The sequence below is a fragment of the Pristis pectinata genome, chromosome 23 (genome assembly GCF_009764475.1).
Source record: "Pristis pectinata isolate sPriPec2 chromosome 23, sPriPec2.1.pri, whole genome shotgun sequence".
NCBI classification, from domain to species: Eukaryota; Metazoa; Chordata; class Chondrichthyes; order Rhinopristiformes; family Pristidae; genus Pristis; species Pristis pectinata.
Window position 1 is genome coordinate 30,688,141 of NC_067427.1, and position 70,289 is coordinate 30,758,429.

Sequence of the window (70,289 nt, forward strand, 5' to 3'; positions counted from 1 at the left end):
CAAAATGTCCCCTTCACTGAATCGGCTGAGTCAGCCCACGATTGGGCCGATGAAGCCGAAACCCAGCAAACCACCCTAGCCTGTAAACTGATTAAAGCGCGCCAGGAAGACTGGGCAAAGCTGATGGTTCAGGATCCAGATCCTGTCAGAGTAAAGGCACTAATGGCCAAGGGTTTGGACCCCGACAGCTGGGATGGCAATATATGGTGTGACCCCGACACTCGACACGGTGAGGGTCCTGACGATCTCCCACTGAGGTATGAGCAGGGCTCTACACAAGAGACCCTGATAGTACAGACACGTCCAGTAATGGTCCATAGTCACAAGACTACAACAACCCCGGGAGGCGGGTGGGCGACACTAGAGGAGAGAGTGACCAGGGCATGGAAGGCTGAGAAAAAGGGGGCCACGCGGGATAAATATGCTCAAAAGCCTGGGGAATGCCTCGCCTCAAGGTTAACTCGGTTGTGGGATACAGGTGCTGGCACGGTGCCTCTGTCCGTGGAGGAGACTAATGACTTACTCCCTCTTTCTGTACAAAGTAGTATTAATAGCCAGATGCTGAATGAGAATGATGAGCCTGCAGACTTGTTTGCCCGAGTCTGACATGCAGTATTGAGGGTTTATCCCTCTGCAGTGGACTGGGGGGGCAACAGGGAGCACCTTGGCACACCATAGACTAGGGAATCATGACACTCTGATCTGTAGTCATGCATATAGGGACCTTCCCTTAGGCTGGATCGTGACCGGTGCTGAGACATAGACAGAGGCTGGGTGAAAGGCTGTCGGACACCTGAGGTTCCCTCGGCATTATACAGATCAGTTCATTGATTGTTGGTAAGTATTATTTTGCTTCCTTCTGTATTTTAAGTATTCTTTCTTTCTGCATTTTATTCTTCATATAACTCTAATAGTAGTTTCTATAACCTTTAACGTGTACAGTGTTCGTGAATACCTCTTGCTGCTGAATCAGGAAAGAACAAGGAACAAATTTTAAAATACTTTAATTACAGATTGGAGGACTTTGGTCATGGGGAGAGATTGGATAGGCTGGGCTTGTTTTCTCTGAAGCGGAGGCGGTTGGGAGCGACCTAACAGAAGGATAAAATTATGAGCGGCATAGGTAGGGTTGATGGTTGATGGTCAGAATCTTTTCCCTGTGGTGGGGGTATCAAAAACAAGAGAGCATACGTTTAAGGTGAGAGGAAGGAGTTTTAAAGGGCTTCTGAAGGGTAAGTTTTTTTTACGGAGTTGTTGATATCTTGAATGTGCTGCCATAGGTGGTGGAATCAGATACAATTAATGTGTTTGTGGGGCATTTAGACAGACACTAAATAGGCAAGGTCCCAGTGTGGGCAAATGGAATTCGAGTAGATGGGCAGACGGGTCGGCATGGATGTAGTGGGCTGAAGGGCCTGCTTCTAAGCTGTATGATTCAGACTCTATAACCCAGATCCCTGTGTGCAGCTGTGTTCTGTAGTCTCCTTCCATTTAAGCTATATTGTCATTTTCAAAGTGGATTTTGGCATGTTATATGCCATCTGCCAAATTTTTGCCCACTCAGTCTCTGTCCTCCACCAAACTTAACTTTCTCACTGATCACTGTATCATCAGTAAATGTGTTTACAGTATACTCAGTTCTTTTATCTGACCAATTAATGTAGATTGTGAATGGTTGAGGCCCCAGCACTGACGCCCACTGATTGCCAATCCGACGATGACCTATTTCTCCTGATTTGTTTTTTGTCAGTTGGCCAATCCTCCATCGATGGGCAAGAGAAAAACAAAGAGAAGGTATAGGGCTCAGAGGAGACCGAAAAAAAATACTAACATGTTAATGCATTACCCCCAACGCCTTGCACCTTGTGCACAACCTTTTGTGTGATACCTTATTGGAAACATTTCTCGGAGAGAGGAGAGGATTCGCCAATGTGATTGGGAGTTGGTGTAAAACATTAGCAAATTATCTAGACATAAAGAAAAAAAATCTCTGCTGGAGTCATTGTCCTGTATCCATCTCCTGAGTTTGTTATCGATGTCATATTTTGTCTGTGTAGGGCCTAATGATTCTTCCCTTCCTAAACCTCACCCCCTCCATTTCCTCCTTTAAGGTTCTCCTGAGATCTCCCTATGTTTGAGCGAGTTTCTAGACATTGGTCCTGCTACCTCCCTCGAGGCTTGGTGTTTGATGGCAGAGCTGTGGTGTAAAGTACATTGTTGTCATGTGCCAGTGCTTCTCCTTCCCCACAGGCACAGGCAAAGGAGGATCCAGCATCTGGGGCAGGAAGTTTGAAGATGAGTTCAGTGAACATCTCAAGGTGAGTAGACACTTGAAGCTCATCAGAGTATCCCTCCCATTGACTGATGCTGATTTGAGACTCAATTCATCCACCCATTCATGGTCTGTTGCAGCACAATGTCCGAGGAGTAGTTTCCATGGCAAACAATGGCCCCAACACCAATGCCTCCCAGTTTTTCTTCACGTATGGGAAACAGCCTCATCTGGACATGAAGTACACAGTGTTTGGAAAGTAGGTTTGTTGATTCATGTCCGCCCCCACTATTGGTGCTTACACAAGACTGCCGTTGACGTGGGCGTCCTTGTCTGTAAGTACACAAAAGGAAAGAGAAGAACAAAGAAAGAGTGGGGCCCAAAGGAGACCAAAAATCATCTCAGTGTAGAATCAGCAGCTACATCTGTCAGAAGAAGAGTGGCCTTACAGACTTTGTGGTTAAGGGGGAGGTTCAGGAGGATGATAAAGGTAGAAGGAGTGATGCCATGAGGAGAGGCTGACTAGGCTAGGGTGTCTCTTTTGGAATAGAAGAGGCTGAAAGGAGATTAAATTGAAATGGATAAGTGGGTGAGAAGCTCATTAACCAGGGGACGTTGATTTTGGTTGGCGGGTAGAAGGTTTGGAGAGGGTTTGAGGAAAGTTTTATCGTGGTTTTGCGCTCTGGGATTAACTGCCTGAAAGGTGGCTGGAAACAGGAAGTATCCTAATGATCGTTTGAAGTACCATAACATATAGAGCAGTGGGAGTGGGATTTACACAAAAAGGTCTTTGTTTTGGCACCTGCTTTGATTAATTTCTGCTCATAATGTAAGTTTTGGGGTCCAGGTATTGATTTGAACTGACTTGTTCCCTTCTCACCCAGGGTGATCGATGGGCTGGAAACACTCGATGAGCTGGAGAAGCTTCCTGTGAATGAGAAGACATTTCGTCCTTTGACTGACGTACACATCAAAGACATTGTTATTCATGCCAACCCTCTGGCATTCTGACCTTGAGCTGGGCCAACAGGCTGGAGCTGAGCAGGACAGTGGGGCTACACCCAGGGAGAGTGAAGCTGGGGTCAGAGATACTGGTGCCATCAATGATTCGCCATCAGACCTCCACTCTCGAATGGATCTGCATGGACCAGGGGCTAATGGGGGTGCTGGGCAGTGGTCTCAACCCTCTACCCTCACCACCACCTCTTTACCCGTCTTCTTGATCTCCCTCTTACCTTCCTCTTTCTTTCTGCTGTCTCTCTTTTTGGTACAGTTATCTTCTCCCTGTCTTGTAGCCTCTCCCTCTTGATATACCCGGGGCTCTGTGGATTTGCCCAGGTTCTGGGAAGCTGGTGGTGATGCCCTGGTCAAGCTGAAAGCAAAATTCCATCAATAGCAAGAAGTGAGTACGGAGGTGTTCTGTGCCAGCTGCATTAGACGCCAGCTGACTGACCACAAGGGCAGTTAGTTGGTCCTCCCTTCAGTTGGCTTTCAGTTTCAGCATCAAGCGTTGGACACGTGTGTGGAGTTCTGTGGGGTTCAGGTGAAAACATGCTAACATGAAACACGAGTCCTCCTCACAGATATTGACTGAGTTTTAATACGGCCTTGCGTTTCCCTGGAGTCTGAGACCGTGGCCTGAAGATTCTGGGCGTGCCCCTGTCTCCCCCTACATTCCTGCGCCATCCTCGCCCCCTCCCCCCCCACCTTGCCATTGTACAGATGATGCAGCGCGAGGTTTGAAATGCCTCAGTGGAACACAAGCAGTTTGATGACTCTTGCGTAAAATTATTCAGCATTTGCTTAAAGTGCTTTTAGTTTTAAACACAGCAGGTGGTCTAAAGTAGTCATTGGTTAGACTGATTTTTTTTAATATGTAAATTGAAATAAATCTTGTTCCTGAGCAGCTTGTTTTAAGGTTGACTTATTCTGGCTTACAAAAGTCTTCAGGTGCTGACCTTGGTGTGGTGCTGGGTGCGGTGATTGTTGCTGGGCTAGAGATTGCCAGCAATATCAGCTGAACTACAGCTCGTGCTATGGACTTACACAGTATAACCTGACAGATCAGAAGTAGTGTGAGAGATGGGCAGTGGGCCAATCCCTACTGCTATAGGGACAAATAGGTTAACACTCTGGGCTATGGCAAGGTCGGGCAGTGTGAGCTGCCCCCTGTTAATGCACCCCCCCCTGCATCCAGGGGGTAGAATCTACAGGCATGATGGAAGGCAGGGATGTAAAAGAGTAGGTGGCATTGCAAAATTAATCAAGAACTCCATTAATGCAGTAAGGTGGGAGGGTATCCTAGAAGGTTCAAATGAGGCTGTATAGGTGGAGCTTAAAAACAAAAAGAGGACAATTGCTGCTATGGGTGCACTACAGGCTTTGAAACATAGCAGGAAATAGAGGAGCAGGTATGTTGGCAGATCACAGAAGTATAGAAATAATAGTGTAACAGTAGGAGGAGACTTCAACTCCAATGTTAACTGGGATCACCTCGGTGTGAAAGGCAGCAAGGGGGCAGAATTTTCAAAGTGGGTCTAGGAGAATTTTTGGAGCCAGTACATAGATGGTCTCATGAGAGAAGGGGCAGTACTGGACCTAATCTTAGGGAACAGAACCGGTTAAATGGAGGGAGTATCCGTGAGAGAGCACGTCAGAGATAAAACCCAAAATGGTAGTGTTGCTATGGAGAAGGATAAAGATGTGCCAGTGATTTAAGGTCCTGAATTGTGGAATTTCACTATTATAAGGCAGGAACTCCAAAAGTAGACTGGGGCCACACACAAAAAGTGCTGGAGGAACTCAGCAGGTCAGGCAGCATCTACGGAGGGAAATAAACAGTCGACGTTTCGGGTTGAGACCCTTCATCAGGACTGGAAGAGGGCAGAAGCCAGAATAAGAAGGTCGGGGAAGGAGCACGTGCAGGCAGGTGATAGGTGAGTTCAGGTGACAGGAGCAGGTACTCATAGGTAAGTCTACTTGCAACCAGTGGGAGTCATTCAAAAATGAAATAGTAAGATTTCAGGGTCAATGTGTTCCCATAGTAGAAGGCAAGGCCAACAAGTCCAAGAACCCTGGATATCAAGGGCTGGATGAAGAAAAGATAACTTATGGCAGGTTTAGAGAACTAAAACAGGAGGGCCCTACAGGAATATAGAAAGTTGGGGGCAGGGGATTCGTAAAGTAATTAGGACAGTGAAGAGCGATACAAAATATCACTGGCAGCAAGGATAAAGAAAATTCCAAAGCTTTTTATGTGTATTAAGGACAAGGGGATAACCAGAGCAAGAGGAGGGCTCACTGGCGACCAAAGGGCAGAGGTGAGCAGTTAAATGAATACTTGTCTGTATTCATTAAGAAAAAGGACATTGTAGTTGCAGAAGTTGAGGAGGGGATGGTGGAATTCTAGAACGTATTTAAAAGAGAGGTATTAGGTGTCTTGGTGGGTTGAAAGCTGGGTATAACCTTAGGACCTGGAAAGATGTGTCCCAGGATACTAAAGGAGGCATGGGGTAGCCAGAGCTGGGGCTCTGATGAATATTCCCATCTCTGGCCATAGGTAAGTAGCAAATGACTGGAGTGTGGTACCTGTATTCAAGAGGGGTAGCAGGGATAGGTCAGGTAATCACAAGTCTGTCAGTAGTAGGGAAATTACTGGAAAAAGAAATTGAGGGAGAGAATTAATCTGCACTTGGAGAAGCAGGGATTGATCAAGGAAAGCTTTAAGGGAAAGTCATATGTGACTAACTTGACTTTTTTTAAGCAGGTGACTAAATGTATTAATGGGGGTAATGTAGTTAATGTAATCTACATGGACTTCAGTAAAGCTTTGTCAAGGTCTCACGTGGGAGACTTATTCAAAAGGTTAGAGCCCATGAGATCCAAGACAAGTTGGCAAATTGGATCCAAAATTGGCTTGGTAACAGAAGACAGAGAGGGTTGCTGTTGTGATTAGAAGCCCATGATGGGTGTGCAGTGCATGGATAGGTGCTCAGTCCCTTACTGTTTGTTGTATACCTTAAAGAACTGGATATGAATGAATATTGTATGATTAGTAAATTTGCAGATGACATGGAAACTGGAGGTGGTGTGGATAGTGAGGAGGCTAGTATTAGGCTACAGAATAATATTGATGAGTTGGTAAGAACAATGATTGATGGAATTTAATCCTGAAAAATGGGAGGACTAATACGGTCAGGATGTACATAATGCATGGCAGGAACCTAGGACGTACTGAGCTGAGGCAAAGAATATAAGAACAGGGAGGTTGTGATACATGAAACTCAAAAGAAAATGCAGATGCTGAAAATCTGGAAAAAATTACGTTGCTGGAAACACTCAGCCGGTGAAGCAGTGTCTGTGGAAAGAGGAAGAGTCAACGGTTCAATTCCAGGACCCTCATCAGTCAGTGGAGCCGCTGGTTCACAGTGCCAGAGACCTGGGTTCAACGCTGTCTCTGTGGAATTTGCATGTCCTCTGGGAGCTACAGTCTTCTCCCATCAACCAAAGACATGAGAGTTGGTGGGTTAATTGGCCACTGTAAATTGCCCCTAGTGTGTAGGTGGCTGGAGGGAGTTGATGGGAATGTGGGGAGAATTTGAAAAATGGGATTAGGATTAGTTTGTGAGTGGTTGATGTTCAGTATGGATTCAATGGGCCGAAAGGCCTGTTTCCCGGCTGATTCCCTCTGTGTCGCCTTCTACATTTACCGGTTCCAGTTTCCGAATTCCCTTTAACCTCACCGGAACATTTATAAAAGGTGAATTAATTTCCAGGAGTGCGGATGGTGCCGGATTATCAGGCTGGGAATGGGGATCAGTACAGATGGGGACGGTGGTCGGCATGGACGCGGCGGGCCGAAGGGCCGGTCTCTGTGCTCACCGGACCCGGAACAGTCCGGCGAGGGGCGGACGCCGCCCGGCGCCTTTAAACCAGCGGCAGCGCCTTTAATTAACGTGGCGGCGGGCGAGGGAGAAGTAACGAAGGTGACGGAGGGAGAGACCGACCGGCCCTTCTCCTCCTACCCCATACCCTTCCCCTAACTTCCCTTCCCAGCCCTCCCCATCACTCCCCTTCCCTTCCCCTCTCACCCCTTCCCCTCCCTCCCCTTCCCCTCTCTCCCCTTCCCCTCTCTCCCCTTCCCCTCTCTCCCCTTCCCCTCTCTCCCTTCCCCTCTCTCCCCTTCCCCCTCCCTTCCCTTCCCCTCTCTCCCCTTCCCTTCCCTTCCCCTCTCTCCCCTTCCCCCTCCTCCTTCTTCCCTCCCTCCTCCCCCTCCCCTTCTTCCTTCCCTCCCCTCCCTCCCCCCCTACTTGCTCTCCCCTTCCCCCTCTCTCCCTCCTCCCCTCTCTCCCTCCTCCTTCACCCTCCTACCACCCACCCTCCCCCCTCTCCCCCCACACCCTCCCCCCCTCTCCCCCCACACCCTCCCCCCCTCTCCCCCCACACCCTCCCCCCCCTCTCCCCCCACACCCTCCCCCCCTCTCCCCCCACACCCTCCCCCCCTCTCCCCCCACACCCTCCCCCCCCCTCTCCCCCCACACCCTCCCCCCCCCTCTCCCCCACACCCTCCCCCCCCCTCTCCCCCACACCCTCCCCCCCCCTCTCCCCCACACCCTCCCCCCCCTCTCCCCCACACCCTCCCCCCCCCTCTCCCCCCACACCCTCCCCCTCTCCCGGCACATCCTCCCTTCCCCCCCCTCTGTGGAAGGGAGAGGGAGAGACAGACCAACCCCTCCTGCCTCCCCTTCTCCTCACCCCCCCCCCCCCCCGTGTCCCTTCTCTGCCCACTGTTGCCCCTGGCTTTCCTGTTCCCCCTCTCTCCAACACCCCATGGGTGGGCAGTGTGTCCTCTGGCGCTCCGCTGTTGCCCTGCCCCTGCCCCTGCCCTGGAGCGCTGTGTTCCCCATGGCCCCTGTGGTGTGGTGAGGGTCTCGACCTTCCCTGTGCCACTGATCTCTGCCTGACCCATAAATCAGGAGTTGACCCCATTCCCTGAAGTAATATTTTTATTTACAGTATTCATGGTGTTTTTAAATTAAAATGTGATCCTTGCTCTCGAGGATGCCTCTTGGCCTCTGTGGTGTCTGCCTGTCCAGTATCTCAGGCACTGACCCTGTGCTGGTGTGGACACCAGACACAGATGTATCAGGGTCATAGGTACAGCAGGGAAACAGGCCCTTCAGCCCACTGATTCTGTGCTGGCCATCAACCATCCACTCACAGTAATCCCATGCTAATCCCATTTGTTATTCTCTCCTCCCCTTCCCCTCAACTCCTCCCAGATTCTACCACTTACCTACATACCAGGGACAATTTATAGTGGACCTACCAACATATACGTCCTTGAGGAAACTGGAGCACCTGGACAAAACCCACATGATCGCAGGGAGAGTGTGCAACTCCACACAGATAGCACCTTGGTCTCTGGCACTGTGAGGCAGCAGCCCTGCTCGCTGCTCCACTGTATCCTTGGCAGAAGGGAGACAGGAGGCTCGACCTGTGAATGGTCACCCCGGCTGGACCCAGGAGCAGACAGAGGAAAAGGCCCTCTGACTGACTTGCCTCCCACTTCTCCATGGTGTCCCAAAGATTGCATGCTGTGTGATGTCTGCCTGCCCTATACCTCAGGCACTGACTCTGTGCGGTCTGACTGGTGTCTGCCTGTCCAGTATCTCAGGCACTGACCCTGTGCTGTCTGACTGTCTGGTGTCTGCCTGTCCTGTATCTCGGGCACTGACCCTGTGCTGTCTGGTGTCTGCCTGTCCAGTATCTCGGGCACTGACCCTGTGCTGTCTGGTGTCTGCCTGTCCAGTATCTCGGGCACTGACCCTGTGCTGTCTGGTGTCTGCCTGTCCTGTATCTCGGGCACTGACCCTGTGCTGTCTGGTGTCTGCCTGTCCTGTATCTCGGGCACTGACCCTGTGCTGTCTGGTGTCTGCCTGTCCAGTATCTCAGGCACTGACCCTGTGCTGTCTGGTGTCTGCCTGTCCAGTATCTCGGGCACTGACCCTGTGCTGTCTGGTGTCTGCCTGTCCAGTATCTCGGGCACTGACCCTGTGCTGTCTGGTGTCTGCCTGTCCAGTATCTCGGGCACTGACCCTGTGCTGTCTGGTGTCTGCCTGTCCTGTATCTCGGGCACTGACCCTGTGCTGTCTGGTGTCTGCCTGTCCTGTATCTCGGGCACTGACCCTGTGCTGTCTGGTGTCTGCCTGTCCAGTATCTCGGGCACTGACCCTGTGCTGTCTGGTGTCTGCCTGTCCAGTATCTCGGGCACTGACCCTGTGCTGTCTGGTGTCTGCCTGTCCAGTATCTCGGGCACTGACCCTGTGCTGTCTGGTGTCTGCCTGTCCAGTATCTCGGGCACTGACCCTGTGCTGTCTGGTGTCTGCCTGTCCTGTATCTCGGGCACTGACCCTGTGCTGTCTGGTGTCTGCCTGTCCAGTATCTCGGGCACTGACCCTGTGCTGTCTGGTGTCTGCCTGTCCAGTATCTCGGGCACTGACCCTGTGCTGTCTGGTGTCTGCCTGTCCAGTATCTCGGGCACTGACCCTGTGCTGTCTGGTGTCTGCCTGTCCAGTATCTCGGGCACTGACCCTGTGCTGTCTGGTGTCTGCCTGTCCAGTATCTCAGGGCACTGACCCTGTGCTGTCTGGTGTCTGCCTGTCCTGTATCTCGGGCACTGACCCTGTGCTGTCTGGTGTCTGCCTGTCCTGTATCTCGGGCACTGACCCTGTGCTGTCTGGTGTCTGCCTGTCCAGTATCTCGGGCACTGACCCTGTGCTGTCTGGTGTCTGCCTGTCAAGTATCTCGGGCACTGACCCTGTGCTGTCTGGTGTCTGCCTGTCCAGTATCTCGGGCACTGACCCTGTGCTGTCTGGTGTCTGCCTGTCCAGTATCTCGGGCACTGACCCTGTGCTGTCTGGTGTCTGCCTGTCCAGTATCTCGGGCACTGACCCTGTGCTGTCTGGTGTCTGCCTGTCCATGTATCTCGGGCACTGACCCTGTGCTGTCTGGTGTCTGCCTGTCCTGTATCTCGGGCACTGACCCTGTGCTGTCTGGTGTCTGCCTGTCCTGTATCTCGGGCACTGACCCTGTGCTGTCTGGTGTCTGCCTGTCCTGTATCTCGGGCACTGACCCTGTGCTGTCTGGTGTCTGCCTGTCCTGTATCTCGGGCACTGACCCTGTGCTGTCTGGTGTCTGCCTGTCCTGTATCTCGGGCACTGACCCTGTGCTGTCTGGTGTCTGCCTGTCCAGTATCTCGGGCACTGACCCTGTGCTGTCTGGTGTCTGCCTGTCCTGTATCTCGGGCACTGACCCTGTGCTGTCTGGTGTCTGCCTGTCCAGTATCTCAGGCACTGACCCTGTGCTGTCTGACTGTCTGGTGTCTGCCTGTCCTGTATCTCGGGCACTGACCCTGTGCTGTCTGGTGTCTGCCTGTCCAGTATCTCGGGCACTGACCCTGTGCTGTCTGGTGTCTGCCTGTCCAGTATCTCGGGCACTGACCTTGTGTTTTCTGACTGTCTGATGCAGCGGTTGTCACTCAGTGGGAAGGTTGCCCTGATCACTGGTGCGAGTTCAGGGATCGGAGCCGGTACAGCCGTCCTGTTCGCCAAGCTGGGAGTCAAACTGGCACTGAATGGACGGAACATGAAAAACCTTAGGAAAGTGGGCAAAGAATGTGAGGAGGCTGGGTCGTACGTGGTGAGTGAGGGCTGGAACTGGAGGCAGGGAGGAGTGGTGGAGGGAGAAACATTGGCTGGCAATATAGCGTGAACATTTTTAGCCATTGATCGTCATAGAGAGATACACCACAGGAACAGGTCCTTCAGCCCATCAAGGCAATGCTGACCATCGAGCACCCATTTACACTAACCCCATATTAATCTTCCCCACATTCCCATTAACTGCCCCCCGGTTCTACCACTCACCTACACACTAGGGGCAATTTACAGCAGTCAATTAACCTGCCAACCCTCACACCTTTGGCATGTGGGAGAACCCAGGGGAAACCCATGCTGTCACAGGGCGAGCGTGCAAACTCCACGCGGACAGCACCGGAGGTCAGGACTGTGGGACAGTGACTCTTCTAGCTGCACCACAATGCTGCCCATTTTTGTGCAACTTTTCTCAGCTCCTGTTCAGTACCTGAACCAGACAAAAAGGGAAGTGCGTTGATAAAGCACCTCCCACTGCATTGTCGTTACTGCTGGAGTTCTGTGCTGGACTCTGGAGCTGCCAATGGGCAAAACAAGATCCACAAACCGCAACCAGTTAATTTGGCCAGGACACCAGGGAAAACTCTTCCTTCAACACAGTGGAATCTTTTCCTCTGCCTCCGACAGCCCACGGGACCTTGGTACACGACCCAACTGGGGCTAGGGCAGCAACCCCCTGCAGCAATGTCTGGGGTGCCAGCTGGGAGTTGAAGTCACTCTGAGCTGAGAGTTCTGCGGACTGGGCGATGGCGGTGACACGTGCGCCTGAGGTGAATTGTGTTTTAACCGTTGGATTTGGTCCTAGTCCATAGTAGCATTAAGCAGCACGACACAACAATTGGTGGTGGTGTGGATAGTGATGGAAGTTGTCTAAGGCTACAACAGGATGTAAATCAGATGGAAAGTTGGGTGAAGCATTGGCAGATGGAATTTAATTCTGACAAGTGCAATGTGATGCATTTTGAGAAGTCAAATAGGGGTAGGACACGTAAATAGTGGGGCATTGAGGAGTGTTGATGAACAGACAGACCTAGGGGTCCAAGTCCATACTTTCCTGAAAGCGGTAACACAGATGGTCATACAGCATACAGCACGTTTGCCTTCATAGGTTGGGGCATAGAATATAAGAGTTGGGAGATTATGTTGCCGTTGTACACTTTGGAAAAAGAAATAAATGGGCAGATTATTATTTAGAAGGGGAGAAAATTCAAAGTACAGAAGTACAAAAGGGACTTGGGGGTCCTCGTGCAGGATACCCTAAGGGTTAACCACCAGGTCGGATCGGTGGTAAAGAAAGTGAATGCTATGTTGGTATTCATTTGGCGAGGTATAGTGTATAAAAATAGGGAAGTGTTGATGAGGCTCTGTGGAGCACTGGTGAGGCCTCATTTGGAATACTGTGTCCAGTTTTGGGCCCCATATCTTAGGAAGGATGTGCTGATGTTGGAGAGGGTTCAGAGGAGATTTACGAGGATGATTCCCAGAATGAAAGGGCTTACAATATGATCAGCGTTTGTCGGCTCTTGGACTGTATTCTCTGGAGTACAGAAGAATGAGAGGGGACCTCATAGAAACATTTAGAATGTTGAAAGGACTGGACAGAGTAGATGTGGTTAAGCTGTTTCCCTTGGTGGGTGAGTCCAGGACTAGAGGGCACAATCTTAGAATTAGAGGGTACCGGTTTAAAACAGAAATGAGGAGAAATTTCTTTAGCCAGAGGGTAGTGAATTTATGGAATTCTTTGCCATGTACAGCTGTGGAGGCCCAATCATTGGGGGCGTTTAAGGAGGAGATAGATAGGTATCTAATTAGTCAAGGTATCAAGGGATATGGGGATAAGGCTGGAATTTGGGGCTAGATAGGAATAGTTTTAGTGTAGCTCATGGAGCAGACTCGATGGGCTGAATGGCCTACTTCTGCTCCTTTGTCTTGTGATCTTGTGATGTTGCAATTTTACAAAACACTGGTTAGACTGCAGCGGGAGTATAGTGTGCAGTTCTGGCCGCCATGCTATAGGAAGGATGTGATCATGCTGGAGAGAGTGCAGAGGAGATTGGATAGGCAGGGCTTGTTTTCCCTGAAGTGAAGGAGGCTGAGGGATGACCTGATAAAAGTATGTAAGATCATGAGAGGTCCAGATAGCACCGTGGAGAGTGTTGAATAACAGAGGGACCTTGGAGTACCAGTACATGGTTCCCTGAAAGTGGCATCGCAGGTAGACAGGGTGGTGAAGAAGGCTTTTGGCATGTTGACCTTCATCAGTCAGGGCACTGAGTATAGAAGTTGGGATGTTATGTTGCAGTTTTACAAGATGTTGGTGAGGCCACATTTGGAATATTGTGTTCCGTTTTGGTCACCCTGCTATAGGAAAGATGTCATTAAGCTGGAAAGAGTGCAGAGGGAGATTTACGAAGATGTTGCCAGGACTTGAGGGACTAAGTTATGGAGAGAGGTTGAGCAGGTTGGAACTTTTTTCATTGGAGCATAGGAGAATTAGGGGGGGATCTTGGAAAGGTGTATAAAATAATGAGGGGCATGGATAAGGTGAATGCGCACTGTCTTTTTCCCAGGGTTGGGGGAATCAAGAACTAGAGGGCATAGGTGAGAGGGGAGAGATTCAATAGGAACCTGAGGGGCAACTTTTTCACCCAGAAAGTAGTCAGTGTATGGAATGAGCTGCCAGAGGTTAGTTGGGGCAGGTATTTTAAGAACAATTAAAAGGTACTTGGACAGGTACCTGGATAGGAAAGGTTTAGTGGGATATGGGGCAAACACAGGCAAATGGGACGAGTTTAGATGGGAATCTTGGTCAGTATGGACCAGTTGGGCCGAAGGGCCTGTTTCCCTGCTTTATGACTCTAGGTATTCAGAAATTTTTTTCTCATCATAGGGGGATCAGAAACTGGAGGCTGGAAGTTTAGAGGGAATCTGAGGGGTAAGTTTATTTTACACAGAGGGGGTTGATACCTACAGCTTGCTACCAGAGGAGGTGATGGAGTCTGATGTAATCACTACATTTATGAGGCATTTAGACACACATTGAAATAGGTGAGACATGGAAGGATGTCGGCTAATGGGATTAGCATTAATGTGTAAAAAAGGTCAGCACAACGTGGTGGGCCAAAGGGCCTGTTTCTGTGCTGTACACCTCTCCATCTCTATGGCACTGGTTGAGCTTCCTGGGAACAGGAATCCCAAGTGTAAGGTTTGCTTGCTCACTGATGGAGCTCGGCCTTCAGTGGGCCAGATCCCGGGATCTGCCCTGATTCCCATCCCTCCACATTTAGTTCCGGCTACCCTCTTCCTCATCTTTCTGCTGAACTAGTGATTCCTCTTCAGCTGGCTGTGGAGAGTTGGGTGGTTACTGAGCATGTTATTCTGTGCTTCATCAGCCCCTGCTGTTACCTGGTGACCTAACAGATGAAGCAAGTGTGAACCAGGTGATAGAGAAAACAGTGAGCTGCTACGGACAGCTGGATGTGCTGGTGAACAGTGCAGGGATCCTGCTCTTGGGGACCATTGAAACCACAACCATGGAACAGTTCGATCACATAATGAATATTAATGTCAGGTACGTTTTCCCTTTGGGCAGTTAGCACTCACTGACGTGTGACTCACACAGTCAAATGCTCTGATGTACTTACTCTGTTAGGGATTCAGGAGTTATGGAATTATGTGAATATACCAGGTGGTAATTCAAACCAGTCTTCAGTTCTAATGTAAAGCAGTAATCAGTTTGAAATGAAAAGGACAACTTTGCAAACAAACAGTGCTGTCTACAGAACACAGGCTACTCAGAGATATGGCTGGCAAACTGGCATGATGATGAGACGTTCTCATGTGCAACAGACAAAAACATAAGACAAGGGGTATGTTAATTGGCCTACATCAAACCAGGCAACTGACACCGTCTAAGTTATTTTGTCACTTAGCACATCAAACATGGTCACAGTAATATTTGCTGTTTCTATCACTAATTGGGATATTTGTGTACCTAGAGAGTCAGCCCTCACAGCATTAGTGTTTGGTGTCTGGGGTTTCTGTCCTCAGAAGCTTTAAGACTATTCATGTGAATTACTTCATCCCAGCAAAGGTGTTTGAACATTCAGACGTGTCTGGTCAGTTACAGTGTGCACCCACTGTAAATATAGAATTCAATGGAACCATTTGTCAGACTCCGAATATCGAAGTAAATGATGCCATTGTAGTTATTGAAATTGTATTGAATCAACTGCTGTTATCTTTGTTTTTAAGAGTATAATAATGTGACGTACTTTGAGTTCAGGAGACTCTGCTGAGAGGGTCTCAAAGAAGAATGCCTGCTTTGTTGTGATGAATAAAAACCTTTTATATCAACCAGTTCAGTGTTTCTCCAGTGACTCAGTTCAAAGTCACAACATGCTCTCGGGTGTTTTCCCTCCCTCCCCACATTCTCCAATGTTTGTGTAGAGGAGCACTGAATTTGTAATGTCTGAACACTATAAATGTTCTATCGACTCCTTGTTGTGACTGGGAGGGATTGGTAGGAATGCAAATGAAGGCTATCCACTATTAACCTACAAGCTTCTCTAAATTATGCTACTGATCTCCTCCATTGTTCAAACTGATGTAAGCTTTGTTGTGTATTTTACCCATCTTATAGATCTAATTAAAGTTATGATTGGTGTTACTGGAAGTCAACGACTAGACAGGATTTAACTTTGCAGGAATGCCATAATATAAATTAATTCTTTCCAGTTCAATAGGCAGTGTGAATATATGCAAATAGAAAGTGCTTTCAGGCATTTATCTATATATTCTTCTTGTGATCTCTTCAACAGATCTATCTATCACCTCACACGCCTGGCTGTGCCTCACCTCATCCAAACCAAAGGCTGCATTGTCAATGTATCCAGTGTTAATGGCCAGCGATCAGTGAGTGTGGAGACGCTGAGCTGTTCATTTTTAGTTGTCCAGATCCCAAAGTCATGCTTGTTGGCTGAGAGTGCGGTATCCCTTGGCTGGGAGGCCTGAGGGTTACTGTCTCTGTCGCTCCTCCTGCCTCCTCCCAGGCCTTGGATACAACTCGTTTCCCCTGCTCATTGATCTCTCCACTCTTGTTATCACACCTCCCCTGATCTGCTCACCCACACATAACGAGACCCCCAGAAGTGGCACTGAATGGCTATAACTCAGCACTTGAGCTGTCCTCAGTTTGAAGGCTGCCTGGTTTCCCAGCTGAACAGCCGAGCTCTGTTTTTTGAGATTGCTCCTGCGTGTTCTCTGCTCCTCCGCCTTCCATCTGTGCTTTCAAATCCTTTCATCATCTTAAACACCTCAATCAGATCATCCTTCGTTCTCTAACCTCAGAATGCAGACTGCCTATGGAACCTGCCCTCGTAACATAGCATAGTTCTGATGAATCTGCAGTGTACCTTCTACACACCTGGTATATCTGTCCTGAGGTGCACAACCCAGGGCTGTGTTGTGGCAACAGTTGGAGTCTGACAAAGCCAAGTACAACTTTAGCACAGCATCTTCCCCCTAATGTTCTGATTGCCTTGAAATATGCCCAATGTTCCCAAGCCATCATAAGTTTTGGTACTTGTGAACTTTTAGTTCTGTGTAAAGTGTCCTCTCTGAAAGTAATTGAGTTTTTCTTTCCTAGATCCACATGTTTTCCTTGCATTGAAACTCATTTACCACAGTTTTGCCTAAGTGCTTATTTTGTGTCTCTTGGTAACATACTGCACCCTTCAGTACAACTGACCATCTTCTTTCTTGATGTCACCTGCAGTATTAGAGTCACAGAGAGCTACAGCATGGAAACAGTCCTTTGGGCCCACTGAATCCATACCGCCCATCCTCCACCCATTAACACTAATCCTTATCAGTCCTATTTTTTATTCTCCCCACATTCTCATCGACTGCCCCCAGATCTACCACTCACCTACACACAGGTGCCAAACCTACCTTCCTGCATGTTTTTGGGAGATGAGGAGGAAACTGGAGCATCTGAGGAAAACCCACACAGGTCACAAGAAGAACGTGCAAACTCCACGCAGACAGCACTGGAGGTCAGGATTGAACTCGGGTCACTGGAGCTGTGAGGCAGTGGCTCTGCTAGTAGTGCTGTTGTGCTGCCCATGTGTTTATGTAACCCTCTGGGCCTTTCCACGTGCCTGGGAGCACCACTCCTCACGTCCAGCATGTTGCCTTCCATGTCCACCTCACTCACATCCATTCCACTCGTCTGTTCCTCGTGATCTCTGCGTGGGGGGTGTTATATCAGGTGGCTTCTGAAAGTCCATGTGGACAACTGCCAATTGTTTACCGTCGTAGTGTGGCCTTCGGAATATGCTCATTGGGTGTTGATTCCTGTTGATGGTGACAGTCGCACTTTGTCAGTCACTAGATGGTGTTGGGTGGTAGCTGCATGAGTTGCCTCACGTCTGCCTGAGCTCACGCCCTCTCCCCCAGTTCCCCTCCATCACCCTCTGTACCTCAGGCCGTCAGTGCCTCAAGTGGTTTCCCCCAACAGTCCGTTCCCCCCTTTCCCTCCGGCTGCAGCTGTTCATCGGGTACAGGAAGTACAAATACAGCTTTCAAACCTTTCTCTAAAGATTACGGTGAAGGTGTAGTTTAAAGGTTGTACATATAACTTGGGGAGTCTGGGAGACTGTGATTCTTGCAGAACACGGAGCGTGGTGATGGGGGGGCTTGGTGACCCACTCACCCCAAGATACATGTTCACTGTTTCCTTCTTGGCTTCCCGCAGTTTCCTGGAGTTGTAGCCTACTGCATGTCGAAATCAGCCCTGGACCAGTTCACTCGATGTATGGCTTTGGGTGAGTGCAGCCTCCCTCGGGCAGAATATTCTCCCTTGAATTTTATTAAATTTAGACAACTTAATATCTCGAGCCTTAGCATCAGGGCTACCTTCCCCTTTCCCACTACGCAGTGCCAGGCAGGCACGGACTTAAACCCTCTCTACACTGATCTGTTGAACACACGGGAAGGGTCAGATATGGAGTTATGTGTTCTCCATCCTTCCATCTGCAAGTCTTAACACCATTACAGTGAGAGACTGCATCAGTGTTTATTTGAGGGTACACCTGTTGGAATGAAGTCCAACACTGTGGGGAGGGAGGGGAGTAGGTGTGGGGTTGGAGGTAGGTGTGTGGGCAGGTTGGGTGTATATCTGCATGTGGCCAGTTTTTATTCATCCAGATTTTCACAGACAGAAGACCTGGGCTGAGGAGACAGGCGGACTCCGACACTGCCACTGCTGCCTCTGAGCATCGATGAATCACAAAGAACCTATAACACAGAGGGAGGACGTTTGGCCCATCACGTCTGTACCTGTTGAAGAAGAGCTGTGAAGCCTAATTACTCCATGCTGCACTGGCTCACTGCTCTTCAACTGCACAGTGCCGTTCAATGTGATGAGTTTCTAGCTCTGCCACCACTTCAGGCAGTGAGTTCCAGACCACACAGAGTACCTCCTCTCTCTCTCTGATCCTTCTACCAATTATTTTAAATCCATGCCCCCTGCTGTTTAATCCCTCTGCTAAGGGAAATAGGTCCTTCTCCATAATGTTAAGCCTCCTCTGTTCCAGAAGAAACCATCCCAGCCTGCACAATCTCTCCTCTTAGCTACGATTTTCCACTCCTGACATCCTCATAAATCTCCCCTGATCCGTCTCCAGTGAAATCCCATCTTTCCTGCAATGTGGTGATCAGGACTGCATGCAGTTCTCCAGCCCTGGCCCAAAGTGTTGGATAAAGGACAACATCCCGTATGCCTTATAGACACTTGATCTGCCTGAATCACATCAGAATATGGGAACATACACTCCAAGATCCTTCTGTTCCTCCACATCTCTCGATATATCCTCCCATTTCCCTTCCCTTGCTGCACCTCCCCAAAGACATACCTCACACTTCTCTGGATTAAGTTCCACTTGCTACACTATTTTGCCCTGCCCATTGACATCTTCCCACAGTTTAAAGCTTTTCTCCTCACTGGGAACCACACCAGTGGATTCTGCTTCATCTGCAAACTTTTTCTCGTGCTGCTACTCTTGGGTGTAGGTCATTAATGGCTGTTGCAGAAAGCAAGGGATGGCTTGAACCCCACTGGTAACAGTCTTCCAGGTCCCAGTAATGCCTGTCAGTCTAAGACAGATCCAATGTGCCGCTCTCCCTTGGATCCCAGGGGCTTTTACTTTTGACTAGCCTGCCATGTGGGACCTCGTTGAAAGCCTATGTCAAACCCCCCATCTCCCATCGATCCTCCTCATTATCTTGTCCCTGTGACGATGCTCTGCAGACACTGAAGAGCTGGTTTATGTGACTGGAGTATATCTGGCATGTTCTAGGCCACCCTGTGGATCAGGCGATGGACACCTGCTCCATGAGACCCCTCTCATCACCCCTCGCCTTTCCCGCCACTACATACAGTTGTGTTTGGATCTTGGATCAGGATGGGATAGAGTTGCAATGCTGTTAGACTGAGAGCAGGTCCCTGAGTAACCTTCTGCCTCTTCCCCCCACAGATCTGGCCCCCAAGAAGGTTTGGGTGAATGCTGTGAGGTGAGTAATGCAGGGAGCTTGTCTAACCTATTCCTACCTCCCTCAGCATTAATGTTTCCCACGTTGGTTCATCATGTTCTTCCCCTCTGAAGATGCAGTCTCCAGTCAGTTACATACTTTCCCTTTGCCTCCTGTGCATGTGATTCAGTATTTGACTACTGAGGGCATCACACCCGAACTCTGTGCTGCCTGCTTGTCGTTGTCAGACAAACGGCTTCCGAGCAGGAAGCACGAGCTGAAATTTCGCACCTACCCAGGTGCAGAGACCAGGGACATTGCCTCCTGCCTCCTGACACAGCATAAAGCAAAGCCACAGCCCAGCTTCACATCAGCCTGCTCATCCCGTCTCTCGCTGCCCTCCCCCTGCCATCCCCCACCACCCGTTCCCACCTCTCTGTCTCTCCCGGTGTCACTCTCTCCTTTTTTCTAGCCCTGGAGTGGTCATCACGGATATCCACAAGCGGGCTGGCCTGAACGAGGGGGATTACGCTGAGGTCAGTGACAGCAGTGGCTTGGGCTGGGATCACGTAGGTATAGCACCCTGCTACAGTCATACCTCCTCTAATCAAGGGTTGGGGAGCGGGGGCGATTGCCCCTCTTGTGTTTGTTATTCTCATCACCCGAGATTATCGACCTCACTGGTAACCGCCACTTTGACCTGGCCTACACCTTGATTCCCTTGGTCCAGCACTGGCCTTTGTCCAGCCCAGACTGGGATTACACTAGAAGGTGCAGGCTGAATGTCCAGGTTCTTCAGAAAGGGGGAGATGCTGTTGAGGGAGCTGACACTAGGGGTTGGTTTGGGAGCTGGGTTAAATTATGGGCTCGGCAACATTGACCTTGGATGTGTGAGTTTGCTTTAGGCATGCGTGTTATTTTTAATCTATAAAGGCTCATCACTGGGCCTGGTTCTGTTGTTTTCTGACTACCTGACCTATCTGTGGGTTAGGGTCAGGTCAGGTCAGGTCAGCTCAGGTTGGGCTGTGCCTCTTGTGGAGGGACCTTGGTGTCCGGTGGCTATGGATGGAGTTCTCCTGTCCTGCCCTTTAACGTATCCCATATCCGCTCAGTGTTGGAACCTCTGATTGCTGTAAGTCATTCCTTATTCTGTTCATGGCGCACAGATCTTGCCTTCCTTCAGCCCATCATCCACTCGCGACTGCACTCTCCGTCTGGGCTCTTGTAGGCTGGAGATTTTCATTGCAGCCACTCTCTCCTCCTGGATCACACCTCACACTTACGCTTGGTGAAGTTTCTTGAACCACTGCAGATGGTGCAGGAAAGGCGCTCCCACACCGCTGTTGGCGAAGGTGTTGTCCCATCCGTGAGAAAGGAACAGCCGAGATCTCTCCCAGTCAGGACTGTGTGCAATGTAACATTCCCATGACATTGCTGCCTGTGCATTGGAACCCCACAGTCACTGAGCATTCTGGAAGTGGTACGTTTTGTACCAAAGGTGAGGGGGACTGGTACTGAGTCCAGTCCTGAGATGCCCATTAACTGGACTGCTTTGTCTTTGGGGGATGCTGCTGTAGATTCAGGGAATGGATGGTGATTCCACCTGATAGGAGGCCAGGCTGAAGAACCTGTGTCAGACGTGTGTTGTTTCCGTGACATTCTAGTCAATGGTGAGTCCCAGGATGAGGGGGGGGGTTTGGATGTTAATGCAGTGGGAAGTGTCTGCCTCAAGGTGGTCACTGCTTGGTGCCTGGCATTCCAAATCTGATGTTGTCCAGCATGGACCTTCTATGTTGGAAGACCAGCCAATAGCCCACTTCAAAGGGAGGAGCATTGACAAAGCAGCCGAGGGTGGAGGGTGACCTTGGAGCAGACATGATTGACAGCTGGGGAACTGGGATGTGTATTCCTGATGGGGGATTCTGGCTGGAGTGTGGAATGGCAGCAGGGTGGGGGCGAGCAGCTGGTTTTGGAGGGTGTGTGGGCTGGAGTGGCCAGTGTGGTGGAGCAGCCAGTGTTGGGGGGGTGGGGGAGTAGGTGAAGCTGTGGCCAAGTGTCCATTTCTGACCCCTTCCCTTCTTTCCTTTCAGTTCCTGAACAAATGCAAGGTGACCCATGCTCTGGGACGTCCTGGGCGGGTGGACGAAGTGGCCCAAGCCATCGCCTTCCTGGCCTCTGATGCAGCCTCCTTCATTACTGGTGTCACCTTGCCCGTGGATGGTGGGCGCCATGCCATGTGCCCGCGGTGAGCGCATGTCCCTGCCTAGGGTTGGCAGGGCAGGGGCTCCCAGAGGGGGCATTTGGTGCCTGCTTCCCTGGAATACTGCCACGGTGCTGGAGTTTCTGGGTTCCTACAGAGCTAGCACCACTGTCAATGCACTCAGTGGATCAACGTCAAATAAACGTGACACAGCTCCTGCTCTCAAGCTGTCATTTTCTTTACACTTCATATAATTTTGCACAACTGTCCTTGGTTTCCTCCCCTGCACTTACCCCAGACCCACTGGTTTAAACTCTTCTACCTGGGTGTGAACATCCAGGCCTGTGAGGTGTGGGTGTCAGGCTGGGTGTGACTCTCAGCACCACCCGCTGTCACTGGTCCCTCCACCCTCCAGCCTACTGCTCACATACATCCCAGGCTAGTCTGTCACCCTCCAAAAATCTCTCATCCAAAACTTTGCTGCCGTAACACACACAAAGAGCCTATTTTGCTGCACCCACTTGTTGACCTACATCAGCAAGTGTTGAAGAAACCTTTCAAAGCTTTCACCTGAGTCTCCAGATCTCTCCACAGCCCTGTCCCTCCCTAATTCTAACCTCCCATGGCTACACCTTCCAGTATCTCTGGGCTCCTGACCCTCTCTAACTTTTAACCTCCTACACCCACACCCTTCCCTGTAAACTTGCACCGTCTCTGGGCTCCTCCTGTTCTGGCTTCTTTCTCAATAGCCTTTTTCCACAGTACTGACCATGTCTTTATCGGTTTGATCCAGAACTCTCTCTACCCCTCTCCTTCAAAATACACCTTAAAGCTGACCCCTCACACCAGGCTCACCTGTCTCTCACTGACGTTGGGTGATTGGGTGTCACATTTTGTTATTTGCTCTGCAAGGGGATATTATACTGCATTAAAAGTGGTGCATGGATGAAGCTGATGCCATTGCACACCCACTCATGGTGCCAATGGATTTCATTAATTATTAGTGCACTGCCCACCCTTGGACCTCAAGGAGGCAAATTCCACTTGGTTCAAAGTTCAAACTAGCTGAAATTTAACACCTGCACTTGCTCAAAAGCAAAAAAAAATGCTGGAAATCTGAAATAATAACAGAAAATACTGGAAACGCTCAGTGGGTCAGGCACTATAGTTAATGTCTTGGGCCAGTGACCCTTTCAGCGGAACTGTGAAAGGTTAGAAAAAGTTTAAAGTTGCTGAGAAAGGTTGGAAGTGGAGGAAGCAAACGGGGAGGTCCAAAAGGTTGGCAAAATTAAAGCACGTGGCATTGGGATAATATTCTGGCATGGGTTAAAAATGAGTTGATGGGAAACAGTGTGGGAATAAATGGGACTTTCTTGGGGTGCTAGTGCTTGGGCCCCATTATTCACAATGAGCATTAATGATGATCAGTGACGAGGGAACGGAATGTAATTTCTAAATTTGCTGATGAAATTAAGTTGTGAGGAGGATGCAAAAAGGCTTCCTGGTTCTTTAAACAATGCATGGCAGGTGCAGTATAACATGGACAAATGTGAAGTTATCCATTTTGATAGGAAAGGCAAAGTATTATTGAAACGGTGACAAATTGTAAACTGTACAAGAGGATCTGTGTGCCTTTGTACATGAGTAAATGTAAGCAAACAAGAAGGTGTAGCAAACAGTTAAGAAGGGGAATGATATGTTGGCCTTGGTTTGCATGGAGCAAGGATGTTTTACTACAATTATACAGGGTCTTGGTGAGACCACAGCTGGAGAACTGTGGGCAGTTTTGGCCTCTGTGCCTAAGGACAGATATATTTGCCAAAGAGGGAGTAAAACAAAGGTTTATTAGACTGATCCCTGAGATGGCTGGACTGTTGTGTGAGAAATTGGGGTCGCCCAATCTGTGTTTGGTTTATCAATGTTTTGGCCAACGCATTGTGAGCACCAATGCAATGCACTAAACTGGAAGTGCAAGTGAATCACTGCTTTGGGTCCCCGGATAGTGGGAAGGAAGGAGCTGAAATCGTAGGAGTTGTATCTCTTGTACCTGCATAGGGGAGATGCTGCAGGGTGTGTGATGGAGTTGGAAGAGGGAAACAGGGCATAACAAAGGAAATGTTCCCATTGGGATGTTGGAAGGGGAGAGGAGGATAGGGAACTAGTTATTATCAGGCTGCTGCTCCCGGGCAAGATTGGTTCCAAAAGGGTACTGAAGGGGGTTAAGGGAGGCAGAGAGAATGTCCACAGGATGTGAAAATAGCCACCGGTGATACTTAACAAAGCGCTAACGACAGAAACTGCTGCACTCAGCAGGTCAGGCAGCGTCCTTGGAAAGACTAACTGTGTAAGCCTTTGTTCTGACAATCCATGAACTCATTTCCCCACAGATGCTGCCTGACCTGCTGAGTGTTTGCAACATTTTAGTTTTATTTCCGATTACCGGGATCTGCATTAAATTTTATTTTCATTTACCGTGGATGAACCGAATCGTTTTATCAAAACTGCAGTGGCGAAAAGTAAAAACGATGAAGATATCACGAGGTTGCAGAACAGCGTTGTTTCAATATCATCCCCAGTGAAGGCTTTGTCGATGCGGCTGGTGCCCGGGACGTGGCTTCAGCTCGGAGTCCGTGAACCGTTGCCCCAGGACACCGGCACTTGCCCGACGCTGGGCTCGGACCTTCCCCGGTTAGTGGAAACACTCGAGAGTGGCCGAAACAGCTGCAACCCCTGTTGGCCGGGCGGCTGCTTCCGGGGGGCGGGGCTAATGGACAAGGGGCGGGGCCCCGGGCGAAGCCGCTGCGTGCTGACGTCGCACGTTCGGTGGCGCGGGGACGTCGTCCTGCGGGCGCCATGGCGACCGTCGTGCGGAGCGCGGCCCGGCTGCTGCGGGGCGGCCGTCCGTCCCCGGGCCCGGGGGTGGCGAGGCTGGCGGCAGCGGCGGCCCACCCCAGGCCTGGCAGCCCGGCAGGTAAACGGGCCGGGGTCTAATTCCCGTCTCCGCGGCGGACGGAAGTCCCCAGCTCGGCCCGAGGTCATGGGCAGCGGGTCCACAGCGCCGCCCCCTCAGCCTCCCGATCCCCCACCCACTCCCCTCCCCACTCACCCCTACCCCTCCCCCCACACCTCCCCCACCCCATACCTCCCCCCACCACTCCCCCCACCCCACCACTCCCCCACCCCCACACCTCCCCCACCCACTCCCCTCCCCCCACCCACCACTCCCCATACCTCCCCCCACCCCCACACCTCCCCCACCACTCCCCCACACCTCCCCCACCCCATACCTCCCCCCCCCACTCCCCCCACCCCCACCACTCACCCCTACCCCTCCCCCCACCCCACCCCCACACCTCCCACCCCACACCTCCCACCCCACACCTCCCCCCACCACTCCCCCCACCCCACCCCCAACCACTCACCCCTACCCCTCCCCCCACCCCACCCCCACACCTCCCACCCCACCACTCCCCCCACACCTCCCCCACCCCACACCTCCCCCCACCCCACCCCCACACCTCCCACCCCACACCTCCCACCCCACACCTCCCCCACCACTCCCCCCACCCCACCCCCACCACTCACCCCTACCCCTCCCCCCACCCCACCCCCACACCTCCCACCCCACCACTCCCCCCACACCTCCCCCACCCCACACCTCCCCCCACCACTCCCCCACACCTCCCCCACCCACTCCCCTCCCCCTCCCCACTCACCCCTACCCCTCCCCCCACCCCACCCCCACACCTCCCCCCCACACCTCCCCACCCCATACCTCCCCCCACCCCCACCACTCCCCCCACCCCACCCCCACACCTCCCACCCCACACCTCCCCCCACCACTCCCCCACCCACACCACTCCCCCCACCCCACCCCCACACCTCCCCCCACCACTCCCCCACACCTCCCCCCACCACTCCCCCACACCTCCCCCACCCACTCCCCTCCCCCTCCCCACTCACCCCTACCCCTCCCCCACCCCACCACTCCCCCACACCTCCCACCCCACACCTCCCCCCACCACTCCCCCACCCCACCCCCACCACTCACCCCTACCCCTCCCCCCACCCCACCCCCACACCTCCCACCCCACCACTCCCCCCACACCTCCCCCACCCCACACCTCCCCCCACCACTCCCCCACACCTCCCCCACCCACTCCCCTCCCCCTCCCCACTCACCCCTACCCCTCCCCCCACCCCACCCCCACACCTCCCCCCCCACACCTCCCCACCCCATACCTCCCCCCACCCCCACCACTCCCCCCACCCCACCCCCACACCTCCCACCCCACACCTCCCCCCACCACTCCCCCCACCCACACCACTCCCCCCACCCCACCCCCACACCTCCCCCCACCACTCCCCCACACCTCCCCCCACCACTCCCCCACACCTCCCCCACCCACTCCCCTCCCCCTCCCCACTCACCCCTACCCCTCCCCCACCCCACCACTCCCCCACACCTCCCCCCACACCTCCCCACCCCATACCTCCCCACACCATACCTCCCCACACCTCCCCCCACCCCCACCACTCCACCCCACACCTCCCCCACCACTCCCCCACACCTCCCCCACCCACACCCCCTCCCCTCCCCTTCCCCACTCTCCCACCACCCACTCCTCATCCTCTCCCCCACCCACCCTCACCACTCCCCCCCCCTCCCTCCCCCTTCTCCCCACTCCCCTCCCCACTCCCACTCCCTCACCACTCCCCCCCCACCCCCACCTTTCCCCGTTACCTTAACCATTGCCCACCACTTACCTCACAGCCCTCTTCGCACCCTCCACTTATCCTTTACCCACCATCTTAACCCTCACCCACACTCCTTCAACCCCATCCTCTACCTCTGCCCCCTCACGCAGCTTCCACCCTTAACCTCACCGTAAGCCTCTTGCCCTATTCCCTCTCACCCTCCACCCCTCAGTTCACCTTCCCCCTCACTCTTTCACCCTTTTGCCATTTGGTTGACAAAGTGCCTAGGAGGCTGTAGCGGATTAATCAGTAACTCAAGATTTATGTATGACGGGCATCAAGTCGTGCAGAAAAGTTGTGCTGAAGTAAAAGATAAGCCAGGATCCTATTGAATGGAGGAGCAGGCACGAGGGGTTGCATGGCCTCCCCTTACTTGCCGTTTCCCACCCTCACCTCTCCCTTCTCCAGCACTCCTCCCCCACCCTGCTTCATTTTGGTTTGGTTTCTGAACTTACTATATCTTGTGACAGGCACCGGTAATCTGCTGCTGCATTCAGTTCGAGTGGTCAGTACGGACACATTTGCTGAAGACAGATATTACAGCCTGTACCAAACACACATCCCCACCAACCCACTGCAGAAAATGCTGCTGGCTACCGGCTCTGCCTTCATGTCTCTGTATGATCCATACCGCCACGGTGAGTACCTCCTGCTTCTCTCTCTGAGGCGCATGATTGAGCCCTGATCACAGCCTGCATAACCTCTCAAGAACACATCATATAATGCCCGTATTACGAAGTGTTTGTGCTTCATTTACAACCCACTGACTTTTGGGGAAAGGATGCATGTCGATATTGGCAGGAGGAGAATCCGCGCTAGCAACTGTTGACGATTTGACTTCGAGTGGCCACCAGAAATTCACTGAATACTACTAGCAGTGCCAATGGATTTACATTGCACCTTTCTGAGACGACAAGGAACTGGGCAAACAGCAGTTTCCTCTTTGAGCAATCCCTCACCTCTGCTCCTTACCACACCCTCCTGCAGGGTCCCCTCCAAGTCACACATGATCCTGACTTGGAAATATATTGCGTGTCCCTCACCGTCACCGGGTCTAAATTCTGCAACAACTCCTCCCCAACATGGAGCAAGTTCACCAGAAGGACTGCCGTGGTCAATGGCAGTGGCTCACCACCAACTTCACAAGGACTGTTGGTGAATAGCAATAAATGCTGGCCTTGCCAGCACTGTTCACATCCCAACAAACAAATAACAAGAAGTAGCTCCACACCCCACTCTTGCTGTGCAGAAGAGTTGTTGCAAACCCATTTTCTGATGAATGCACATTATTGAGCTTGATCTGCTTTTGTTGTGTTGTAGATATGGTGGCTGTTCTGTCAGAAACTACAGGGCAGTTAGCAATCCGCAAACTCAGGGACAGGATGAGAAACGATGCGGAGGGACATCAGATTCTGCAGTAAGTGTGGCTGTGGTGTGCACCCAAAGCAGGCTGTGGAGCCGAAGTAAAAACTGTCCGTACCTTCATCAGAAAGATTCAGGTGGTGCTCCCTTCAACAGTACCTCAAGGACGATAGATGGCAGCCTTGCCAGCCAGTTGGTTGGCGAGTTGGCTGATAGAAATGGCCCTCAGTGGAGGTGGGTGAAGGGCATGTGCAAGAGGATGAATTATAGGGAAATAAATTAGGGAATGGGATTGCTGTGAGAGCTGGCATGGATCCAATGGGAATGACTTCCTAAGTAAGGAAATTTTACATCTGCAAAATGAATTTAACAAAATAAAAATGCTGTGAAGCCGAGCTTGTTAACCTAAAGAAGGGCCGGAGGGCGGAATATATAGGAAGAAGGGCAGGGAGCAGAGGGCAGTCCCCAGCGGAGTGAAGGAGAAGAGAGGTGATATAGCCAGTGTTTAACTACTGTCAGAAAGACAGGGCTGGACTAAAGATGCAGAATCGGCAGTTTAATCCCACCACCAAGACGGGAATTTAAAATAGGTGAAATAATTCTCACAAACGTCTAGGAATTTGTGCCTAAACTTTGAGAGCTGTCCCTCTGCCTATGTATCGAAGCTGAGTTAACTCCTTGTCTAAGAGCATGGTGGGAGTACCTTCACTATGTAGATTACAGTTTAATTTGCTGTCCCCATGTCCTCCTTGCGGACAACTGGAGGGGTGAATATTAAATGTTGACCTTGTCAGTGAAGCCCATGGCCCATTGAGCAGAGGACCAGATTGGAGGACCAAGCACAGTGAGTGAAGGAGCTGGGCCAGAGGGTGGGACACAGTTGGGGGGAAGGAGCAGGGGTGAGGCACAGTGGGATGAAGGGACAAGGAGAGAGGTCGAGGTGCATCAGCAGCAGTTTAAGGCCTTTACATTTGAGAGGGAGGTGAAGCAGTCCACAGTTGAAGTTCTTTGGAATGAGATAAGGTCACTGGTGCAATGGGATCAATTTGAAGACAGGAGGGAGAATGTCTGCAGTGGCACATTTGGAACTTGTCAAGGATGATGAGTTGACTGTGAGTAGAAGGGTGGGAAAAGAAGCTTGGTGGTGGCTTTCGATGCTAATACTGTATCTTGCCAGAGCTCTGCTGTTCACACATTCCTGAGGTCAGCATTTGATTGTGTTCCCGGTGTTTATGTTTGAAGGGAGAGACCTCGGATCAGCACATCTACACTGGATCTAACCAGCCTGCGAGAGTTGCCTGAAGGAACGTTTGGCAGAGAATATGTCCGCTTTCTTGATGTTAATGTGAGTTTGATGCTTTGCTGACCTACCCCAATCTTTCCCGGAGCAGCAAGAGTATTGAAATTTTGACCCTAATAGAATATTGTTTTCGTAAAATGGGAGCAGATTCTTACCTTGATCTACTTTTACCTGAACCTAGGTGTGCTTCTACCGTAGGCAGTGTCTCAGTGAAGCATATTGTCCAAAAAGAAGGGTTTGCATTCAGATAGCACTTTTAATGGTTCCAGGATATCCCAAAACGCTTTGGACACGGTACAGCACATCTGAAGTATAGTCAGTGTTGTAATAAACTCCTATGAACCTCAGCATGATAATAACCAGATTATCTATATTTGGGGGTTTCACCAAAATAAAAATTATCTTGTCTTCAAAATAGTTTAACAAATTTTTCATGTTGCATCTCCAATCGTGTAGCTCCAATCATGTATGCTTAAGAATGTGTAGAGGAAGGTTTAAATCCGTTGTTAAAGTGTGCAGGAGGTGGGGGAAGTGGGGGAAGTGGAAGGCTGGGGGAGAGTGCTGGTGTTAGAGACATAGGCATCAGCATGAAACATTAACCTGGAGAAACAAGGTTCATAGAGAACCAGGAGAAGCAACTAATAACAAGAGCAAGTGATCCCAAACAAAAGGAATGGGACAGAGGACATCTGGGATCTGGTCTCAGATGGGTTTGGGAAAACGCAGCAGAATGATAATATTAATCTGCCGTTGTTGTAGTCCTGGAAGGGAATGCTGCAGCCGAGAGTACTACTGAGTGTCTCTACGGTTCTGGTGATAGTGGGACGGAGACACAAGGTAAATTACAGAAAAGTGTAAGAACTCCAGGGCAGTGATAATGAGGCATTGAAGATATAACCTTGAATAGCAGTGTGAAGGGCAAAGAGGATCACGGGTTTCAATTCGGAGATGTGTGAGGATGAATTCGATCCAGAGTAATAAGAGGTAATGCATTTGTGGAGGACAGACAAGGGAATAAATAATAAATGGTATGGTGTTAACAGAGTTCAAGGGACAGGGATGAAAGAAGTGCATGTTGCTGAAGGTAGCAGGACAGGTAGGCAATGTGGTCAAGAATTCATTCAGGTACTCGTTTGGATTGAGCCATACAATATAAGAGCAGGGAGGTCCGGCTAGACCTGTGTCAAACACTGGTTAGATCACATTTACAATTGTGTACGATGATCGTCTCCAAACTACCATAATGGCATAGAGAGCATGGCGAGGAGGTGCAGAGGAGATTTACAAAGATATTGCCAGGGCCGTGCAATTACGGTTGTGTAGAGAGATTATTTAAACTTGTTATCCCAATTTTAAGTTCTGACTCCTGCCTGCTGCAAAATCACACAGTGCCACAGATTAATTCTGTTAAAACGCGTTTATTAGCAGTATACTGCCAGGGAGAATTCTCCTGACTCTCATGTAGAGTCTTTATCAGAGGTCTCCACAATACAGAGGAGCAGACAGTAATTTATACAGACATTGTCATGCACACTGAATGAATTTCGATTAGGCTCCTGAGATTCAAAGACAGACATCGCACTCATTTGTTCAGTATAATTGATTTACAATCGAGATTCAAAGACAGGTATCACACTCACTGTTTAGGACAAACCTCACACTTGCTGTTTAATACAAACATCACCCTTATTGTTTAGTATAATTGGCTTGCAATCAAGTTCCGGACACAGTAATTACCACCTAGTACTGAGTCAGGGGTTTGCTTGCGTGGTATTTTTTTCATTAGTTATATGTACAGTCATAATTTCTTAACCGTTTACTTCCTCAAGCTGGGGTTGTTTGGACAAAAGAGATTTAAAACGAGATTTAGAGGCCAAAAAAAGCAATCCGGAATAACCTGTTTCCCCTGCTAGAGAGGTCTGGAGCTGAGGAGTATGGATTTGTTAATTGCTGAAAGGATTAAAGGGAAATTGAGGGGAGAAATCACCAAAGAGTAGCTAGTGGGGGTCTGGAAGTGCCAATGTGAAAGGGTGACATTTAAGAGGTATCTAGATGGGCAGCTAAAGAGCTGTAATCTACAGGGAAATGGGAGTAACCCAAACAGCTCCATTATGATGATAGGCCAGATGGTGGCCTCCTGTGCTGTTGAGAACTGAAGTGATCACTGTGTTTTCAATCCATCAAGGAAGGATTCTGAAAATCACAAAAAAAACAGATGCTGGAAATCTTACAAAAAACAAAAATGCTAGAAATACTCAGCAGGTCAGACAGTATCTGTGGAAAGAAAATCAGTTAACGTTTCAGGATAGAGACCCTTCTTTGGAACTGGGAAAGAGGGAAAACAAGTTAGTTTTCAGTAGCAGTGGGGTGAGACCAAATAACATAGATAATAGAAGCCTATTATGCTTCTGTGTCTGTGTTATATGTTGCTAATAGCAAGACTTAGCCCAAATGATTATGAGCAGAAACAGCCAGTTCTGTTACAGACAGAAAGGAAGTTACCTAAAGGTGGAGAATTTGATATTGAGTTCAGAAGGCTCCAGTGTGTCCAGGGGAAGATGAGGTGTTTTTCCTTGAGCTTGCATTGGCCCCCTTGTAACAGTGCAGGATGTATAGACAGGTTGGTCAGAGTGGGAGTGGAATGAGCATTAAAGCTCAGGGTCACTCCTGCAGACAGCATGCAGGTGCTCTGCAAAGTGATCCAGTCTGTGTTTGGTTTCTCCAGTGTAGAGGACACCACATTTTGATCACAATGCAGTATACCAGATTGGAAGAAGTGCAAGTGAATCACTGCTTCACCGAAAAATCTGTTTAGGTCCCTGGATGATGGGAAGGGGTGAAAGGGTAGGTGTTGCATCTCCTGCAGTTCCATGGGAAGGTGCTGTGGGAAGTAGTTGCTGGGGGTGGAAGGGCGGACCAGGGAGTTGCAAAGGGGAGGAGTATCTTGGAAATGCTGAAAGGGGAAGGGAGGATGTGACTGGTACTGGAATCTTGTTGGAGTCGGCAGGAATTGCTAGGGATGTGGGGTAGAAAGTGTAGACCGGGGGAGCTCTGTTCCTAGGAGACGGAGTGAGGGCAGAGGTGCAGGAGATAGTTGAGATGTGGTCAAGTGCTTTGTCCTGTTCTAGAGGGGAAGCTACAGTGTGGGAAGAAGGAAGGTGTTGTCAAGCCTTTCCCAAGGCTGGTTTATTGGTTGCCTTCCTTGATTTATATCAGGAGAAGTTGCTTTGATGGTGGATCATTAATATTTCTGTGCAATCTTTATGTTTTTGGGATTGGAATCCATTTCCTTGCCCTGTCCTGACTATTGTAAGCAACAATGGAATACCTGATCAAAGTTAATGGGTCTTCATCAGCCCTTATTGCTTCTTGTGCTGGGTGTGTCAGGGATGTGCCACATCCAGCCAGTTATACTCCACCTGCACCATGTCTGCTGAAGAAGAGATTGCCAAGACTCACTCTGCATAGATTGCCAATGATGAGCTGCTTGTGCTTTCAGATCCTGTTTTTTGCGGAGCTTCCGCAAAGGCCAACAGATCTTCTCCCCCTTGTCTTCCACCAGGATCAACTGGGAGAAATGTTTTTGCTTCCTGATGGGTTAGTGATAGGTAGACTTTCTGCCAGAGAAACTTGAGCTTTTCACCTTGAGCATCACAACTTTTGTGTCATGGAGTCCACCAAAGCACCACCAAGTAAGTTGGTCAATGAACTGGCAGGAACTGAAGGCCAAAGTCGCCACTTGCCCTGAGCACCGGCACTCTGTTCTCGAGTGCTGTGCTGAGAGATCAGGCACTGGTCATAAGTCAACTTGTAGTTCCTAAGCTGTGGTACTGCTTTGGTCCCCTTCCTTGATTGCCAAGAGATAGATGCACCTCGTCAACCACTGGGATGAGGATGGTCTGGGTCTACTGGTTAGGGGTGGGAGGTTGGTGGCTACACTGGTCAGTTGTCATTGTGCATTTCGATTTTTCATTGCTAGACTCTGCAGCGATATTGGATCCTTGACAGTCTTCCAGGATAGCATGGACTGGCCATGTGTTTCTTCACCCAGGTGCTTGGCCTCTGTTATGGCACACAATCCCTGGTGGTAAATGAGGAGTATCTCTACTCCTCTGAAGTAGCTGCTTTTCTTGATTGATGAACTGAAATGCAGTTGCCTCCAGCTGGTGTTCTCCCCACCTCCAGAAATGGTGACTAGATCCTCAGAACCTGGTGAGGAAGGCAGTTTTTGATGATGAGGTGACCAAAATTGGGATCCACTAGATCGTGGAGTGAGCTGGCAAGCATTAGAAGAAAAGGCAAGAGTTCAAAAAAAAAGTTATGCTTTTCCTTTATAAAATACTAGTTGTTCTTCAATTGGAGTATTTTGTTTAATTCTGAGCTTTACCACGTTGGGAGAAGATTGGTGGTCTTTGGATGGGATGCAGTGGGGTTATACCACAATGGCATCAAGTATAAAGGATATCAGTTATGTAGAGGTTAAAGTAAAGCTGAGGGTGTTCTCAGAACAGAGGTTAAAGGAAATTTATGAATGATTTTAATAGAATAATTATATCAAAATTGATTGTTTTTGAGACAACAAATGCTGTAAACAGAATTCTGATATCAGGATCTTGCTCTTCCAACACAGTGCATGGAATGAGCTCCCAGAGGGAGTAATTGGGGGTAATAGTTGAAAGCACTGGCAGAACAATTACAGGCTGCAATAAAGGATTATATAGGCCTCTATATTAAGATGTAATTAATTATGAATTACGATGGCTCAAAGGCTCTGTCTCATTAATTATCCTGCGGCAAATCTCACTTGGAAGTCCGGTGATGAGTGTTTGTGATGGCCATGCTGCGTTGACACATGTGGCTCTTAAAAAAGCACGGACTCAGTCGATCCCTTCTATTTGCAGCAAGTTACTCCTGACAGTCGGATGCCCGTGAAGTTTGTTGATGATGAAGAGCTTGCATATGTGATCCAGCGTTACCGTGAAGTGCACGACTTCATGCACACGTTGCTGGGCATGCCCACTAACATTCTCGGTAAGTCACCTCACTTGGGACGGTTTGTGGATTGGGTTGTGTGTTAATCAGGTGACCTTTGAGGTAATTTGCAGGGTATTTACCTATGTGAACCTGGCTATCTTTTCTTGCCATTTAATTAGGACGTGCTAGCCTCGGACTGTTCTCTCTCTGCCCCTGTTTTAAATTTTTGCCTGTTTCAGGCGATCAAATTGACCCATTTTCCAACTCTGGGTTCTTATGCAGTTCGGGCAGACGGACTAAAAGTCAGCTTTCTCTGCTGGGAATTCATTCATCAAAGCTTCAGTCAGGGTCAAGTAGAACTCCTTTAAAAGTCTGAGTGTACAGGATGAATACTGAAGAAACAATGCACTCAAATATACTTTCAACAAACGGTGAAAGTATAGACAGGAAAATAAATAACCTACCATCCTGCAGGTGAAAGTGAAAGTTTGGGGAAAATACAGAAACACAATAGAGAGCAAAAGGGCCCTAGAAGGATGAACACTGCAGTAGCAGTCTTGCAGCCCCACACGAAGACAAGGTCAGACAGAGCAAAGATGGATTGAAATAGAATCCGAATGCAAGACTAGTCACAGGACAGTAAATGTGATGATCTAGCCATTCTCTGCATTCACAGAGTAGAAGGTGAGCATTATCACCAAAGTAAAACTAACAGTATCCTAAACAAGAGATCAGTTCCAGATGAGCTACTGTAAATATAAATTGCCAAGGATAGATGAGGTTTGTCACAATTGATGAGAGACTGGGGGATTATGGAGGCGCTGAAGTCTTTCTGAGGAAGTTACTTGGCACAGTAGCAGTACAAGGGAGCCAAGATAATGTGGTGCTCAGAAAGGAACCGACGATGAAAGTCCAGCAAATCTGAAATGAGAACTGAAGCAGTCAGCAGCTCATTGCCAACATCTGGAGAAGGTCAAGGTTAACATAACTGTCTTGAATTGGAGGAGAAAATGACATGCTTTGTAAGAAGGAAGAGAGTGAGGGAAGTGTGAATATAATGGCAGGGTAAAGTGATTGATTTTAAAAAAGAGGAAGTTAAGTGACAAGTTCAGCTGCAGCTGTGAGAGCAGCAAATGCATGAGGCCTGAAGAATGACTGACTGGGGCTCGAGCTCACCTATGGCACACCAGTGTGCTGCAAACACAATGCAAACTGGTCACAGGATAATACCAAACCGGGAAAGGATTAAAGTTAGGGTCTCAACTTACAGAAAAGATGGCCAGAGTATGTGAGTGAACAGAATGGTAGAAATTACATTGAAGCAAGACTATGGCCAAGAAAGGAAAATTTGGACCACATATACTCCGTGACCAGGGTTAAAATAATTGTGGATGATGTTGAGTAATTCCAAGGAGATTTTGTTTCTTCAACATTTGACACATTCATAGGGTGCAGAGCAGCAACCAACAATGCTAATCAGATGTTGACCACACAGAGAAACAAAGGACTGCAGATGCTGGAATCTAGATGAAAAACACGATGATGCTGGAGGAACTCAGCAGGCCAGGCAGCATCCACGGAGAAAAGCAGGCGGTCGACGTTTCGGGTCAGGACCCTTCTTCAGGACTGAAGATAGGAAAAGGGGAAGCCCAATGTATAGGAGGGAAAAGCAGAGCAGTGATAGGTGGACAAAAGAGGGGAGGTGGGGTGGGCACAGGGTGGTGATAGGTAGATGCAGGTAAGAGATAGTGATGGACAGGTGCAGGGGAGGAGGGGAGAGCAGATCCACCAGGGTCAAGGATAAGGAGAAAAAAATGGGGGGTAGAAAAGAGAGGCTAGGATAGGGAAGAAGAGGCAGGGGTGGGTGTGGAGGAGGTTGTAGGCATTACTTAAAGTGGGAGAATTCAATGTTCATGCCATTAGGCTGCAAGGTTCCAAGACGGAAAATGAGGAGCCGTTCCTCCAGTTTGCACTTGGAATTCTCCTGGCAGTGGAGGAGGCCGAGGACTGACATGTCAGTGATGGGGTGGGAGGGGGAGTTGAAGTGACCAGCAATGGGGAGATGCAGACGCGGTTATGGACAGAGCGCAGGTGTTCTGCGAAACGGTCACCTAGTCTGCGTTTGGTAAGGATGGTGCAGAATAAATAAGAGATTGTAGTCAAAACTCTTCAGGGCCTGGTTAGACCCACCTGAGTCCTGGGCCAGTTCAGGTCAAAGTACAAGATGTTCATGTTCTGGAGGCTTTGAAGTTAAAAAATCAGTCAATGCCCAAGAAGGAGTTTGCTCAGGGTTAAGATAAGATAGATGAGATCTTTATTAGTCACATGTATATCGAAACACACAGTGAAATGCATCTTTTGCGTGGAGTGTTCTGGGGGCAGCCCGCAAGTGTCACCACACTTCCGGCACCAACATTTGCATGGAATGAGAGTAATTTTGGGAAAAGGAGAGGTGATTATTGAGCTGGAAATCCTTGAGGCTCAGACCACCAGTTTAGTGATTAACAAACCGAATGCAAAGTTGGTGAATTTGACAATGTGACTCGTTAACACTGTCAGGGGTCTGTTTTAACAGCAGTAACTGGAAACAGGAAACTGATGCACAGAGCAAGTGGCACACGGAATGTACTTTCTGGGAGTAACAGAGCTGAAGACTTGAACTTCTGGTAGTAATGTGGCAACAATGATGTGTGTTAAATAACCACCGGGCAATTCTAATCCAGTTCACAAGGGCCCACTGCCAAAAATTGCCCCAGTTCAGCATGTAATTAGCACTCTTACTTCACCAACCCTGGTTTGGTAAATGAAGAATTTGTAGGGTTGCCGTGAAGGTCACGTTCAGGGACATTGCTTTTACAGGGAAGAGTGCTGGTTTGGGGAGGTGGGAGTGGTGTGAATGGTGTGGAGTCAGCTGACCATGACCCCTAACGCAGTTGTTTCTCTGCACTGAACAGGTGAGGTTGCCGTCAAGTGGTTTGAGGCAGTCCAGACTGGTCTGCCCATGTGTATTCTGGGAGCTGTGTTTGGCCCACTCCGCATGTCTGCCAGGTGAAGGTTTCTCTTGCCTTTGTTCGAATCGGTTTTGAGTTCCTATAGTGACTGGGAGCCACCTTTCCCACTGCACGTTTTCAGATATGAAATTAATTCTATGGCAATGCTGCCATTTTTCCCCCTAAAGATACTCTGCACAATATTTATAAATGTATGTGACGGCATCCACAGCATGTTTCATTTACTCAGAAACTACATTACGTCGACATGCCATCAGTTTTTCCTCTATATACATTCCTTGAACAAGCAGTCAGAGGGATTTTACAGGGTCTTGGCCCCTCGGTGTGCAGTGGTGGACAGGCCCTCAAGGCTGGCACTGAGACTCTGGCTGTGCGTGCAGGATCTGTCAGGGTGGACCTGTCTCACTACCGGACACATAGACTTTGGTGCTAGTTCAGGATCCCGAGGCTGTTCTGTGCAGACTACCACCTGATTGACTTCGGGTTGGTGTTTTTCAGTACAGACTGATGGTACTGCACAGTCCAGCTCAATGAAATGCTCTGTGATAATGTGGCCAGGACCGAACTCTACAAACAGTTAGAATGTCACCAGATCTGACTCAGGGACTGGGACGTAGGGAAGCCTCAGGGACTGGGACGTAGGGAAGCCTCAGGGACTGGGACGTAGGGAAGCCTCAGGGACTGGGACGTAGGGAAGCCTCAGGGACTGGGACGTAGGGAAGCCTCAGGGACTGGGACGTAGGGAAGCCTCAGGGACTGGGACGTAGGGAAGCCTCAGGGACTGGGACGTAGGGAAGCCTCAGGGACTGGGACGTAGGGAAGCCTCAGGGACTGGGACGTAGGGAAGCCTCAGGGACTGGGACGTAGGGAAGCCTCAGGGACTGGGACGTAGGGAAGCCTCAGGGACTGGGACGTAGGGAAGCCTCAGGGACTGGGACGTAGGGAAGCCTCAGGGACTGGGACGTAGGGAAGCCTCAGGGACTGGGACGTAGGGAAGCCTCAGGGACTGGGACGTAGGGAAGCCTCAGGGACTGGGACGTAGGGAAGCCTCAGGGACTGGGACGTAGGGAAGCCTCAGGGACTGGGACGTAGGGAAGCCTCAGGGACTGGGACGTAGGGAAGCCTCAGGGACTGGGACGTAGGGAAGCCTCAGGGACTGGGACGTAGGGAAGCCTCAGGGACTGGGACGTAGGGAAGCCTCAGGGACTGGGACGTAGGGAAGCCTCAGGGACTGGGACGTAGGGAAGCCTCAGGGACTGGGACGTAGGGAAGCCTCAGGGACTGGGACGTAGGGAAGCCTCAGGGACTGGGACGTAGGGAAGCCTCAGGGACTGGGACGTAGGGAAGCCTCAGGGACTGGGACGTAGGGAAGCCTCAGGGACTGGGACGTAGGGAAGCCTCAGGGACTGGGACGTAGGGAAGCCTCAGGGACTGGGACGTAGGGAAGCCTCAGGGACTGGGCTGAGCCATCTGGTGTCCACAGGCATGTTGCTGTGGTGCTGCATCTGCAGGGTAGCTGAAAGGTGTCACACAGCTTCCGTCAGGACTCTGGACCTAATGTCCAGTTTGCTGTCAAACCTGCCACATCATAGAGTCATATAGCACATAAAAAGGCCCTTCAGCCATCATGCCTATACTGACCACCATACCTATCTATGCTAAATCCTATTTACCAGCTCTTGGTCTGTAGCCTACTGTAGCAACTCAAGTGTTCGTCCAGATACTTAAGTGTGAGAGTCCCTGCCTCCTCCACCACCCACTGAGGCACTGTGTTCCACATGGCAACCAGCCCCGGGCTGAAAAAATTCTTACTCAGATCCCTTCTAAACCTCTTACCTTAAACCTTAGCCCTCTGGTCTGAGAAACTTTTCCCCAAAACAGGTGTCTATCTACTGTTTCTATGCCCCTCATAATTTTGTCTTCCTCTGTCAGGTCACCCTCAGCCTCCTCTGCTGCAAGGAAAACAGTCCCAGCCGATCCACTTTCTCCTCCTAATTTAAAAACTCCCACCCAGGCAACATCCTGCTGAATCTCTCTGCACCCTCTTCAGTGCAATCACATCCTTCCTATAGTGTTGCAACCAGAACTGTACAGAGTACTCCAGCTGTGGTCTAACCAGTTTATAAATTTGTGGCATAACCTCCTGTGCTTTTAATCTGTGCCCCGGCTAAGAGTCCTGTATGCTGTTTCACTACACTATTTACCTGTGCTGCCACCTTTAGGAATCTTTGAACTTGTACACCCTTTGTTTGTCAGTGCTCCTGTCATTCGGAGCGTACATCTTGTCCTTGTTAGACCCCAACAAAATACATCACCTGACACTTCAGGATTAAATTCCATCTGCCATTGCTCTGCCCAACTGGGATATATTGGATGCTGCACCACTGCTCTTCAGGGTTAGGATGCACCAGACACCACCATACTGAGATTCCTGAGCTGTAGTGCATGGGACAGGGTGCTGCTCTCGATTTCCTGGGGTTGGGTTGCAGCAGTGCTGTTGCTCCCAGCACTTTGGTTCTTGCCTCAGAGGTGGTTAGAGTGCTGTCGCCTTTGGAGCTGCAGAAACTGCAGGTCTCTGCTCCTGCGTCTCCACCCACCTCACTGCCTGCATGTAGCTGCGTTTATGGTTTGCATTGGTTTTGAAGAGGTGCCTCACCTCCCTGACAGGTTACAGCAGTTGGGCTCCTGGCAGTTGAGGGTGGTGTGGCAGCCGTCCCTTCTGGAGTTGCAGCAGATCGCTGCTTCATAGGAGATAACTGTGTGCCTGGGTCTATCACATTTTTAGCACACTGGGTTATCCTTGGAGTCCCATGTATCCACTGACTCACTCATTCTTGTCCTGACCTTGCAGTCAAGGTTAAACATTATCCAGTTGTCAACAGATGGAATAAAGCAGCTCCCTAGACAGATATTCTTTAAAATGATTTTCAGTCAATTCTCAATGTCAAGCCTGGCGTCATTGTCCTGCCATTGCACAAGCATGGCCAGAGTCAACTGTACTGGGGTGGGGGCTGGAGTCAGGACAGGAATGACTCAGTGGACTGTTTATGACAGTCCAACAGCTTCACTGGGTCAGTGCGAGAAACGTTTGTTTTTCAGATTTTTAAAAGTAGGATTTAAATCCTTGGAGTGGGACCAATGTCTGGTTGCTGTGACCATACGTAACACCCTGATTCATACTTTTCCTATATTTGTTCAAACCAACCTGTTTCAGTTTGGGAACAGTATACACTCCAATTACCCCCAATACATGATATCCCTCAAATAAGATCAAAACTGGCAGTTTTCCAGGTGTGGAATTGCTGTGCCTTCCCTTCTTTTATCCTCCAGCCCCTTGAGCCAATAAAGGCCAAAATGTTGTGTTATTTCCATATTGACAGTTCTGAATCGATCCCTTTTAACAACAAATGTTGAATGGTTTGTTCCCCACATTACTGGGAGAGTGAGGTCTGAGTATAGGGTTAGAAGTGGGACTCTTATGTAGGCCTAACTTATTCTTCTTGTTTCTCTAACACAGGAATATCCAAGTTTTAACAAGAGACCTGATCCCATGGGCTGTACAGTGTGGCAGAGCTGCTCACTGTGTACTGAACATCTACTATGAGAACCGATGGGAGCAGAGCTTAGAGTCACTGCGGGAAGAGATTGGGATCCTACCCTGTCCCCCTCTTCAACATCCAAACAGGGCATAAAATGCAAGTTATGGGGGTGAGGTTTGTAAAATCATTAAATGTGAGTTACTTAGAATATCAAACCAAAGAGAAGTTTATCCTGGAGCTGTCAGTCCCACAGTATGGGGCAGGAACAAGACTGAATATAAAGACTACTCAATACATCTCGTCTGTTCATGCTGGCTACCACAATAAAATCACTTATTTCTGTTTTCATTTGAGTTTCTGTGCAGGATTATCTGATGTGCACAACTCGGTTCAACCTGCCCACCACTGGCTTTGATTTAGAAAACATTTATTGGTCCAAATCATGAGTTTCTCAGTTATCCTAATGAAAGGCACGATACTGATATTGAAGAGTCTTGGGCAAATACCCCGCAGTTCTTAATACAAACTGTTTTACTCATGATCTCCTTCAGTGAACCTCGATGGAGCTGATGTCAAGGTCCTGTAACCACGACAGTGTGCACAGTGCAGCCAGTCAGCTCCCTGTTGCTGTGGGCACTCGACACCTCTCTAGGACTCTGGCTTTGTCTCCAGTGGACACGTCTTCCTTCGAGATGTCAGTGAGTCTCCAACGGTGCTCTTGGAGTGCAGCTTGCACTCTAGGCTGGCTGCGTTGAACTGCAATGGCTATACTCTGCAGTTTCCAGTTTGTTCTGATCAATGCATCGTCCAGTGTGAAAATTCCATCACGTGTGCGTTGCACACTGGTGCAAACTGCCGAAGCTTTCAGCTCCAACCCTATCTCATGGACAATCTTGCGCAGGTACTGCTGGGTCTCGTGCACACATCGGACCTCTGAGGGAACAGGAAATCCTGGTCAGAAGGGGCAAAGCCAAACGACTGAGCTGTGCTGACAGACTGCAAGTGCAGGTGGGACTGGCCAAGGTGAACACAGCCAGGAGCACCGGTGAAGTGCCAATAACTGGATGACGTTGGGCCATGTCCATAATTGATACAAAAAAAACTGGATCAGTCACACAAATACAGTAAAACTCCAATAATCCACCATGGAAATTCTGAGGGTTCGGCATCTGACGCACTGGGTGCTGGTTCCCACATTCCCACAGGTTTTATACTATTTTGCATCATTTAAAAAATTGAATTAAAGGTGGGGGGTTGGAATATTAATAGGAATAATATCCAATAGTCTGAAAAGTCTGCCAGTAGGACATCAAAGTCCTGAGCATGCCAGTTTAACAGAGACTAGTATGCCAGCACCCACATAGGTACTAAAATAATCTCAGAATGGTCAGTACTGTTACAGCAAGAGGGGTAAAGCTCTTAGCATCAAACAAAACTAAGTGGGGAATGGACGTGAGTTAACTCTATCCTCTCACTGTCACCTATCAACGTACCCAAACTGAAATTCGGAAGGGAGAACTCTATACATCGAATGCCAGTGATGATGGGAGGGGATTTGTTCAGTGGATGCAACATCCCCCGACATGCAAGCTCGTACGCCTCTTGGCTTTTCAAATCAATGCCGGAATACCTACAGCAGGAGAGATAAAGCAATTAGAAAGTGTCACACATCCATAACCTGACAAGCTCGGGTCCCACAATGATGGGATCGGACTTCTTTCTCCCCGTTTACATTTGCTGACCATGCACAAAACACGTCACAAAACAAACCGACTTGGAAACAGGTCACTGTTCCTTCATTGTTACTGGTTCAAAATCTCTTCAGAACATTTCACCCCTTGGACTGTAGTTGTCACCACCAAGGCCAATTAGCACTGGCATTCCTGCTCTTGCTGAGTGATGCCCACATCCTGTGTCTGAATTAAAAAAAGACCTGCTCTGCCCTGATGGTAAGTGAGGAAATGTGGGTCATGAATAATGTGACAGGAAAGCTGGAAGTCCACCACGATCCCGGCTCCCAATGAAAGAACTTGGCAGCGTAAATATGGCAATTGCTCTCCCCACTCCTGCTTCACTGGGATGGGGGGGTGGGGGGAGGGGGTCAGTTATGTGGGAAGACTGAAGCATGGGCTTATTCTCCTTATGGAGCGGAGATTAGATAGGAGTGTTTGGAATACTGCAGGAGTTTCAGTAACAAAGTGGTCAGCACCAGCAGGAAATCAGCAACCAGACAGGGATCTGAGAATTAGAACCAGGAGCCTGAGAATTTTCTGACACAGGTTGAGATGCACTTCCTTTAAAGGGCAGTAGAAGTAAATTCATTGAGAATAGGATATAAACATGAAAAGCAAAAACATTGCAAGGCTGAGAGAAGTAGGTCTATCAAAAAACCCATCACCAGGACAATGGGCCGAATGGCATCCTTGGACAAGGAATGATTCTGTGATTTACACTGCAATGGTCTGTCCCCGTTACTATTTTCCTCCTCGCTGTCTCTGCACTCTAGCAGTGCACCATCACCTGAGCTCCCCAACAACAGCACCACCTTGTCCCGATACCTACATTATCAGAGCTTTCTGGTGGCTGCCCTGGATCACAGCGATGATGCGCTCCAATCGGTCCCGCGTGATGTGATCTGCAACAACATTTCACTGTTTCAGTACAGACCGAAACCTCCACCAACATTGTCACAGTTTCACTTCCCCACTGCATTGGACTCACACTGCAACCGATGCAGTGTTATCGCAGAGCACTGCAGGAACTGAGCCCTCAGAGTCCTTTTCAGAGGCTGAGGAACAGGCAGCAGCAAGTAGAGCAGGCTGAATAGAATCAAACACCAGTCCAGCCACAGACTCCCAATCTGAATGAGAAGGCAGGTGGGAAGGCATACTCAACAGTTTTAACCACAGGGAAACAGAGGCAGAACTGTGGCTGGCCAGAATAATAATGGGGCAATGTTCATGAATAGGGTGTAGTTTAAGGAATAGAGAAAGAAGGTGAGGTTCAGGGGAGCTGTGAGGGAGGGGCATGTGGGGTTGGAGGGTGAGGGGTAACGTTTATCTGTTCCTTAAAGCTGTTCTCATTATTTAAGAACACTTGTTCCTACACCTCCTCGCTCACCACCGTTCAGGGACCTTAACAGCCCTTCCAGGTCAGACAGAGTCAGGTGCACCTTCTCCAACCTCCTCTACATCAGCGAGACCAAGCCAAGACTGGGTAACTTTTGCAGAGCACCTGTGCTCTGTCCACCATAGCCATCCTGAGCTCCCAGCTGCATGCCATCTCAATTCCCCCTCCCAATCCCACTCCAACCTGTTCATCCTTGGCCTCCTCCACTGCCAGGGACAGGCCCCACACCTGGTTAGGCCTAACCCTGGCAGTGGAGGACACTCCCCATGTGGGTAGTCTGCATGTGGGTTGGAGACTATGCATCTGGGTAGTCTACACCCCAATGGTATGAACACTGTATTTTCCAATTTGTCCTCTTTCCCATAACCCCTCTCCAGCCCCACATCACCCATTTTTATCCCCTCCCACTCCAGGTTCCACCCACCCGTTGCCCGCACCACCCACTGATTCCATCTGCTCCTCACCTCTCCCCTAATGGTTCCCGTTATATTAGATCTCAGCACTGGCAGCCTTTGTGTTCCCGCTTATCACCCTCAAGTCTCTGCCTCCTCTCCCCCCTCCTGGCTCCATCTGTCTTTTTCTGTGTCTGCCCCCACCTATCACCCAACTGCCTCCAATTCCACCCCTCCCCTTCCCCTACTTGGCTCCATCTGCCCATCAACCTTCACCCCTACTCGATCCACCTATCACCTACCTGCCCATCTTACCCCTCCCCTCCCCTCTCCATACTGACCATCTCCCCTCTCCACTCTCAGTCTCAACCCAAAAAGCTGACATTTCCTTCCCCCCCCCCACTGTTCTCCAGCAGATCGTTTGTTGCTCATTATTTAAAATTGTGGCATCTGATTACTGATCCCTGTGCATCATCCATCACCGTGCTGCTAACAGCAGTTGTTCTGTGTCAGACCTGCCCTGCAGAATACTCACCATAAGTTGTTCTCTCAATCAGTCTGCCCGTGTCTGAAAAATCCTCTGTTGCTGTTCCAAAGCTGCCTTTTACAGTGTATTCCTGGGAAGCACAGGACATTTACACAATGCTGAGCGTGACAGAAGCAGAAGCTTTGGTAACAAGCCCGCACAGAAATAAACAAGGTTATTGTGTCCTTGGGTAACTGAGCAGAACGAATCAATCAACATTTCCTGCTACTGTTCACAGTCCAGTGAGATTGGCTGGACAAGACTGAATGTACTGAGCTCCATGTAGTTCACTGCTGGATCCCAACCTCCCGTCTTCCTCAACATTCACGTACTTGCACCTTTCCAGTACTTTAGATGACCCACAACACTTGAAGCTATATGTTGCTTGGTCCCTCAGTTACTTTTACGTAATATGGAAGGCACTATGCGCAAGGAAGCTCAAACAGAGAATGACTATTCATTCCGCAGGTGGGGAATACAGGCCAGGACACTGGGAAAACTCCGCTGCTCTCATTCAAACAGAATCATAGAATCTTTACGACCACCGAAGGGAATACACCAAAGATAGCAATCCCCCAACAGTGCAGTGCTCCCCCAGTACTGCATCACAACCAGCAGTGCAGTGCTCCCCAGTACTGCATCACCAGCAGTGCAGCACTCCCCCAGTACTGCATCACAACCAGCAGTGCAGTGCTCCCCAGTACTGCGTCACCAGCAGTGCAGCACTCCCCCAGTACTGCATCACCAGCAGTGCAGCACTCCTCCAGTACTGCGTCACCAGCAGTGCAGCCCTCCCCCAGTACTGTGTCACAGAGATAGTTGTTCTGCTTTCTCACAGAGACCAAAAGATTCAGATACCACTCAGATCATCTCATACCTAATGCCCCCCCAACGTAAATATGCTATATAGTATTCTGAACACATTAACATGCATTAATAAACACATTAAAACATTTATTCTAATTTCATGGAGCCTTTGATGCAAGTGGTCTAGAAACTGGTCAGTATTTATCCTCAATGTGTAACGTGGAGACACAAGAGAGACCGCAGATGCTGGAATCTGGAGCAACACACAAACTGCTGGAGGAACTCAATGGGTCAGGCTGCATCTATGGAGGGAAATGAACAGTTGATGCTTTGGGCTGAGACCCTTCATCAGGACTGGGCCCAGCATTTTCTGTGTGTTGCTCCTCAATGAGTAATATGTATATAAATTTCTCAGCTGGAGAAAGTTTGAGCTGGCCACTGGCTGACCTCAGACGTATGTTGGTTGGCGTTCAGCACGAGCGAGTAATGTGGACTGAATGTTCAGAGCTTCCCTGGGATCTGTCCAGGCTGAGCTCAGATCTCTGAAAAATATCCTGAACAAACCATCCAATTACTGCGACAACCAGCTGAAAGTAGACAACACCAAAGGCTCCTGAGGTGGCTTTTGTAGAGGAGGGTGCCTGGAATGTCTGGTTAGTGAGGGCCATCAGCTCCCACGCAGCCCCCTGCAGCCTTACCTTGGTCAGATGACAGTCGTGGAGGTAAGATAACTGCTTGTTGCCACTGCCAACTGCAAGCACTGTGGAGACATAATGTGCAGTGTGTCAGAATCTTGAGCTCCACCAATGCGGCCTTTCCACACTGGAGGCAACAGCCCAGCTGCACCATCACAATAACCTACATGGTACAAAATGGTTGCAGTCCCAGAGATGTACCGGAGCTTCGGGACAATCACTGCGAGAATACTCCCCAGCCCACCGTAACTGAGGTGAAAGATGCAACTTCCACAGTGTGTAGGTTGGGGAGACAACTCTGCAAACCTTCATCACCCTTCCAAAATACTCAACTCTCCAATGCAACATCCACTCCAATGCCCTGTCAGAGCAGTGGTTTTGCTCGCACCCTGCTCCCCTGTTGCACCTGCAGGTCACCAGCACTCTGCGTCTTTGATCAGCTTTCACCAATTGCTCAAAAACTAGAAAGGCAGAGCAGGACAACCAAAAACACTCGGCAGCTTAGCTGGTCTTTGTGGAGGAAGAATTAACATTTGCAATCCATCACACTTCATTAGAATCAGCCCCAAAACATTAACCCTTTGCACAGACGTTGCCTGCTTGTCAAGTGTTGTTGTGAGCATTCAGCTTGTGCTGGGTTTGATTCTACTCCATTCAAGTTAGTTTGTTCAGATGAAGGGTCTTCAATCTGAAACGTTAACTCTGTTTCTCCTTTCAACAGTTCCTGTTTTTATTTTAGGCTTCCAGAACCTACAGTTTTTTTGATTTCTAACTAGTTTGTTATCTGTTTAACGGGGTTAATAGGGAGAGAAATCCTGAACCAATGGGGAAAACATGAGGATTAGAGGAATGACATTCAGAGAACCTTAAAGTGAAATCTCTTCCCAAAAGCCTGTGAAGAAGCATCGTGAAAAACCCAAGTGATTAGATTGGTTTTAGATGAGGGTAGCAAGGGAGATAGAGGAGCTAATATTTGATCAAACTGTGTGCCTCAGTGGTTTTTGTTTCTGTGTAACAAGTTTAAGGGCAGCCTGAAAGCAGTCCTGTTGGTATGCAAAAAGCTGGAAGGCCTGAATGGCCTTCTCCAGAGGGACAGGGAGGGCAAAGGCAAGCATGTGAGAACATCTCCATTGCAACCATTTGAACTGCGTCTGTCACCAGTCCTGGCTGCCCAGCCTTTTCCCAAGGAGCTGGATCCCAGAGCGGTCCTTTCCAAACACCAGCTGGCTCAGGTGATACACTACCTTTTAAGTAATACATAAAATACTTATAAACACACACAGAAACAATCGAGCATATTTCAACATCAGCTTCTGAAAACAAACTGTACAGCACTACCACATAAAGGCCAGGACACTCAAACATCCTGGAGCACTGGTGGGAGGTTGGCACAATTCACACAGGGCAAGAAACATTGGTCTGTAACCAAGAAATGCAAAAACACTGTTAGAACTGAGGGTACAATCCAATAAACATCAAATCATCAGAGAGCCAACATTTATCAGGATTAAACTGCCAATTGGCATTTTTACTTACAATATTCAAACAGGTCATCTCATAATTAAAATGCGTAAACTGAGATTGAATAGTCAGACAACACACAGCATGCAATTCTTTCACATGCATTGAGTTTGAACACCTCAAAGCACTGAGCAAAACAGAACCAACACCATACTCACCAAAGACCCCGGAGGATCGCCAGTCCAAACGGTGACCAACTCCCACCTTCAAATGAACAAACTTAGGACCTGTAACTGAGACACAGAAAATACAATAATTAAAAATAACAAAACTGCAAGAACCCCAAACCCATCATTAAACACTCCAATACCGCAGACACCCCACTCCCAGCATTAAACACTCCAATACCGCAGACACCCCACTCCCAGCATTAAACACTCCAATACCGCAGACACCCCACTCCCAGCATTAAACACTCCAATACCGCAGACACCCCACTCCCAGCATTAAACGCTCCAATACCGCAGACACCCCACTCCCAGCATTAAACACTCCGGTACCGCAGACACCCCACTCCCATCATTAAACACTCCAATACCGCAGACACCCCACTCCCAGCATTAAACACTCCAATACCGCAGACACCCCACAGCCAGCATTAAACACTCCGGTACCGCAGACACCCCACAGCCAGCATTAAACACTCCGGTACCGCAGACACCCCACTCCCATCATTAAACCCTCCAATACCGCAGACACCCCACTCCCAGCATTAAACGCTCCAATACCGCAGACACCCCACTCCCAGCATTAAACGCTCCAATACCGCAGACACCCCGCTCCCAGCATTAAACACTCCAATACCGCAGACACCCCGCTCCCAGCATTAAACACTCCAATACCGCAGACACCCCACAGCCAGCATTAAACACTCCGGTACCGCAGACACCCCACTCCCAGCATTAAACACTCCGGTACCGCAGACACCCCACAGCCAGCATTAAACACTCCGGTACCGCAGACACCCCACAGCCAGCATTAAACACTCCGGTACCGCAGACACCCCACTCCCAGCATTAAACACTCCAATACCGCAGACACCCCACTCCCAGCATTAAACACTCCAATACCGCAGACACCCCACTCCCAGCATTAAACACTCCAATACCGCAGACACCCCACTCCCAGCATTAAACACTCCAATACCGCAGACACCCCACTCCCAGCATTAAACGCTCCAATACCGCAGACACCCCACTCCCAGCATTAAACGCTCCAATACCGCAGACACCCCACTCCCAGCATTAAACACTCCAATACCGCAGACACCCCACTCCCAGCATTAAACACTCCAATACCGCAGACACCCCGCTCCCAGCATTAAACACTCCAATACCGCAGACACCCCAAACCCATCATTAAACACTTCAATACCGCAGACACCCCACTCCCAGCATTAAACACTCCAATACCGCAGACACCCCGCTCCCATCATTAAACACTCCAATACCGCAGACACCCCACTCCCAGCATTAAACACTCCGGTACCGCAGACACCCCACAGCCAGCATTAAACACTCCAATACTGCAGACACCCCACTCCCAGCATTAAACACTCCAATACCGCAGACACCCCACTCCCAGCATTAAACACTCCAATACCGCAGACACCCCACTCCCAGCATTAAACACTCCAATACCGCAGATACCCCACAGCCAGCATTAAACACTCCAATACCGCAGACACCCCGCTCCCAGCATTAAACACTCCAATACCGCAGACACCCCACTCCCAGCATTAAACACTCCGGTACCGCAGACACCCCACTCCCATCATTAAACACTCCAATACCGCAGACACCCCACTCCCAGCATTAAACACTCCAATACCGCAGACACCCCACTCCCAGCATTAAACACTCCAATACCGCAGACACCCCACTCCCAGCATTAAACACTCCAATACCGCAGACACCCCACTCCCAGCATTAAACGCTCCAATACCGCAGACACCCCACTCCCAGCATTAAACGCTCCAATACCGCAGACACCCCACTCCCAGCATTAAACGCTCCAATACCGCAGACACCCCACTCCCAGCATTAAACACTCCAATACCGCAGACACCCCGCTCCCAGCATTAAACACTCCAATACCGCAGACACCCCAAACCCATCATTAAACACTTCAATACCGCAGACACCCCACTCCCAGCATTAAACACTCCAATACCGCAGACACCCCGCTCCCATCATTAAACACTCCAATACCGCAGACACCCCACTCCCAGCATTAAACACTCCGGTACCGCAGACACCCCACAGCCAGCATTAAACACTCCAATACCGCAGACACCCCACTCCCAGCATTAAACACTCCAATACCGCAGACACCCCACTCCCAGCATTAAACACTCCAATACCGCAGACACCCCACTCCCAGCATTAAACACTCCAATACCGCAGATACCCCACAGCCAGCATTAAACACTCCAATACCGCAGACACCCCGCTCCCAGCATTAAACACTCCAATACCGCAGACACCCCAAACCCATCATTAAACACTCCAATACCGCAGACACCCCACAGCCAGCATTAAACACTCCAATACCGCAGACACCCCACTCCCAGCATTAAACACTCCAATACCGCAGACACCCCACTCCCAGCATTAAACACTCCGGTACCGCAGACACCCCACTCCCATCATTAAACACTCCAATACCGCAGACACCCCACTCCCAGCATTAAACACTCCAATACCGCAGACACCCCACTCCCAGCATTAAACACTCCAATACCGCAGACACCCCACTCCCAGCATTAAACGCTCCAATACCGCAGACACCCCACTCCCAGCATTAAACGCTCCAATACCGCAGACACCCCACTCCCAGCATTAAACACTCCAATACCGCAGACACCCCGCTCCCAGCATTAAACACTCCAATACCGCAGACACCCCAAACCCATCATTAAACACTTCAATACCGCAGACACCCCACTCCCAGCATTAAACACTCCAATACCGCAGACACCCCACTCCCAGCATTAAACACTCCGGTACCGCAGACACCCCACAGCCAGCATTAAACACTCCAATACCGCAGACACCCCACTCCCAGCATTAAACACTCCAATACCGCAGACACCCCACTCCCAGCATTAAACACTCCAATACCGCAGACACCCCACTCCCAGCATTAAACACTCCAATACCGCAGATACCCCACAGCCAGCATTAAACACTCCAATACCGCAGACACCCCGCTCCCAGCATTAAACACTCCAATACCGCAGACACCCCAAACCCATCATTAAACACTCCAATACCGCAGACACCCCACAGCCAGCATTAAACACTCCAATACCGCAGGCACCCCAAACCCATCATTAAACACTTCAATACCGCAGACACCCCACTCCCAGCATTAAACACTCCAATACCGCAGACACCCCACTCCCAGCATTAAACGCTCCAATACCGCAGACACCCCGCTCCCAGCATTAAACACTCCAATACCGCAGACACCCCAAACCCATCATTAAACACTTCAATACCGCAGACACCCCACTCCCAGCATTAAACACTCCAATACCGCAGACACCCCACTCCCAGCATTAAACACTCCGGTACCGCAGACACCCCACAGCCAGCATTAAACACTCCAATACCGCAGACACCCCACTCCCAGCATTAAACACTCCGGTACCGCAGACACCCCACAGCCAGCATTAAACACTCCAATACGGCAGACACCCCACTCCCAGCATTAAACACTCCAATACCGCAGACACCCCACTCCCAGCATTAAACACTCCAATACCGCAGACACCCCACTCCCAGCATTAAACACTCCAATACCGCAGATACCCCACAGCCAGCATTAAACACTCCAATACCGCAGACACCCCGCTCCCAGCATTAAACACTCCAATACCGCAGACACCCCAAACCCATCATTAAACACTCCAATACCGCAGACACCCCACAGCCAGCATTAAACACTCCAATACCGCAGACACCCCACTCCCAGCATTAAACACTCCAATACCGCAGATACCCCACAGCCAGCATTAAACACTCCAATACCGCAGACACCCCACTCCCAGCATTAAACACTCCAATACCGCAGACACCCCACTCCCAGCATTAAACACTCCAATACCGCAGACACCCCACTCCCAGCATTAAACACTCCGGTACCGCAGACACCCCACAGTCAGCGTTAAACACTCCGGTACCGCAGACACCCCACAGCCAGCATTAAATACTCCAATACCGCAGACACCCCACTCCCAGCATTAAAGACTCCAGTACCGCAGACACCCCACAGCCAGCATGAAACACTTCAAAACCGCAGACACCCCACAGCCAGCATTAAACACTCCGGTACCGCAGACACCCCACAGCCAGCATTAAACACTCCAATACCGCAGACACCCCACTCCCAGCATTAAACACTCCAATACCGCAGATACCCCACAGCCAGCATTAAACACTCCAATACCGCAGACACCCCACTCCCAGCATTAAACACTCCAATACTGCAGACACCCCACTCCCAGCATTAAACACTCCAATACCGCAGACACCCCACTCCCAGCATTAAACACTCCGGTACCGCAGACACCCCACAGTCAGCGTTAAACACTCCGGTACCGCAGACACCCCACAGCCAGCATTAAATACTCCAATACCGCAGACACCCCACTCCCAGCATTAAAGACTCCAGTACCGCAGACACCCCACAGCCAGCATGAAACACTTCAAAACCGCAGACACCCCACAGCCAGCATTAAACACTCCGGTACCGCAGACACCCCACAGCCAGCATTAAACACTCCGGTACCGCAGACACCCCACAGCAGCATTAAACACTCCAATACCGCAGACACCCCACTCCCAGCATTAAACACTCCAGTACCGCAGACACCCCACAGCCAGCATTAAACACTCCAATACCGCAGACACCCCACTCCCAGCATTAAACACTCCAGTACCGCAGACACCCCACAGCCAGCATTAAACACTCCAGTACCGCAGACACCACACAGCCAGCATTAAACACTCCAGTACCGCAGACACCACACAGCCAGCATTAAACACTCCAGTACCGCAGACACCCCACAGCCAGCATTAAACACTCCAGCACCGCAGCCACCCCACTCCCAGCATTAAACACTCCAATACCGCAGACACCCCACTCCCAGCATTAAACACTCCAATACCGCAGACACCCCACTCCCAGCATTAAACACTCCAATACCGCAGACACCACACAGCCAGCATTAAACACTCCAATACCGCAGACACCCCACAGCCAGCATTAAATGCACCTGTACTGCAGGACATCTGCTCTCATCATCAACATTAATCCTCCACTACTGCCACCCTCCATGCCCTCTCAACCCTCCTTTGCCCCTTACCTCGAGGATGGTTGGCCAGGACTGGTAGCTGTACCACAGTCAGGTTGGTTTCTGTGCCATTTTCAGCCTGGGTAACACTGGGTAGAAAGCGGACTTGGTGTTGAGGAATTGGACGTTCTGAAGAATTAAGGTCTGGCAATGGGATGAAATTATCAGAGTTGTCATCAGTTCCCACTGGTCACAGCAGCAGCTCTCCATGTGTACTAGCTGTTGGGGTGGGGGAGTGTGGGCAGAGTGTCAGCAACAGGGCTTTGTGGCGAGAGTGGGTGAACGTTCTGCTCCTTTACATTCAATCACCCCAACTTATGAAGGCAAGTTTGCCACATGCCTTCTTCAACACCCTATCTACCCATAGTGCCACTTTCAGGGAACCCCAAGGTCCCTATTTTCATCAACCTGCCTTGGTGCCCTACCACTTACTGTACATGTCCTACCCCTGTTGGCTTCCTAAAATGCATTAACTTGTTAGGATTAAATTCCATCTGCCAACATTCTGCCCAACTTTCAATCTGATCTGTATGCTGCCGTAGCCTTAGTCAACCTGCCTCACTACCCTCACCATATCATCGGCAAACTTACTTATCCTACCTCCTACATTCAGATCCAAGTCACTTACGTACATCACAAACAGCAAAGGTCCCAGCACTGGCCCCCGTGGTGGGAGCTTTGCTGTTGACCCACTGGTCAGAGACTTGTGATCAGAAAAGCACCCTCCCCCCATCACCCCTCTGCCTCCCATTACCGAGCCAATTTTGGATTCAATTCTCTTGGACACATTTAACAAGTTCCACCCCATCTAAGCCCCATGAAATGAGACAATCCCAGTCAATATCCTTTCTAAGTACTGCTGTCAAGTTCTCCCTAATCAGTAGAACAATTCCCTCTCCTTTCCTGTATCCTCCTCTCACACGTCTGAAACTTCTGTACCCCGGACAGTGTGCTGGGATGCCCTTCCCTTCATCATGTTTCTGCGATTGCAGTATCAGAATTCCAAGAGGTGATCCATGCTCCAAGCTCACCTGATTTACCCGTGAGGCTCCTCGTATAAAATTAATGCAGCTTCGCCGACCAACCTCCGCATGCTCCCTGACCTGCCTGTCTGCTCTGCCCACTGGACCCACTTGATTTGATCTCTCCATTTAAGTCTCCCAATCTGCTGCCCTGTAACTGAACTTCCCACCCCGCAGAATGACTCATTCAGACTCTCCTGAGTAGGGTGAGCAAATCTCCCTTCGAAGATATTGGTCCCCTTCCAGTTCAGGTGTAACCTGTCCTTGTACAGGTCCCACCTGCACCAGAAGCGATCCCAATGATCCAAGTACCTAAATCCTCACCCCTGCACCAACTCTTTAGCTACGAGTTGATCTGTCCTGTCCTCCTATTTCTGCCCTCACTAGCACTTGGCACACCCTAGAGGTCGTGCTTTTTAACCACCTGCCTAACTCCCTACAATCGCTCTGCAAGACCTCATCCCTATGTTGTTCATATCAATGTGCACTGCGATCCTCTGGCTGTTCTTCCTCCCCATTCAGAATGTTCTGTACCCAACTTGAGACATCCCCGACCCTGGCATCAGAACACAATTTAAAGGAATTGCATAGGAAATACAGCACAGAAACAGGCCATTCGGCCCACCCAGACAATGGCAGCACTTATGCTGCAGTTCAGCCTCTCCTCACCTAAATCTACCAGTGTCACCTCTGCTCCCTCATCTGCCTGATCAGCCGCCTCTCAAATGCCTCTACTGTTCTCCTCAGTGCCTCCCTGTGGGACTCAGCTCCACATTCTCACCACTCGGCTGATGTGCCCTCTGCTCTCCCTGTTGGATTTCCTGGTGACTCTTGTTCCCGCTGCCTTTGCCTCTGCTCCTCCCCACCACTGAGTACATCTCTCTTTATCAATATCATTTCAAAGAACTCTACTAGATCACTCATCAGGCTTCTTTTAAGGCAAGAGACCCAGCCTGTATATCCATTCCTCACAGCTCCGGTATCATCCTTGAAGATCATCACCACACCCTCTGCAGTCCATCTATATCCTTCTTAGAATCATAGAAATGTTCAACACAGAAACGGGCCTTTATGGCCCACCTCATCCATGCTGACAGTGACGCCAGGCACGGTAGTGTAGAGGTTAGCGTAACGTTATTACAGCGCCAGCGACCCGGGTTCATTTCCTGCCACTGTCTGTAAGGAGTTTGTACGTTCTCCCCATGTCTGCGTGGGTTTCCTCCGGGTGCTCTGGTTTCCTCCCACTTTCCAAAGACGTACGGGTTAGGAAGTTGTGGGCGTGCTATGTTGGCACCGGAAGCGTGGCGACATTTGCAGGCTGCCCCCAGAACACTCTACACAGAAGATGTATTTCACTGTGTGTTTTGATGTACGTGTGACTAATAAAGAGATCTTATTTACGCTAGTCCCATCTGCCCGCAATAGGCCCACATCCCTCTATGGCTTTCCTATTGATGTACCCGTCCAAATGCCTTTGAAACATTATAATTGTATCTGCCACCACCACCTCCTCCTCTGGCTGCTCGTTTCAGACATTCCTCATCCTGTGTGGGAAAACTCAACCCTCAGATCTCCACTCATCCCTCAGACCTCTTGTAATATGATGACCAGAATCCCACAAGTTACTGTGTGTGGTCGACCCAACGTTTGATACCCAACTTTTGAATTCTATCCCTTCAGAAATAATCCCTGGGATTTGTTCGATCCAGTGAGGATTTTACACTTTTTTCAGAGAATCTTTGAGAACATGCTTGAGTCATCACCTCCAACCACCTGGCAATCACTTGCCGTCACAGAGCTTGGGACAGAGTGTCCGTTTCGAAGTCTGGTGTCAGGCCTGCAAACAATGTGGCGTCAGAACACAGAAGCAGGAGCAGGTCACTCAGCCCCTCGATTCTGTTCCGTCATTCAGTAAGATTATGGTTGATCTAATCTTGGCCTCGATACCACTTTCCCAAGTCTCTTGAAAGCTTTGTAGCTTGGATGTCTGCTGATCTCGGCCTTGAATGTACTTAATGGCTCCACCTCTGCAGCTCATCAAGGTGGAGAATTCCAAAGGTCACAACCCTCAGAGAAGAAATTCCTGGATGGCGCCTTATTCGGAAACTAGATACCCCCATTTGGGAAAACAGCCTCTCAGCATCCTCCCTGTATCCCCCACACCCAGAATCTTGCGAGCTCGGGCTTTTCTCTTTGGAGAAAAGGAGGATGAGAAGTGACTTGATAGAGGTGTACAAGATGATAAGAGGCATAGATCGAGTGGACAGTCAGAGACCTTTTTCCCAGGGCAACAATGGTTAACACGAGGGGACATAATTTTAAGGCGATTGGAGGAAGATATATGGAGGATGTCAGGGGTAAGTTTTTTTACACAGAGAGTGGTGGGTGCGTGGAATGCACTGCCGGCAGAGGTTGTGGGGGCAGATACATTAGAGACATTTAAGAGACTCTTAGATAGACACATGAATGATAGAGAAATGGGTGGTTATGTGGGAGGGAAGGGTTAGATAGATCTTAGAGCAGGACAAAATGTCGGCACGACATTGTCGGCCAAAGGGCCTGTACTATGTTCTAAAGAAAAAAACATCTATGGTGGATGCTGAGAGGCTGACTGCGGCAGACAGCTGGTGGAGGAAGGGGAGGCTGTAACATCCAGTACAGCTGTAGTGTTCTATGTTCTTATATGTTTCAATAAGATCATCTCTTATTCTTCTAAACCCACTGAGCATTTACCCAACCAGTTCAACCTTTCCTCACAAGGTAACCCCTTCTCTCTTCATAGTCAAACCCTGCATGCCAGGAATCAAGTGAATATACCTTCTCTGCAATGCCTCCAATGCAAGTGTTTATTTCCTAAAATACGGAGACCAAAACTGTACACAGTACTCCAGGTGCAGTCTCACAAGCGCCCTGTAGAGTTCAACAAATCTTCCCTACTTATAGAGACACAAGAGACCGCAGACACTGGAATCTGGAGCAACAAACAATCTGCTGGAAGAACTTAGTGGGTCAAGCAGCATCTGTGGGAGGAGAGGAATGGTAGGCGTTTTGGATCAAAACCCCATGATCCTGATGCAGGGTTTCAACCGAAACGTCGACAATCCTTTCCACCTACAGACGCTGCTTGACCCAGAGTTCTTCCAGCAGATTGTTTGAGGTTTCCCTGCTTATATTCGCCTTATCCCTAGCAACTACCGACATTCCATTAGCTTTCCCAATGACTTGCTAACAGTTTGTGGTTCATGCACTGGGATACCCAGATCCCTTTTTACTACAATCTTTCGTAATCTGGCTCTGTGTAAATATTGGTATTGGTATATTATTGTCACTTGTACTGAGGTACAGTGAAAAACTTGTCTTACAAACCGATTGTACAGGTCAATTCATTACACAGTGCAGTTACATTGAGTTAGTACAGAGTGCATTGATGTAGTACAGGTAAAAACAGTAACAGTACAAAGTGTCACAGATACAGAGAAAGTGCAGTGCAATAAGGTGCAAGGTCACAACAAGGTAGATCATGAGTTCAGGGTCCATTTCATTGTATAAAGGAACCGTTCAATAGTCTTATCATTTTCATTCTATCTTCTGAAGTTGATCACCTCACATTTTCCCACATTATATTCCATCTGCCACCTTCTTGCCTACTCTCTTAACCTTCCCATATCCCTTTGTGTCCTCCTTGCAACTTGCTACCCACCTATCTTTGTATCATCAGCAAATCTGGCTACAATACACTCAGCCCCTTCATCCGAGTTACAAATAGACTGTAATCGTTGAGACCCCAGCACTGATTCCTGCGGCACCTCGCTAGTTACTGATTGCCAAGCCAAGAATGACCTATTTATCCCAACTCGCTGCTCTGTTAGTCAGCCACTCCTCTATCCATGTCAATGCATTACCCCCAACCCTAAGAAATTGTGCAGTAACCTGTTATGTGCCACCTTATTGAAATGGCTTCTGGAAATCTGAATGCACTGCTTCTCCTGGCTCCTCTTGATCCATCCTGTTTGTCACATGCCCAAAGAACTCTAACAAGTTTATCAAACGCAATTTCCCTTTCAGTAAACCATGCTGATTCAGCTTGATTGATTTACGATTTTCTAAATGTCCTGTTACTACCTCCTTAATTATGGATTTCAGCATTTTCCCAATGACACGTTGGATTAACTGGCCTGTAGTTTCTGCTTTCTGTCTCCTTTTTTTCTTGATTAGTGGCATTACATTTGTAGAGTCCAGGGAATTTTGGTAGATTACATTCAATGCATCCACTAGCTCTGCAGCCACTTCCTAGATGCAGGCCTTCAGATCCAGGGACCATTACATTGCCTAGTTCTGACGAAGGTTCTTTAACCTGCCACAATCTGCAGTCTTTTCTTGCTTGCCTAATATGTTTTCTCTAACGATAGAGCCTGCTTCCCTATAACCTTTATAACGGGATGTTTGTAATGTCTTCTACCTTGAAGGCTGATACAAATTTGTTTAGAATCTCTGCCATGCCTCTACTTCCTGTTGTTCATTCTCCACTCTCATCCTCTAAAGGGGTCAATGTTTACTTTAACTACTTTTCATTATATACTTGTAGAAGTTCTTACTGTCTGTTTTGATGTTGTTTGAGTTTACTCTCATAATCTATCTTCTCCCACTTTATAATTATTTCGTTATCATTTGCTGGCTTCTAAAAATTTCCCAATCCTCTGGCTGATCACTGATCTTCACAGCATTGTATGCCTTTTCTTTCCCGCTCAAGGGACACATCTGTGCATAAGTAGGGCCTCAATATTGTGGATTTGGCCTGGGAGAGGACAATGTTGTTGGTTCACTTCTCCTACCAGTGTATTAGAGTCATACAGCGCAGAAACAGCTCCTTCAGCCCAACTCATTCCTGCTACCTGAGCTCATCCCAGTTCCCCTACCCTGGGGAAAAGACTGTAACCACTCACCTTATCTATACTCCACATGACTGTATATCCCTCTATAAGGTCACCCCTCAGTTTCCCTCACTTTCAGTTTCCTACACTCCAGGGAAAACGGCCCCAGCCTATCCAGTCTCTCCTTATAACTCAAGCCCTCCAGTCCTGGTAACATTCTTATGTATCTTTTCAGCATAATGACATCCTATCAATACCCAGGCAACCAGAACTGCACACAGTATTCCAAATGCTCTTTTTGCCCTCCTGATTACCCTCTTAAGTGAACTCCTCAATATCTTATACTCCTCAAGGGACTCACTTGATCCTAGCTGCCTACACCTGTCATGCACCTTTTTCCTGACCGGAACCTCAATGTCCTTCGTCAGCCAGGGTTCCCTAATCCTGCCAGCCTTGCCCTTCACTCTAACAGGAACATGCTGTCCCCGTATCTCACTTTTAAAAGCCTCCCACTTGCCAGCCATCCCTTTACCTGCAAACAGGACTCTGAGGAGACGGCGTGGGTGGGATGGCTCTTGTGCCCTGAGGTGCCTGCCACAGCTGGGCAGATCCTCGGAATACCCAAGTAACAGCTCAATGTATCACCATTGGCAAGTCGAGCAGGTGAGGCGCAGCAGACTAACTCGCCATTAGCCAGGGGTCGGCGTCAGATCACTGGCCATGATGGGGACGGGGGGGGGGGTGGGGGGTTAGTGTCAGGGTCAGTGACTGAGGGGTTAATGGGGGCATTGGGGGGGGTCAGTACTGGGGCCACTGGCCTGTGGGGACGTCAGGGTCAGTGACTGCAGCGTCGGGCTCACTGTCTGAGGCCGGGGGACTCAATCCTCACCTTTCAGCAGCCTGGCTTCCACAGCGTCCCGGACTCTCCTCCAGTGGACGCCGGCCGGCTTGTAGACGGCGAAAAGGCCGCTCAGCGCCCGCACGGCCCCCATGCCGCCCGCCGCCCGCCGCCCGCCTTGCCGGGAGTCCCGCCCCCTCGTCACCCATTGGTCGGCGGGGCGACGCGCTCTTGCTGATTGGATAGCTGTCCCTGTCAGTCAGCAGGAGGGACTTGCTTGGCCTCCGGCTGCAGCGGCCTCTGCAGGATGGGCGGCCACCCCGCCCGGTGAGCCGCGCACAAAGTGTCCGTGCAAATCTGTCCAATTACACGGCGCTGACCCAACATGAGCCAGCATCAGCTTCCAAACCGGGAGGAATTAGAAAAGGAAAAACAATCTGGGAATAGCATGAAATAGCATCATAACGTAATGGAAGAACAGAAAGTGATTCCTTGACTGACATTTGCTCAGTTTACACACTCAATGCATCACAACATAAATTGGGGAGCTCCTGCCCAATCTCCTCTCGCCGATGCTGCTGGTACATCTCCAGAATTCAAGGATTTGCAGAAGATTATAACTAATGCATCCTCTATTTCAGTAGCCACTTCTTCTAGGAACCCCAGGTGCCGGCCATCAGTGGTGGGAAAGTTACTGGAGGGGATTCTGAGAGACAGGACCTACCAACATTTGGAAAGGCAAGGACTGCTTAGGGATAGTCACGGTGGCTTTGTGCGTGGAAAATCATATCTTATTGAACTTTTTGAAGAGGTGACCAAGGGGATCGATGAAGGCAGGGAAGTAGATGTTGTCTACATGGACAAGGTCCTGCATGGTAGGCTAGTCCAGAAGGTTAGTCCACATGGGATCCAGGGTGAGCCAGCCGACTGGATATAAAATTGGCTTGGTGGAAGGAGTCAGAGGGTGGTAGTAGATGGTTGTTTTTCATACTGGAGGACTTTGACCAGTGCTGTGCCGCAGGGATCGGTGCTGGGTCCACTGTTGTTTGTTACCTATATTAACAATCTGTTGTTTGTAGTTGGCATGGTTAGTAAGTTTGCAGATGACATCAAAATTGGTGGTATAGTGGACATTGAAGAAGGTTGTCCAAGGTTACAAAAGGATCTAGATCAACTGGGAAAGTGGACCAAGGAATGGCAGATGGAACTTAATTCAGTCAAGTGCGAAGTGCATTGCCTGGCCATAGGTCTTAATGGTCACAACTGGGTTCACATAACTTTTGACCCCATTCTTTGACATTAATATTCTGAAACATGATGGAACCACAGGAGCTGCTGTAGCTGCTGCAGCTACATAACTACAGGAGGGCCCCACCACTGGCAGAGGAGGCGTGGTCTTGGAGTTGAAAGCCGAACTTGCTCTCGTTGATATTGTTTTAAAAATAATAAAGCAGTCTGGGAAAGAGTGGAGAACTTGGGTGGGGAAGGTTAGTGATGATGGGTCTGCTTTGGATGGGAAATCATAGTCCTTCAGGTGGCAGGTTGGCTGGGAGAGGCATCTCCACCCAGATCAGCTGAGGGTTGCCCAGGCCTTATCGAAGTCCAAGGTGTTGTAATGAGCCTTCTCCACCCAGGCAGCTCCGGTGGACCTGGGCCTGGCAAGAGGGGTGGGGAGAGAGGATGGAAACACAGGCTCTCTGTAGAGTTAGGATGTTACAGCCTTCTCTTCCTCCACCAGCTGTGTGCCGCAGTCAGCCTCTCAGCATCCACCATAGATGTTTTTTCTTTAGAACATATAACATTACAGCACAGTACAGGCCCTTTGGCCCACAATGTTGTGCCGACATTTTATCCTGCTCTAAGATCTATCTAATCCTTGCCTCCCACATAGCCCCCTATTTTTCTATCATTCATGTGTCTATCTAAGAGTCTCTTAAATGTCTCTAATGTATCTGCCCCCACAACCTCTGCCGGCAGTGCGTTCCACACACCCACCACTCTCTGTGTAAAAAACTTACCCTTGACATCCTCCAATCACCTTAAAATTATGCCCCCTTGTGTTAGCCATTGTCACCCTGGGAAAAAGTCTCTGACTGTCCACTCGATCTATGCCTCTTATCATCTTGTACACCTCTATCAAGTCACCTCTCATCCTCCTCCTCTCCAAAGAGAAAAGCCCGAGCTCAACTCAACCTATCCTCATAAGGCATGCTCTCCAATCCAGGCAGCATCCTGGTAAATCTCCTCACAAAGAGGAGATTTAATCTTGAAAAAATTCCTCCTCTCCTCTTCCCACCTGCAACAGTGGATGGAAAATGAATTCTTTTATCGTTCTCTCTCCAGCTCCCAACAATGACTCTCCCACATGCTGCACTGCAGAAGGTGATCCACACTCATTGGTGTCACAGACTCAACTTCACAATCAGCCCAGTGCTGTCCCTGACCTGGGACTGTGTGATGGGACAATGTAGAGGAAACTTTAGCCTTTACCTTGTCTGAGAATACAGATACTGTCACTGATTGCCAGTAATGCAATGTTCCATTCTTCTGCTCTAACACTACCATCTGACTAGTGAATAATTCAGAGAAAGAGAACCAGGAAGAGTGTGGACAAAGACACTTAGAGTGTTGTGAACTTCAGGAAGGGGAAGTCGGGAGAACACACACCAGTGCTCATTGAGGGGTCAGTGGTGGAAAGGGTGAGCAGATTCAAGTTCCTGGGTGTCAACATCTCAGAGGATCTTTCTTGGGCCCATCACAATGCAATCACGAAGAAGGCACACAAGCAGATCTACTTCAGTAGGAATTTGAGGAGATTTGGTACGTCACCAAAGACTCTTGCAAATTTCTGCAGATGTACAGTGGAGAGCATTCTGACTGGTTGCATCACCGCCTGGTACGGAGGCTCCAGTGCACAGGATCGAAAGAGGCTGCAGAGGATCGTAGACTCGGCCAGCTCCATCACGAGCACAACCCTCCCCGCCATCGAGGACATCTTCAAGAGGTGGTGCCTCAAGAAGGCAGCATCCATCATGAAGGACCTCACCATCCGGGACATGCCCTCTTCTCGTTACTACCATTGGGGAGGAGGTACAGGAGCCTGAAGACCCACACTCAACATTTCAGGAACAGCTTCTTCCCCTCCACCATATTGCTGAACGGTCCGTGAACCCATGAACGCTACCTTGTTGTTCCTCTTTTGCAATATTTATTTATTTTTGTAACCTAGTAATTTTTATGGCTTTATGTCCTGCCCTGTACTGCTGCCACAAAACAACAAATTTCACAACATATGTCAGTGATAATTCAGTGTGTGGGATTCTACTGACATCACCAGTTCCAAAATCGTATTTCAGGGAACACAAGCTCTGAGCAGTTGGAGCTCACCCGAGACACAGAACAGACATTGTGTGAATCCCTCCTGTAGCACTACACAAACGCCAGTGCCCAGCCATGTGTGGAATGCTACATATCGCACTGGACCTCCTGTGCGTAGGACAGTGAATAGCACTGCATGTACAACTGTAGAATTATGTGTGGTCTGCGTGTAGCCCTGTGCACCTCTACAGTGCAGGATGTAATCCCTTGTTAAGCCCTGTACGTAGCACTGTGTGTAGCACTGCATGTGCCAGATGTGTAACCTGCATCCAGCCCTATGTAGCCTTGCATGTGGAACCTGCATGTAATCTTGTGTGTCACCCTGTCTGCAGCCCTGCATTTTGCCGTGCAGTCCTGTGTATAACCCTGCATTTTGCCCTGTGTGTAACTCTGCATTTTTCCCTGTGTGTAGCCCAGTGTATAGCTCTGTATTTGTCTGTGTGTAGTCCTTTGTACAGCATGTCACTCAGTGCCAGGCCAATTTCCTGATGGTTATAAACTAACTCATAAGTGATTGACAGTGAGGGCTAACGTGAGCACAACAGCCTTTAGCAGCAAATCATTCTGAAGAAGACTCTCAAGTTCTTTATTAAAGATATATTTTATTGTAGATGGAGTGTTGGGCTGGAGACGTCCTGCTCCTCTGAGGCTCACTGTCGATCTGCTATACCAGGCCCTTGGACAGTCTCCACAGGCACCGTATTCTGTGTACAAAGAGAACAGGAGCTCAGTTCCAGTAATCCGACCAGCTGCATTTCCACTGGTGTGAAGGTAACAGTATCCAGAAGGTAGACGTTCAGACACGGGATAGACCCCGTGCACCAGCACCGCAGCTGCTCCCCTCGTGTCCCGTCCACACATTAGTGACTGCTCCACTCTCTCCCAACCATCTGTGCTACAACGGCCCAGGAAGAGAACATTTGGTCCCTCATGCTCATGCCGACTTCTTCAGAGAAGTATCCAGTTAGTTGCACTCCCCCTGAGGCAGCATGTTAAAGACAGCCTAACACCTGAGAGTTTCAGAGAGAAACCTTTCCTTAATTTTCCTCAAAATCCAATCGTGGCTCAGAGCACAGCGTAAAGCAAAAGGAACTACAGACATTGGAAACCTGAAATAACAATTGAAAATGGTTGGAGGGTGAGACACATATGAGGAGCCCATGTGAAGCTTTATTGGATCGGTGTAGAAGGGCAAAGATAGAGAGGTCGGAGTGGACGGACAATTAGAGTGACAGGAAACCGGTAACTCAGGTCATCCCTGCGGACTGAACACAGGTGCTCCACAATGCAGTCATCCAATCTGCCTTTGGTTTCCCCAGTGCAGGGGAGACCACGTTGTGAACACCAAATGCAGTGCACTAGCATGTGAATGGCTGCTTCACCTGGAAATTCTGTTTGGATCCCTGGATGGTGGGAAGGGAAGAGGTGGAAGGGCAGGTGTGGCATCACCTGTGGTTCCAGGGGGAAGTGCCGTGAGAAGGAGGGGTGGTTGGTGGAGATGGAGGAGTGGACCAGGGGGCCACAAACGGAACAGTCCCTTTGGAATGCTGAAAGGGGAGGAGAGGGCAAGATGTGTCTGGTTGTGGAACCTTGTTGAAGGTGGCGGACATTATGGAGGCTAATGCGTTGGATGTGGACGCTGGTAGGGTGGAAGGTGAGGACCCGGGGAACTCCATCCAGCCCCCAACTGGGAGGAGGGGGGTGACAGTATAAGGGTGGGAAATGGCATGGACGTGGCTGACAGCCCTGTCAACTATGGTGGGGGGAAGCCACGGTTAAGGAGAACAGAAGTTACTTTGGAAGCACTCATGTAGAAAATCTCGTTATCCAGACAAATATGACAAGAGACAAAGAAAGTGGGAGAATGGAGTGCAGTCCTGACAGGAAGCAGGGTGGGAGCAGGCGTAGTTGAGACCGCTGTGGGAGTCTGCAGGCTTGCAAAGGACATTGGTCTCTCACCCACCCCCTGAGATGGAAAGAGATGAGGAGGAAGGGAAGAGTCAGAGATGGACACTGTGAGGGGAGAGCAGGGTGGAACTTGACAGTAAAGATGGTGCAAATTGAAACATGCAATATTGCATTAGTAGTTGGTGCAGGTCAGGACTGGAGAGGGTAAGAGGCCAGAGGGAGGGAATGGGAGAAAGGGCCCATCGTCTGGGGTGAAGTCTCCTAGATGTGGAGGCAAAGATGATGGAAGAGGAGTTCAACGTCTGGCTCGGAGTTCATTGAGATGGAAAGATGGAGCTGAGGCCTCTGATGAGGATTAGGATCAGGGAGGGGATGATCAGAGGGCATGGTACGCTTTTCTCCATGGATGCTGCCTGGCCTGCTGAGTTCTTCCAGCATCATCGTGTTTTTCATCTAGATTCCAGCATCTGCGGTCCTTTGTGTCTGGGATGGTACAAACACTGTAGAGGGTGGAACTGGGGGAGAGGTGGGGTTAGGGGATAGGGGAAAGGGAGAAAGGTTGCAGGAGATGTTGAAGTTTGCAATCCTTGACAGCTGAAAGAAGGGAGAAGTGGAACTGTGGAGCATGACTGCTTTGATTCAGAGTGAGTCGGTGATGCAGAGAGAGGTTGAGAGCATGCATGTGGTGAGGCAGGGCATGAAGCATTGGTCTCGGGATGTGGCGGGAAATGTGAAGATATTCACGTGTGAATCTGAAACGTCAGGGTGAAATCCATGTGGAATATCAGAGCCAGAGGGAGATGTGGGCGTGGAAGGGAAGACGAGGAGGGAAAGAGAAACCACTGGGGGTGAGCACAGTGAGAGGGGCAGACAGAAACCCCATCAGACCCTATGTCAGAAGTTTTGATTTTCAAAAAAACTACAGATGTTGGAAATCTAAAATGAAACAGAATGCTGGAGATACTCAGCAGGTCAGACAGCATCTGTGGAGAGGGGAGAACTGGCCTGTTTTGATTCAAACTGGAAAGGCTGGTTATCTGAGTTCAGTGATAAGTCTTGAGTTGGAAGATAAACTTACGTTGGGCCTCACTGGACTGAAGTTGTACCGGAGTTCAAAGGTGGGGAGGTCACAGCGTGACTGGGGTACAGTATTAAAGTCTCAGGCAACTGGGAGCTCAGGGCTGTCTCTACAGACTATTTGGGGGTGTTCTGCAAAGCTGACCACAATCTGCACTTCATTCTTCAAAGTCAAAGAAACCACTTTGCAAACAGAGAATGAACTAAATTGGAAGAAGTGCAAGTGAATGGCTGCTTCACCTGGAAGGAGTGTTTGGGTCCCTGGCTGGTGGGAAGTGAAGAGGTATAAGGGCAGGTGTTGTGTCTCCTGCTGTGGTATGGGAAGGTGCTGTAGGAAGGGGAGTGTTTGGTGGAGCTGTAAGTGCAGACTGGGGAATCACAGAGGGAAGGCTGAAAGGGGAGGGGGAATGAGCTGGAATTACAGAGAATCATCATTTGAACGTGGAGGATGGTGGGGTGGGAGCTGGGGGCAAGGTAAAGTCTGAAAGATGAGCCACAATCCTGTCAACAAAGTTCAGGAAGAAGGGGAAGGAATCTCAGAGGTCCTGGTGTGGAAAGTCTTGTCATTGGAACAAATATGACAGAGAAACTGGGAGAATGGAATGGAGTCCTTACAGGAAGCAGGGTGGGAGGGCGTAGTGTGATAACTGTTACGGATAAGGTTACTATTGGTGAATGTCCCTTTAAGACATAGCACAGTAGTGTGTGCGTGTGTGTGTGGGGCGTGATGACGACAACAGGAGATAAGGACGTAATGACGTTGGTGGAGCAGACAGTCAGAGAAGAGAGAGAGAGACACAGCCTGCTGGTCTCTATCGATGGATGAACAACAGTAACTGTGTCTGTCACTACAATCCACGTATGGATCTTTGGAATAATCCAGTGGAGCCCACTTTGTCGTTAACCTGTAGAGGGAAACAGGTATTTGTGTGGATGGCCATGTCTCAAATGCCTTTCGGGGTGGTAGATACTTCGGAACAATGGAATGGAGATCATCAGTGACTGAGGTGTCGTGTGGGTTCCATCGTGGAACATTTGGATTTTCCCTCTATTTTCTCTCTACATTTCCTCTTCAGTCAATGGTGGTTTTGCAGAAGCCTTTGCTCACGTTTCACCTTACAGCTTGCTGAACTGAACTTTGAGAACTATTCCTAGACTTGGAGTTTGGGAATTTGCCACACATATACTGCGAGTTTAGTTTTGGCGAAAATGTTAAGATCTAACATTTTTACTTTTTTTCTTATTATCATAAGTAGTTCTTAATAGAATAGTTTCTAACACTTACGCATGACACAGTGTGTTTCTTTTGTTGCTGGTACGTGACATAACTGGAGGGGAGGCTGTGGATTGGTTGCTAACCCATCCCCTGAGATGGAGGTAACACAGTCCGGAAGGCAAGGGAAGATACAGATGGTGAAACATTTGAGTTTATATGAGAGCAGGAAACAGCACCAATGTAGCGTATTGCAATGCGGCTGGAGAGGGGTTTGGAAAAGTATGGAATGGTCCAACTATTGAGAACCATGTCCACACTACTGGCAGGGGGAGGTGCTGCTGACGGACTGTCAGGAGACAGGCAAAGGGCTTCCCTAAGATCTCATAATGTTACCTTCCAAAGCTCTTGATCCAAGAATTGACCCCTTTTGCCTTAACCCCTCTGGGAATAAAGAGCCATAGATCCAAGTCTGCTGATGACACAAAGACCGATGGCAAGAGGACTCTGAAGATGGGAACACAACACTACAAAGCATGCTGATATATAGTGAGTGCACAACCCAGTTCTGTGGAATAAGACCTTAATGTTTTTGGAAAGTGATGAATGATGAAAGTCTAAAGAGATCAGTGCTCCACGTACAGAGAGTGAAAGGTAATGTTTAGATACAACAAAGAACTGGAAAGGATGATAGGGCATTAGAAGTTTTAACTTGCAGGCTGGAACATGAAGGGAAGGAAGCTACACAGGACCTGGTGGGAGCACTGGAGAAGGATATCTAGTTCTGGACCTAGGTTCTGGTGATCGGAAGTTAAATAAATCGAAAAGAAATAGATAGTGAAGGGAAAATGAAAATCAAAGCATGACAGGAAGGGGCAGGAAACTTAAACAAATGAGTGCAGCAGAAAGCAGACCCGAAGTAAGAAGAAAATGTACAAAGCTTGAAGCTCTGTGAATGCAGTTAGCATTTGTAACCAGATGGCTGAGCTGACAGCACAAATTGTACCCCATAAGAATGATCTGATAACTATGAGAGAGACAAGGTGGCGGGGTGACCATGACTGGGAATGTGATATTCCAGGTGATTCAAGATTCTTCGAGAATAGACAAAAGGGGGAAGGAATTGAAGTAGCTTTGCTAATTAAGGAATAGCGATATAGACACAGTGGACAGAGGTGGAAGTAATGAATAGCAGAGGGTGCGGGTGGTCTAGCAGCCCCCAAACTCTTGCTTGGGTCAAAGCATAAATGGGGGAATATCAAAGGTGTGTCAGAAGGGAAAGGATTGGACTGGTAACCATGGAAAAGGAACTTACACTGTACATAGGGATTGTTTCTCAGAGCAGAATGTTACAGAGCCTACCTGGGAACGGGCTATTTTAGATTTACTTATGTGTAATGAGGGAGGATTAGTGAAAGATGTTGTAGTTCAGCATTCCCTGGGGAGTAGTGATCACAACATGGGTGAATTCTTCGTACAGTTTGAGGGTGAATACCTGGTGCATGTTGCGATAAGAATATTGGACTCTGCAACTGTACTTAGGTCGAGTGACCAGGTGAAAACTTAGCAAATGGAATTTAATGTGGGGAAGTGTGAGGTCGTGCACTTTGGTACGAGGAATCTAAAGGCAGACTATCACCTAAATGAAGAAAGATTGCAGATGAGCAAAGTACAGAGGGGTCCAGGTGTTCTGGAACAGGAATCACAAAGTAGTCATGGGCAAGTAGTTAGGAAGGTAAAAGGTCTTTATTGCAAGAGGGCTGGAGTTTAGAGACTGGGAAGTAACGTTATTGTACAGAGTACTGTTGAGGCCATACCTGGAGCACTGGACACAGTTTTGATCCTTTTACTTAAGAAAGGATTTACTAGCATTAGATGCAGTGCAAAAGGGATTCACTGGGCTATTTTCTGAGGTGAGAAAATTGTCCTGTCACCAGTGACTAAAGAAATAAGATCTATATTCTTTGGAGTTTAGAAGAATGAGGGGTGATCATTGAAACCTATAAAATCCTTAGGGGGCTTCATAGGGTAGACGTCAAGAGGCTACCACTAGTGGGAGAACCTTGAACGAGGGGACACAGTTACACAGTTACAGAATGATCAATTAAAACCGAGGTGTGTGAGAATCACTCGCAGAAGGTGGTGAATCTTTGCAGTTCTCTACCCTGAGGGATCATGGAGACTGGATCGCTGTGGGTACATAAAGCAGAAGTAGATAACTTTTTGAAAGATTGGGGAAATGAGAGCTGTGGGGACCTGGCACAGAAAAGACGAGGGCTGAGGCAGATCAGCCATGATCATAGTGAATGGTGGGGCAGGATTGAGGGGCCGAGTGGCCTCCTCCTGCTCCTTTTCCCGATGTTCTTATGCTTCCTCTGTCTTCTGAGATATTCATGCCAGCTTCCCATATAATCGAGTTTTACTCCTCTCCAGTTTGCTAGTTATCTTAAAACACTTCCCTGTGCAAACAGTTTCTCCTTGTTTACTTTTTCCAAGTTGCTTCTATTAAACCTGCAGTAAAACTCCATTTATACCATCGAATACTTACATTCACTCTATTACACATGGGGAATGTGTTGTGTCTCTCTGTGGGATGTATGATAATAAGTGCTGCCCTCCTCCCCCATCGCCCACCCCACCATCAGTGGTACCTTGTCACGATTTCTATAGCTGATGTTGTCAAAGCCGAACGGTGCGCTGGATGCATCCGTGCTCCCACGGAAGCAGACACTCCTGTTTTTATACCAGTGATTTGTAGCCACAGCGAGACACACCAGTGCAGCCAGAACAAGGATCACAGCAGCAACAATGGCGGCAGTGTTGCCAGCACCTGCAGTCACACACAACACCACAGTCAGCACACCTCATCCCAGTCCTTAGTGTCCAACCTG

General features: G+C 49.4%; 5 protein-coding genes across 5 annotated transcripts in view; 3 read left to right on the forward strand and 2 right to left on the reverse strand.

Moving 5' to 3' along the window:
- The first annotated feature begins 2,097 nt into the window (after window positions 1–2,097).
- Window positions 2,098–4,175, forward strand: ppil3 (peptidylprolyl isomerase (cyclophilin)-like 3). Its single transcript, XM_052037087.1, has 3 exons — window positions 2,098–2,318; window positions 2,413–2,531; window positions 3,157–4,175. Exons 1-3 carry the CDS (start codon window positions 2,223–2,225, stop codon window positions 3,281–3,283), a joined length of 342 nt encoding a protein of 113 aa, XP_051893047.1. The 5' UTR covers window positions 2,098–2,222; the 3' UTR covers window positions 3,284–4,175.
- A 6,620-nt stretch (window positions 4,176–10,795) lies between these two features.
- zgc:101858 (uncharacterized protein LOC449555 homolog) lies at window positions 10,796–21,789 on the forward strand. Its single transcript, XM_052037486.1, has 7 exons — window positions 10,796–10,972; window positions 14,379–14,557; window positions 15,807–15,900; window positions 17,744–17,813; window positions 19,524–19,560; window positions 19,991–20,054; window positions 21,609–21,789. The coding sequence occupies exons 1-7, from the start codon at window positions 10,796–10,798 to the stop codon at window positions 21,765–21,767; spliced, it is 780 nt and encodes a 259-aa protein (XP_051893446.1). The 3' UTR covers window positions 21,768–21,789.
- Window positions 21,790–24,528: 2,739 nt separating this feature from the next.
- On the forward strand, window positions 24,529–41,010 carry coq4 (coenzyme Q4 homolog (S. cerevisiae)). The gene is made up of 7 exons (XM_052037143.1): window positions 24,529–24,689; window positions 26,947–27,114; window positions 27,797–27,893; window positions 29,081–29,183; window positions 34,040–34,169; window positions 37,067–37,160; window positions 40,641–41,010. Exons 1-7 carry the CDS (start codon window positions 24,572–24,574, stop codon window positions 40,813–40,815), a joined length of 885 nt encoding a protein of 294 aa, XP_051893103.1. The 5' UTR covers window positions 24,529–24,571; the 3' UTR covers window positions 40,816–41,010.
- Window positions 41,011–41,072: 62 nt separating this feature from the next.
- On the reverse strand, window positions 41,073–60,009 carry trub2 (TruB pseudouridine (psi) synthase family member 2). Its single transcript, XM_052037142.1, has 8 exons — window positions 59,874–60,009; window positions 53,104–53,235; window positions 47,891–47,965; window positions 46,215–46,276; window positions 44,719–44,800; window positions 43,225–43,297; window positions 42,156–42,292; window positions 41,073–41,595 (listed from the first exon to the last, which is right to left on the reverse strand). Exons 1-8 carry the CDS (start codon window positions 59,974–59,976, stop codon window positions 41,276–41,278), a joined length of 984 nt encoding a protein of 327 aa, XP_051893102.1. The 5' UTR covers window positions 59,977–60,009; the 3' UTR covers window positions 41,073–41,275.
- A 3,823-nt stretch (window positions 60,010–63,832) lies between these two features.
- Window positions 63,833–70,289, reverse strand: part of LOC127582261 (apical endosomal glycoprotein-like) — an 8,887-nt gene continuing 2,430 nt past the window's right edge. Inside the window, exons 3-4 of the mRNA XM_052037427.1 lie at window positions 70,050–70,228; window positions 63,833–63,904 (exon numbers count right to left, since the gene is read on the reverse strand). Of these exons, the coding sequence (XP_051893387.1) occupies window positions 63,851–63,904; window positions 70,050–70,228 (233 nt within the window). The 3' untranslated portion in view covers window positions 63,833–63,850. The remainder of the gene's footprint in view (window positions 63,905–70,049; window positions 70,229–70,289) is intronic.

Excerpts from the sequence above, each read along its gene's own strand:
- ppil3 (XM_052037087.1), top strand. The coding sequence starts at position 2,223 with ATGTGCCAGTGCTTCTCCTTCCCCACAGGCACAGGCAAAGGAGGATCC. Across the intron at positions 2,319-2,412 it reads AGTTCAGTGAACATCTCAAG|CACAATGTCCGAGGAGTAGT; the intron begins GTGAGTAGACAC and ends GGTCTGTTGCAG. Across the intron at positions 2,532-3,156 it reads AAGTACACAGTGTTTGGAAA|GGTGATCGATGGGCTGGAAA; the intron begins GTAGGTTTGTTG and ends CTTCTCACCCAG.
- zgc:101858 (XM_052037486.1), top strand. The coding sequence starts at position 10,796 with ATGCAGCGGTTGTCACTCAGTGGGAAGGTTGCCCTGATCACTGGTGCG. Across the intron at positions 14,558-15,806 it reads ATAATGAATATTAATGTCAG|ATCTATCTATCACCTCACAC; the intron begins GTACGTTTTCCC and ends TCTCTTCAACAG. Across the intron at positions 15,901-17,743 it reads GTGTTAATGGCCAGCGATCA|TTTCCTGGAGTTGTAGCCTA; the intron begins GTGAGTGTGGAG and ends GGCTTCCCGCAG.
- coq4 (XM_052037143.1), top strand. The coding sequence starts at position 24,572 with ATGGCGACCGTCGTGCGGAGCGCGGCCCGGCTGCTGCGGGGCGGCCGT. Across the intron at positions 24,690-26,946 it reads CAGGCCTGGCAGCCCGGCAG|GCACCGGTAATCTGCTGCTG; the intron begins GTAAACGGGCCG and ends ATCTTGTGACAG. Across the intron at positions 27,115-27,796 it reads GTATGATCCATACCGCCACG|ATATGGTGGCTGTTCTGTCA; the intron begins GTGAGTACCTCC and ends GTTGTGTTGTAG.
- trub2 (XM_052037142.1), bottom strand. The coding sequence starts at position 59,976 with ATGGGGGCCGTGCGGGCGCTGAGCGGCCTTTTCGCCGTCTACAAGCCG. Across the intron at positions 43,298-44,718 it reads GATTGAGAGAACAACTTATG|ATCACATCACGCGGGACCGA; the intron begins GTGAGTATTCTG and ends ATGTTGTTGCAG. Across the intron at positions 42,293-43,224 it reads CACCAGAAAGCTCTGATAAT|GTATTCCGGCATTGATTTGA; the intron begins GTAGGTATCGGG and ends CTCCTGCTGTAG.